Genomic DNA, 60,948 nt, shown 5'->3' with positions numbered 1-60,948 from the left:
TCACGAATTTCAGTGAAAGACTTAAGCATGTGTTTAAATCTCTCCCACTGAGAAAAGTGCCTAACTGGCAGTGAATCATGTCCTAAATGAATAAACAAGTGCGTAATGGAAAGAATTCACCCTTAATGTTGTGACATTTTTAGTTTGAATGGTAGCTTTTGGGAGTTATTTTTACTCAGCTCCATCCGTAATTTGAATTTTAATCTTTCCCTTGACTTGAAGCTGACCTCTTACAAAGCTTATCTTAATTAGCTTGCAAGGGAACTGAAATTTTGCAAAGAGTTTTGCTTTTCCTCTGGAGCAACTTTGTTCTTGCAAAGTGTGCTGGCAATTAACCGAAGCATGATAGCATGGGATCACTTGTCCTTCTTCCCCCATGGTGAAAAATCCCAGGTCAATGCTGAAAGGGCTCATTTTGTTTAGAAAAAAGGGCAGTAGAAACTTACCAGTACCTTTGTAATATTGGTTTTATTTACACACACATCCTATTGGAAGCAAGGAAAAAGGAAAGGTTCCTCCTGTGCAAGCACCGAGTTGTTGCTGACTCCTAGAGGGACGCCACTTTCGCTGGCGTTTTCATGGCAGACTGTAGCTGGCTGCTTTGCCATTGCCTTCCCCAGTCATGGCTACCTTTCCCACAGCAAGCTGGGTAGTCATTTTACCGACCTCATTTTACCAAAGGATGGAAGGCTGAGTTGACCTGAGCCGGCTACCCGGGACCCAGCTTCCGCTGGGATTGAACTCAGGTTGTGGGGAGAGTTTTGGTTGCAATACTGCCGCCTACCACTCTACGCCACACGAGGCTATCCATTGGAAGCAAACAGACCCCTAAAAACAGGCAGCAAAACCACTGATCTGGCACCAGATTCCCAGAGACCTTCCATCATCTCAGCCAGCTTGAAAGTTGCACCCCAGCTAACTCTGGCTAAAGCACTTTACTTTGACCCTGCCTCTCTAAATTCAAATGGCAAAAGTGGCTCCAAAACAGCTTCTCTGCCACTAGATGGAGGGTGTTATCTGCCTGATGGATGTTACCTTCCAAAGGCTGAAAGGAGGTTCCCAGCTATTAAGGATACTCATTATTAATTTGTTACAAGTGAAATTACTTGCATCAAACTAAAAAACAAGTTTCAAGTGTTCAGTGGTTTTAAACCATTGGTCTTCAGCTTGTGGGCTGCGCCCTGAGTTAAGGTGGGTTGTAGGCCCACCATATTTAGAGTTTTCATTTTAAGAGAAGGAGAAAGAGAGGGAAAGGGAGAAGGGAGAAGGGAGAAGGGAGAAGGGAGGGTGACCAGCTACGAGGAAGGCGAAGGCTCTGTTACCTTTAATAATTGTGCAGAGCAGCTGCGGTCAGAAGGCAGATTAGGGTGCTACTGCACTTGTGGGTTCCTGGTCGACAGCTGGTTGGCCACTGTGTGAACAGAATGCTGGACTAGATGGACCCTTGGTCTGATCCAGCAGGGCTCTTCTGATGTTCTTAGTAGATTGATCATAGAATCATAGAAGAGTAGGGTTGGAAGGGGCCTATAAGGCCATCGAGTCCAACCCTCTGCTCAATGCAGGAATCCAGGTCAGAGCCTCCCTGGCAGATGGCTGTCCAGCCTCATCCTGAGAGGGAGCCCACCACCGCCCCAGGTTATTGGTTCCATTGTCGTATTGCTCTAACAATATGGAACGGTGCTGCCCTGGATTTGTAAAAGCCCAATGCCCTCTTGACATGGGGGCTTCTGTTCCCGAATTTTTTAACAATATCAAGGAAAAAAGGAGCCGCTCCCCCGACCAGCCCTGCAAATAAATCAAATGCAGATTGTGCTTCTATATCAAGGGTGTTGAACCTCTTTCAGCCCGAAGGCCAAATTCCATTTCAGAGAAGCTCTCAGGAACCACATTCCAGTGGCAGATGGGGCCAAAGGCAAAACGGGTGGAGCCAAATATCAAAAATACCAGCCTATTTTAGCTTAAAGGTCTTCCTGCCAATAACTAAGCTTTAGGAGAGGCATTTTGACTTTTTAGGATGAGATGGGGAAACCAGGGCTGGCCCTACCCTTAGGCAGAGTGAGGCAGTCGCCTCAGGCGGCAGATGCTGGGAGGCAGCAGGAAAGTGTCGGAGGAGAGAGCTGCGGGCCATGCGGCTTGCCTCGCACCCCCTAAGCTAGCCTTCAGATGCTCTGGAGGAAGCTGTCCCATTCCCAGTATTGAAGTAAATTCATCGGCTAGTCCGGTCAGCTTTTATACATGGAACGGAAGGGGGCGCCACCTTGTTGCCTCAGGCAGCAAAATGTCTTGGGCCGGCCCTGGGGGAAACGGAACAAAAGCCAGGAAACCATCCAATGATTGGTGATTGGGGGGAAAGCGGGTGGGTCAGAGGAAGGGGTGTGGCCATTTGGGAACCCCCTGAGGGATATATTTGGCTCCCAGATTCTGCACCCCTGTTGTATATACAAGTCCTCCCAGTAAAGAGCTCATGGGATGTGGTGGGTCATTGGCTTCTCCCCTTAAGCCACCATTTTGTATCTGGCTCCCTTCGTTTAACCACTGCACTTGTATCTGGCTCTGGTGGGTAGTCCCCATCCCATGCCGGCGTTGTATGACAGGAAATGACAACATTTCCTTTCTCTTTGCTAAAGGTCCTCCTGATCTCTCCATACTTGACGCTATCAGAAGCTACTGGAAAGAAACAGCATGTTTATTTTCAAACAGGGGCGTTGAGTTGACAGAAATGAATGCTGAGGACCACCGCCTCCCTCCTGATGCCTTAATCCATGCCTTCCCACAGATCCATGTTCATTCACTTGTTTCAAAATTAAGTTCGCTCTTAAAAAAAGATTAAAATTAACAATCCCGTCATCTACAAAAAGAAACTATTTACTTGACTGAATCTCCATGTTGATACCTTTGATGTTGAATTACTCCTAATTAAGATGGCAGGGAGTTCAACAGCTACATCAGATGAGAACTGGCGACGGTGGGGGGGGGGCGTGGAGGGAGAGAAATGCTTTCTGGTCTGCTTCAATTGTATCAAACGAGTTTTCATTCAGACTGAATCAAGCTTTGGCATTTTTACAGATTAAAGAGACTCCCGTTTATTTTATGTATGTACGTATGTATGTATGTATTTATTACATTTATACCCCACCTTTATTTCCTCTTGCAAGGAACCCAAGGGGGCATACATGAGCCTCCTCCTCTCCTTTTCATCCTCACGACAACCCAGCGAGGTAGGTTGGACTGAGAGTCAGTATCTGGCCCAAAGTCACCCAGTGAGCTTCATGGCCGAGTGGGGCCTAGAACCTGGATCTCCTGAGTCCCAGTCCGACACTCTAATCACGACGCCACACTGGCTCTCATTTTAGCCTAACAACCATCCTGTGAGGTACGCTAGGCTGAGCATTGCTAGGCTGTTAAAAGATTTAGGAGGCAACCCTATGCATGTTTAGACAGAGTCAGATCCTTGGTCCATCTCGCCCAGTACTGGGTTACCACAAGTCGTAGGCCTTTTTTTCTGTCTAATCATGCATAGGATTGTGTCTTGAGGAACATAGGAAGCTGCCTTATACTGAATTCAACCATTGGTCCATCTAGCCCAGTATTGTCAGACACTGACTGGCAGCAGCTCTCCAGAGTTTTTCCAGCCCTACCTGGAGGTGCTGTGGATCGAACCTGGGACCTTCGGCATGAAAAGCAGGTGTTCTACCCGCTGAGTTATGGCCCTTCCCTATCTTTCCATTGGAATGAATGGAACATTTTTTCCTAAGCTTAATTGCCATGCGAAGAGGGGTTTTGGGGGGGCCACAGTGCCCAGGGGAGGGAGGGTTAACCCTTCCCTCTCCAACTGCGATGCCCCTGGAAATCCACCTGCATGGCAGCTATGCTCAGGAACAACCTCCAATGGAAATATTTTTCCTACATTTAATTGTCATGGGGGGCGGGCATGGAAGGGGCATTGCAGCATGGGCAGAGGAGGTTATCCCATCTCTCCCCAGTTTCAATCCCCCTTGAAAACTGCCCCCTGCATGGCATTTAAGCCTAGAAAAATACCTTCCATTGGCACTTATGGATGCTGGGGGCTCTGCAATATAGATCCGGGGCCATGGGAAATCCATTTGGGGCCTGTGCCTCTTGAGTTCAGGCCTAGCAACATCGCAGCACCCCTGGCTGAGAGAGTATGACCGGTCCAAAGTCACCCTGTGAGCTTTATGGTTAAGTGGGGATTTGAACCCACGTCTCCCTAGTCCTCATCTGACTCTCTAATCCAACCACCTCCAAACTTTTTTTGATCACGCACCCTTATCAGTAAAAAATTTTTTGAGCGTGCACGCTCAGCATATGTATATTTATAAATGACATGCATGTACTACTGCACTAATATATTTTGTACATTATAAAACATACACAAAAATAGAATTTAAAAAGGATGAGATAAAGATGAAATAAACAATATTTTTAAAAATAATTTATTTATTAAAAAAACTTTTTGCTCTCACTAAGAAATATTAATAAATTTTTTTTAGTGAGAGCAATGTGATCGAATGTGCTTCATTCATTTTGAAAATCTTGGTTTAACACTTTGTGATACAGCAATTCGAAGGTCTGGTTCTAAGTTCAGTTTATTTCAATACTTGGTTTTAATGGCTGTCACAGCTCACAAAGATACGTACATCCAAATGGAAGAAGTGCATCGTCAGCTGCGCTTACTAAATCACGAGACTAATTTTTCAATCCCATCCAACAATTATGCAGTTTTTTTGTTGAAATTCAGCTAGTAAACTTCCATCTTCCCTGATGTCAATCCATTGTTCTTGCAAACTAATAGGAAGGAGTAGCATTTTTATATTTTTAACAAATGGGTTCAAAACCCACTGCAAGTCTTTGTTTGGAAGATTTTTAAACAGGTTAGAAAATTCCATTTCAAAGTTTTTTAAGAGTGCAGATATGAGAGTGTTTGTAGGTGACACACATTGTTTTTGGCAACAAAATCCCATACCGATGGAAACATCTCCAAACGTCCATGTTCAATCAAAATGCTCTCTCCATAGCACGAGTTTCTCTCGAAAAGCAGTTACTTTCTCACTCATTGCTAAAATGTCACCTTCACCTTGAAGGGACAGACTAAGTGTGTTTATTTTTTTCAAAAATATCTGCTAGGTAGCATACTCCTGACAGCCCCTTGTCATCACAGAAAAGGTCAGAAAATTTGGAACACATTTATTTCTTTATTTATTACGTTCATATCCTGCCTTTTCCCCTCCTCAAGGAACCCAAGGCGGTGTACATGATCCTCCTCCTCTCCATTTTATCCTCACAACAACCTTGTGAGGTGGGTTGGGCTGAGTCAGAGACTGGCCCAAAGTCACCCAGGGAGCTTCCATGGCTGAGTGGGGACTCGAACCCGGATCTCCTGACTCCCGGTGCAACACTCTCGCCACTGCACCACGCTGGCTCTTAAATCTGCTCTCCCTCGGCAGGATGGCAGCTGGTCCGGTGCTGTGGCCGAGTAATCAACTGCACCTTCCTCCACTGTGCCTGGCAGGGAGTGGCGCAGTTGCTCTCGGTGGCTGTGGCAGAGGCAGGATAGGGCCGGAGCTGAGAGAGAACTGCCACGGAGCTTCCCTCTCGGCTCCCGTCCCCTCCCGCTGCCATCGTTGCACACAGTGGCAGCTCGTAGGGGCAGCAGGAGGCTGCTCAATGATCAGGTGGCTGGCGCACCCCAAGGAATTGCCTCGTGCTCCCCAATTTGGAGACCACTGCTCTAATGCAGCTTTCCCAACCAGGTGTCCTCCGGATGTGTTGAGCTACAGCTGAGCTCCCATCATCGCCAGCCAGCCTGGCCCTGCCAGCTGGCTATAAGGGGAGCTGTGGTATCCAACATATCTGGGAGGCACCAGGTTGGGGAGGGCTGTTGTGACCACCGCACCACACTGTTTCTCTCCACCCCATTTCACCCGTAGCGTGAAAGGAACTGCTGCTGCTGCGCCCACAGATGCCTGCTGCCTCTTATTCCAACACCTTTTGAGATGAAGCTAAGCAGGGTCAGCCCTGGCGAGTACTTGGAAGGGAGACCGCCTGGGAATCAGGCGTCCTGCAGTGAGCAGGGGGCTGGACTCGATGGCCTTGCAGGCCCCTTCCAACCCGGTGATTCTATGATCCTGCCCCACAGGCAGGAATTCGATGCATACAGTGTTTCCGGGTGGAGGACTGCAGCGCTGGGGGGACAGCCCTCTCTGCCCTTGTCACAGCTGTGGAGAGGCCCCCACAGTTCAGGGGCAGAGCCGCTGCTCTGCACGGAGAAGGGGCCTGGTCAGTGGAGACTGGTGGCTCTGATTTCGGTGGGTCCGTGAATCCATCCTGAGTTTCAGTCAGAACCAGCCAGCTCCTTGAGAGTTCCGGCTGAAACCCAGGATGGCTCCACAGCCCCGGTGAAATCGGAGCCGCCAGCTTCCACTACCCCGGTTCAACCCCTGGCACCTCCCGCTGAAAAGGGATCAGGCGGCAGCAGATGCGGAAGACGCCTACCCAAGGCCTTGGAGAGCTGCTGCCAGTCAAAGCCTAGCAGTGCTCGGAGCAGACGCTTAGCGTAGCTGTGCCCACTACACTGAAGAACCTTTTCCCCCGAGGTCAGACTTGTGCCAACGCTTTTTATCTTTAGGTGTGTGTTGAAGACCGTTCTGTTTATCCACACACACACCCCTGCATAGTTTTGCCTTCCATCTTATGGATATGATGCTTCATATCCATAAATACATTCTATGCCTTGGTTTTCATAGGTTTGTTTGCCTGATGTGTACAGCTTTGAAATCTGTAAATATAAGCAGTTCAGACATACATACCAATTAAAAAAAAAAAAACCGACCTGGTACAGTGCTGGCTCTCGGTCTCGGGCGAGACACCCTCAAAGGGCCCCCTCCCTCAGTGGGTCTACTGTCTCACCCCCATTGTCCTGCTCATCCTCTTTCCCATCGTTGCTACTCCTTGCTGCTTGAGGGGCAGAATGCAAGGAGGTCACGGAGGACCAGGGAGGCATCTGCTGCTCCTCCTTCTCACCAGCACTGTTCTCTGGGCCAGAGCGAGGGGCAGGTGAAGAAGCAAGTTGCGATGGGGAAGAGGAGCAAGTCCAGGGGGCTCTTGGCAGTGGGCCCCTGCTGGGGTGTGGGCCCTTGGCAATTGCCCAACCCTGCCTATCCTTGCCGCCACTGCCGACCTGGTAGAAGGCAGCTTCCCAGGTGCCTGCGAAGGGCACAGGCCCCCGTCAGAACAAAACCAGCTGTGTGACGTCTTTGCCCTCCACTGCTGCTGCTGCAGAGCTGGCCCCTGTGACGTTTGGCCCTAGGCAGCTGCCTACCAGTGGGTAAGGCCGGGCCCTGACCGCACCCCATTTCTGGTGCTCGCACAAGCCCTTAACCTGCCTGTGCTTCTCTCACCATTCTCTTGAGACAGAATTCACCCGCAGGCTCTCCCTCTCTCTCGCTCAGTGATTTTCCTCAGAGCAACAAGGCGGGGGGGGGGGGCGCTTCTCACATCACAATAATTGTGATACAGCTGTGATGCTCTGGCTGGATTTGTGGGATGGATGCAACTATGTTTTATTTAAAAAACCCACAAACAAAACCAGGGGAGTTTCGCCATCTCGTGGGTACACGACGAACTACAAGGCTTAGGCTCCACAAGGTTCATAAACACACACACACACACAATTAAAGCTGCAACCCTTTTAATTCATTATTACATTTAAAATAGAGTAAAAAGGGGGAACCCGCCTTTGAATTAGAATTGCATTCGAATTGAATTGAAAACTGTTGTTTTTTCATTGTCGATTTCTAATATAATAATTGGAGACTACAAGAATTATTTCTGGTTAAACCTAGCTGTACGTTTGCTTTCTGGGATTAAAAAAAAAGCAGAGGTGGTCTTTTGGAGGGATTAGAGCACATGTGGGCAACCTGTGGACATGGGGGGGCACTCCAGGGGGGGGGACTCCATGGGATGCCCTCCTCCCCCTCCCTCCCCAATGAGGTGAGGAAGGTGGAGTGTCAAAAGGAGGCTTTCTCTGCAGCTGCCCCACATTTGTGGAACTTCCTCCCTGGAGATGTGCAATTATCCCCTACTGGGACTATTCTTTACGTTCATTTATTATTGTATTTTAATTGCTTTAGTATGATAGCATGTTTTTATGAGTTATTGGTGCTTGTTTTATTAATATTTGAAGCTGCTCTGTGCTCCTTTTGGAAGGGCAGGGTAGAAGAATTCAAAGTAAATAAAAATGGAGGCCTCCAGGACCAGAGTACTTCCCCCAAATTCCTCCCTTCCCACAATGTGTGCCTGCTCCGTCCACAGGCAAGTGGACGGAGAATAAAAGGGGCACTCTAGGATGCTATACTTTGTGGTTTCTCTCTCAGGTTCTTGAGTGAGAAACCACAGAGTATGAAGGGCCAGAGCATCTTTGGCCATTTGAACCCACTGTACTCCAACAGGCAACCTGGTGGCCTCCAGATGTCTTGGACTCTGACTTCCATATGCCCCAGCCAAGCACGGCCAGTAGTCAGGAATTGTGGGAGCTGTAGTCCAAACCATCTGGAAGGCACCAGGGTACTTACCCTTGATGGCAGAACCAGGTTCAAATCCGTACACAGCCAGAACACTCAGTGGATGACCTTGGGTTGGTAACTTCCTCAGGTAGGGGTGGAGATGACATGGACCACCTTGAGTTCTTTGGAAGAAAGCTGGGCTCTAAATGTAATGAATTGGACAGAGGACGATTGTAGAATTTTAGCCAAAGTAAGTCTTGCATTTCTTCTCTCAGTGCCCTCAAAGTGCCACTTGAAAGACCACAGCGGATGGGCAATGCCATACCAATTTAGTTTGACAACAGGTTGCTTCTAGAGCTAAGATGTCAGAATGAAGGGTCTTGATTGCCTTTAAGGAGTTCGCTGAGTAGCTCAAGGCTTTCAATGACATCACAGCAGCAAAGCCAATGGGAAGCAGCTGCCTTGCCCTTGCAAAGGTAACACAGGCCCACGATAATGCAGATCAGCCAATGGTGGGGGGCTAGCAAAAAATTCAGAAAAGGGAGGGGGCCGGGGGAGAGAAGACAAATTTATTCCTTACCTGCTTACTCCCTCCACTGTTCTACGGCTGAAAACCATTTCTGGCGACCTGCTTCCCACCAGTCCTAGCATTATTAAAATTAGCCCTCCCTGGTCCTTTGTCTAGTCAGTCCTTTATAGCAACCGTAGATCAATTCCAAATCTCTCACAGAGGGAGAGAGAGGAAAATCCAGCAGGTTGGTTGCCTTCCTATTCCAAACTGATAATGCCATTCAGTTTCGGAATCTACTCAAAAAACAGCTGCAGCAATCTTCAGGCTCTTTTCTACCATCTCAGTGGAAATGCAGGACTAAATGTCCTCCCCCCCCAAAGGCCGCCAGTTATCTCCCAACGCCTCTCCATGCCCCAGTTTTACTGTGCTTCTGCTGCCAACCTGAACTGCCAGAGCTTTCAATCTTTATGATGCGTAACAGACTCCACATTAAGACTGCCAAACTGGGCCACTGGGCCTTTGACAGCTGCAAAGGCTAAACAGGCAAAACCTTCAGGGAAATTTTTCCCCATCCAAAGAGGAACCACTGAGTATTTCCTATGACGCTGCTTTCTACTACTGTTAGTCCATCTAGCTTTTACTGTCCAGTGTACCTGAAAAAGACTGCCTACTCCAAGGTATGTAGGAAGCTGCCTTATACTGAATGAGACCGTGGTCCCATCTAGCCCAGTATTGTCGACACTGACTGGCAGCAGCAGCTCTCCAAGGTTTCAGGCAGGAGTTTTTCCCGCCCTCCCTGGAGTTGCCGGGGGGACCTTTTGCATGCAAAGCAGGTGCTCTTCTACTGAGCTAGTCCTGCTCTTTTCCGTTATGAAGCTGCCCAGAACTACCATGAGAGTTCTGGGCAGAACTCTCTTTTCCAATTGTCCTAACTCCTCCAATGGCTAAGGAGTTACGTGGATGGCTAAGGAGTTTTCTGCAGATGCACTCCTATAGCCACTCATGGGAGACTTATTTTTTTACATTTCTCTACCACCCAATAGCCAAAGCTCTCTTACATGACTTACCTGACACCTTGATTATAACCCCTTCAGTATCAAGTAAAGTGGCCTCTTTACTTGGGCTCTGAGTGGGTAAATTTGATGGTCCTTTTAGGTCGATCTGTTGGCAGCCAACTGACTGCTGCTTTTATTATTTATTGCATGTCCTGCAATTTTATCTGCTGTTTTGTGTCTTTCATTACAGCGTTGGTTTTATGCGATCTTGTAAAGCCCCTGTGAATGCGAACCATGGCAGAAATGCAGCACGCCCAGTTTTAAGAATTAAATGCTCCCGATGCCAGCAGATGTCTGAGATCTCAGACAGAAAGTTAAGACTAGGCAATCTGGCTCAGAAAATATTACCCCAAACAAAGGACAATAAAGGCATTTTACTCCAATCCAAGTAGGTCTTGCAACAAAATGCTGAAGTGCGGAGGTCAGGGTGCCATTCCATTATCCATTCCTCCCTGGCGGCTTTTTGTCCCCCAGTCAGTCAGTCAGTCAGTCTCCCATCACAACTGACCTCAGTCCTCATTGGCCTGTTTAATTTTCCCCATATACTACACCCTTAAAAAAAAATCTGCTTCACAAATCTTGAAGTTTTGCTGAGCCTGCCAATAGCTCCTTCTTGTGCATGAATGGTGCTGTTTTGGCTACATAGAGATTGGCACCCACCCCTGAACTTTGGATATAGAAGGAATGATGCTCAGGAAGATGGTTGGCCACTGTGTGGACTGAATGGACCCTTGGTCTGATCCAGCAGGGCTCTTCTGATGTAAGATACGTCCAGACACAGAAGCTGTCTGATACGTCCCTGCAGATACGTATATGTATATGTAAGATACGCCCCTGCAGCAATCCCAAACTATTTTGGCCACAGCACATCTTGCATTGTTGGTTCATTCAAAAGATCATATATTGATTTCAAGCATGAGACATGCTCTTTCAGATGATTTTTGATTCATTCTTAATTATTTTTTCCCCAGAACCTCAGGGCTCTAGGAAAAAAACAAAGTGGATCCCACAAGCCTGAAACCTGCCCGCCCTTACCCTGGAACCTATTCTATGTTCCACTGCAGCTGCGCATTCCAGACAAGATCAACAGCAGTGGGGAAGTAGGACTTGCTGGGACACCCCCCGCCGAGAAGCTTCCAAAGTACTTAAGGGTTGCCCCCCAAGAACACAGTTTGACCAAGTGAGCCATTATAAAATGGATCCTAGGTGCATTTTTTCCTCCCCCTTGAGACTCGCCCACTTTCCCTTTCTCAAAAGTGCAATTGCATTGGGTTTGATGACTTTTTTCCCTTGGAAGAGAATGCCATGGAAGAGGGAGAGTGAGTAATAATTTAATTGGGGGGAAAAGGTGGCTAACAATCCATGGAAAACAAGAGATTCACACCAGAGGGTTTACACATTTTTTTTTTTTTGGCTCACTGAAACAAATCTAAAAAGGTTAAAACAAAAACAAAAAAGGCACATTACAGCTCTGTGAAAAGAGGGTGGCAGTTTTGCCCAACTTTGGTCACTCTTTTGTCAGAGTCCCGGCAGTTCCAGACAGACCCATCCTTTCCACAACACCAGAACTACCACTCAAGCTGTCGGAAGTGGGAGATTATACAACACGTCATGCCACATAAGACCTCAGGAGAGGAAGTCAAGAAGCTCTCCGAGACTGGGAGCCAAGGGGACAAAGGCCAATATGGGAGCATGCTTCAGTTCTGCCCGGTATGCAGATCGCTGAGGGAGAAGACGTGGCCCTCTTGACTGAGGGTGGAGCTGTGCGTTATGAGCAACACAGGGCTGCCCTGAAAACAGTAATCCAGCATCAGGCGCTTTCCCTGTGGAATGCACAGTAAGTGTCGTCCTGCATTTTGGCGTCACTGCCTCATGCATCTCCCTGGCTCTTCCACCAGGAGCAATGGCTGACGATGCGGAGAAAAGGGGTGGGGAAAACACACGGCATGATGACACTGACACCCGGGCTAAGCTTTACTGCAGTGGTGGGCAACTTGCGGCCCTCCGTTAGTTTTTTGGCCAGAACTCCCATCAGCCTTAGCCAGGATAGCCAATGGAGAGGGAGCAGGAGAACTATGGCCCTCTGGATGTTTGGCCTACAAGCCACTGTGTGTTACAGAGGGAGAGCACGTGAGGACTGTTGTTCTCAAGCCTGCTCCGAGCGAATTATACTGCATCGTTCCACCCTGGAAGAAGCAAGGAAAGCACGGAGTTTGGCCATCTGCAAAAACAAAACAAGAACGAACACAAGAGCAAGAGCTGACAGACTCTGAAAGGTGCTCCATGTAGTTCTTGGCAAGAAGGACGATTAAAGCCTTTGAACGATTAAAGCAAGATGGGCAGATGGTACTGACTGGACAAGAAGGACCAAAGGAAGAACATGCTTTTGGGATTAAAAACTCAACACTTCTTAAACGCAACACGTTGGTGGTATCCAGATGTCACTGTTAAGCCAGGATTCCTGGCGTAATAAACCATGATATTGGTCCACGCAGCCTAATCATGCCTCACTTTACGCAAGTGGGTAGATAAACCAGGATGGGATAGCGTCAAGTTACATTCAAAGCTGGGATTGTGGTTAAGGGCACCCAAACCAAGCCAGGATTGGAACCCAACTTCAATTGTGTGAAGGGAAGAATAAAGTCAGGTTACACTGGCTGCATGTTGCTGATTCACATCATGGTTTATTAAGCCAGGATTCCTGGTTTAAGGGAAGAATTTAAGTGGGGTTAGGTGGTTAAGAATTTAAGTGGAATCGTGGTTGATTTAAGCCAGGATTCCTGGTTTAAGGGAAGAATAAAGCAGGGTTAATCTGGCTGCATGTTGCTGATTCACATCATGGTTTATTAAACCAGGATTCCTGGCTTAAGGTGACACCTGAATTTGGTTGTTGACTCAGCTTGTTGATAAAGAGACAAACAAAATGGGGGGATTTCCCTGCCTCACAGTTCTTTTGCTTCCAAAGTGTAACTAGTCGGTATTAGTCACTATCTCCATTTCATCTTCTTGGGAAAAGGAAGCGGCAAAGTCTGGAGAAGAGCCATATCACCCCTCTTTAAGAAACACATTAGTCCCACAAACGAGGCAGCATCCAGAAGTTTAATTAACAAAATGGTCCAGGAAAAAAGAAAGAAAATGGGGGGGGGGGAGGAATAGGTTGTGAGGGAGGGTGGCAATGGGAAAGAATCTGAGAGAAAGAGAACGCTGCATGTTTCTAAAAGTTGCATGTCAAGCCACCAGGCGTGCCTGCAAGCCCATGCACAAGAAACCACTTGGAATTTTTGCCTGAGCAGAACGAGCTAAAGCATCCAGAACCAACCTTCACTGCTCCTCCCTCAGAGATGCCAAGTGTTATGTACAGGTATTTCTTTTCTTTAGAAAAAACTGCAAACTCTGTTACAAAATGGGTCTGCTCACCTACGCTCGCTTGGCACAAGAAAGCATGCAAAGCTAGAAGGTGCAGAAGGCTGCACTAATCGCAGGTTTTGGCAACAATGATAACAGCGAAAAATATATATATCCTCACAGCTAAAAGATGGAGCAGGATTTAAAAGCCACTGAAGTGAAACCACATGTCCCCCCTCCGCCCCCCAATGGCGTCAAGTCGGCACTACAGCTACGATGCATTGTGTGTGTGTGTGTGTGTGTGTATGGGGGGGGGACTATTTTGGAGTCTGCCGTCCTCTCTCTCGTTCTCAGCTCAGGTCAAAGTCCGTAGCAGCACAGACAGAAAGAATCCTGAAGAAGTGTCAGGCCAGTGTTGTCGGCTTCAAGAGTGGAGTTCACAGGTCAAAGTTCAGTCTGTCCGAAGGATCATTGGGGGGTGTTCGCTGTCTTCGTCCAGCCGCAGGGCGCTGGTGTCGTCTTCTAGGCAAGCTCCGCCGACAGCACCCAGGTCCTCAGTATAGGCTGAGGAAACAGAAAAGGGACGCTGTTTTGGAGGAAAACGAGAAGCCATTTGGGCTTGGCCCTGAAAGGTGCAAGCAGAAAGCTCTCTTGCGGTGCAACCCCAACTGGCTCTCCTGAAAAGTGGACTCAGTGGAGGACCGAGGGCTGCACTCCCTGGCACACAAGCAGCCTTAATGGGAGCAAGGTGTCCCTGACAGCAGCCTTCCCCAACCTGGTGCCCTCCAGATGTTTTGGTGGATGACTCTCAGCATTCCTGACCATGGGCCAGGCTGGCTGGGGCTGATGGGAGTTGAAGTCCAACACATCTGGAGAGCACCAGGTTTTTTGGGGGGCAGCTGCCCTAAAGCACTGTCCAGCATCCCAGCCCTGAAATGTGTCTCCCTAAGCGGGGAAAATATAGCCTGTCTTCTTACCAATGATGAGTAGGCAATTAGGAGAGTTGCTGGCCGTGAGGCTGCAGCCGACACATCTCAAGGCTCCAAACACCTTGCAAAAGGCCTCTGGGAGCACGCGGGGCTTGTTGTGCTTACTTTAAAAGGCTGGACAGATGAGGAATCTCACTCCCTGGCTCTGCCTTCACTGGCCGCAGAGTACAGGACAGAGGAGGAGGCTTAAGGCGTTGTGACAACGTAAGAAGAGCCCTGCTGCATCAGACCCAGGGTCCGTCTAGTCCAGCGTTCTGTTCACACAGTGGCCAGTCAGCTGCCCACGGGAAACCCACAAGCAGGACACGAGTGCAACAACCTCCCGCCCATGTTTCCCAGCAACTGGTATACACAGGCTTACTGCCTTTGATACTGGAGGTAACATATACCTATCAGGACTAGTAGCCATTGATAGCCTGATCCTCCTTGAATGCGTCTAATCCCCTTTGAAAGCCACCCAAATTGGCGGCCATCATTACATCTTGAGGTAGCAAACTCCATAGTTTAACTGTGTGCTGTGCAAATAAGTCCTTCCTTTTCTCCGTCCTGAATCTCCCACCATCAGGTCTTAATCCCCCCACCTCTGTATCCAAGACCCAAGGGGAAACAGGTCAAGTGTGGTGGGAACCCAGGAGCCTGACAATGACATTTTAACTACCTGTGAGCCAAGCTACAGATGCCGGGAAATCATGTGGGTGCAGGCATTTCAGGCTGTAGGCGGCGCAGCGGTATGTCCGAACGTTTCCCCTATGAAAATTAGAACCCCCCGCAAAACAAGAGTGTGCACCCTGCATACAGAAGTCCTGCCGGCTACCCGGAGCGCCAGGAACCCGGAAGAAAAACGAAGCTGCTCAATAAGCATCCACGGAGACGGAGAAGCCACCTTGGCAAGAGCTGCCTTCGCTCCAAGTCCAAGTACGCTGCAGGCGACTGGCTGGTTGCAAATGAAGGAAAGGGACATCCGCTCCCCAGACCACGCTGTGCCACAGGGAAGCTGTCTCCTGTCACCACCGCAGCCTGTCCGCCCCACTGCGCCACGTTTGGCCCTTACCGTGTCTTGTGGGCGAAGCAGGCACGTATGTACCTTTCGTCACAGCGGCACTGTACGCCTGTGCTACGAGGGGCCGGTCATGTGACGCGGATTCCAGAATTTCATTGGCTGGCTCCATACTGCCATCCAGCCTGCGGGAAGAATCAAAGCACGGAGACCAACGCTCATCACTGCACGGCTGACTTGCACCAACACCACAGGTGGCGTCTCGGCCAGAACGCCCAAGTGCACCTGCAGATCTCTGTGCTCGTTTCGGATCAAAAGCAGCACCCAAGAATGCCGAGACGGTCCAGTGCCCACATCCACGTGTTTGCGGGGGCTGTGGGGTGCTCCACAGTTGATCATATTGGCTCAGTGCAGCCGAGGGGCAGGAAATGCCCCACGAGCGCGGGCACCCTTCCCCCCTCCCTTCATGCCCTTCGCTGTATAATTTAGGTTTTTGATCTTTGTAAATTGCCCAGAGAGCTTCGGCTGTTTTTGCTTACTGTGGTGACCATAGTGCCATTTGCGAGCCTGCTGCTAACCACAGTGGCCCACTTAGTTTTGGGGGTAGTCGTGGCTAGCAGAACCACCACAACAAATGGATCACTGCATTGCATTCTGCGCTAATATTTTCAAGTCGAAAACCCAAGACCTCTTAAACTCAACACAGCGGCCACATTCACACTTAACAATGAGCCATGAATCCTGGCTTAATAAACCACAGTGTAATAGCTGCCTGCTGGCGCACACGGCCTGTTTGCGCCTCACTTTGCATGAGTGAGTAAACAAACCAGGAAGGGGAGAGCTTTACGACCTGTTCAACGCTGGGATTATGGTTGACTATGTCCAAGCAAGCCAGGATCATAAGCCAGTTTTACACAAGGCTTTTTGTTGGCTTATGAAACCTGGCTTGTTAGGGCACAGTTAACCAAAATTCCAAGTTTAGATGGCAGACAAAACTCACCTGTTCCTGGTTTGTTTACCCACTCATGCATTCAGAGGACCAAGCAGAAGCAAAAGGGCTGAGTGCCCCAGCAGGCAGTTCATTCACACTGTAGTTTCTTAAACCAGGATTCCTAGCTTATCATTATGTGAAAATGCTAGGGAATGCTCCTAACCATGGTTAGGTGCAAATGCTCCTAACCATGGCTAAGAAGTCAGACAGCATTACAACTGGATACGTGTAACTTCGCAGCTTGCATTTAACAGGCAGATTCTACATATATTCACTCAGAATTAAGTCCCAACCAGGCTTACTGTCAGGTAAGAATGCACAACCAGAGAGCCTTGAGTTCTTTATATTTGTAGTTTTAAGCCAAGCAAGGTTAAAAAAAAAAGAACTATTTCCCCAAGCTTTTGAGATACAATTTTAATGTTACAGACTGTTTTGTGTGGCCTTTTATTTTACCATGTTTTGTTTGTATTCACATTTAAATTGTTTTATTTTTTATTTGTAACCTGGCCTTGGAAAAGGATTGAAGGGTGGTATAAAAATATCTTAATAAAAAGGGGTCTTATTTTCAAAGTAGTATTTAAATTCAATTCAGCATACATGCTGCGACAACTACATCCATTGCACCTCATGAAGTGGGCAGTCTCCACGAAAGGTTATGCCAGAACAAATCTGTTAGTCTTTAAGGTGCCACAAGACTCTTGGTTGTTTTTGTATCCATTTCAGCACTGATAACATGCATCATGAGGACACTTAAACATCAAAAGGCAGCACAAATACAAAAACAAGGCTGTATCAGAAGGCTTGTGGAGAACAGGAGAGGAGACTTACTTGTGCTGTTTCATCAGTGTGCATTCACCTCCTTCCTGAGGATCCAAGTTATACATATAGAGATACCCATCAGCAGCTCCCACCAGCAACCGGGGAATCTTCTGAATTCTACAGGTAATCACGGAATGCTCAAGTTTAAAGGGAAGGTTTAAAATGCACACAGATATGCAATTGTACTTTGGAAGCCTTCCAAAGGATTTCAAAGGAGAAATCCAAGACGGTTTCTGCCATCTAACACAACCCAGTCTTTCCTACCAGGGAGAAAGGTCACTGGAAGTTTTGCGCAGTTACCACTAAAGACCAGGCACAACTGAGCAAGCTGCAATGCGTTTTGCTGATTAATTCCCACGGACTGAGCGTATGCCAAGCCGGGCTTATTGCTCCGACAGCTGGCTCCAACGGGTAAGCCTGAGGAGCCCGCACAGCCGGTCCGTTGGAGTGAAACAACCACCCGGCCTCGAACCGTTGCTATAAAAATGCACACGGATATGCAATTGAACTTTGGAAGCCTTCCAGATCAGCCCAGAAGTCAGCTCCAGCAACTCAGGCTGGATTTACACATTGCTTAGGATTCGTTGGTAGATTCTTAGACCATACCTCCTCAGGTCAGGCTCCAGAAGAGAGAGGGAGAGACCCATTCTGGCTGCTCCCCTAAGCAAAGAGCTAGCACGCACCAAACACACCCTGCAAGTGGGAAACTATCACAGCAGGGAGAAGGCTGGTCTAGAACTTCTCTCCCTAATAAAGCAGCTTTCTATCCGCAGGGAGTTTCTAAGGTGGGTATTATTCCCTGCCTGTGGCTGAGTGTGGTCCAATCCACTCCACCAGCTCATTCTGCCCTATGCTCCCATCTGGCCTTACTAGCACATGTCAGCATCAATCTGTGTGTGTCAAATTTATCTGGGACTCAAGGTCAATAATTCTTTATACTTTGTCTGAAATATCCCACCCCCATGAAAGGCCTCCAAGAGGCTGGCAGAGAAAAAACATATTTGAGAACACCTGTGTGCCTGCTACTTTCATAAAACCTTTAGGCTGTGTAAATTCTATCAAATTCAGTAAGAATTAAGTCGCTGGTGTACAGGAGTGCACCCTTGCGGCTTATGATATTTTAAAGAACTCTTTTATTCAAAAGCGAGTCCAATGGATTTCATAGGACTTACTCTTATATTCAGTCTGCCTAGGACTGCATCTCAGTCCTTAAATTAGGGCTGCTAGCCAACTGAAAGTATATTTATCATCTGCTGTTTTAGCCAATTAATATTACTAGTTTTATTTTAAATATTTGAAGCACAGACACACCAACATTAGAGAATATATAACCAGAGTTACACATAAAAGCTTCCGTTGATAATATCAGTGTTAACAACTACTCAGCCAATTCCATAAATAATGATCTCAGTCCCAAATATTTGCACCTTCCCAGGGACCAATTCCGAGAATTCTGTTGATATTGAGTCCATGCAAATTAACTCAATGAAGTTTCAATACATGTCCCTACTACCAGAACCTCAATGCAAGCACTCTTAATGATATTAAAAAGAATGGCATGTTAACCGACAATTTAATTAACAAAAGCTACTCCTCATAGCTAAGGAAAAGCCACTTTTATTTATTTATTTGATTTATTAGGCACCCATCTGGCCAGCTACCCGGCCACTCTAGGCAGTGTACAATACTAATAACGAATTTACATAATCGACTGCAAAACAAACCAAAACAAACAAAAAACATGACAAAACAACACTGCTCTAAAAAACCCTAACCCACCCCAAATGTCCGCCTGAACAGCCAGGTTTTTAAAGCCCGGTGGAAGCAAGCCTGGCTTGGCATATGTTCAGTCCATGGGAATTAATTAGCAAAACACATTACAGTTTGTTCAGTTGTGCTTGGTCTTCGGTGGTAACTGTGCAAAACGTCCAGTGACCTTTCTTCCTGTAGGAAAGACTGGCTCACGTTAGATGGCAGAAACTTTTAATATTTCCATGTTCATACCCCAACACAGCCTTCATGATGGGAGTTGCAGTCCAAAACATCTGGAGGGTACCAGGTTGGCAAAGGCTACCCTAACACATCAGAGCCAAAATAATCTCAAAAACCAGACACAAGTGCCAGGCTCTTACAGACTGCCCCCTCCCCAGACCCCAACTAATCAAAAGAAACTTTAGTCTGAATTCCTATGGACTTCCTCTTCCTTCCCCATCCCCTTTCTGTTGTGTCCTCTTAGATTATAAGCCTACGGGCAAGGACCGTCATGTTTTTACAGACTGTATTTAAGCCAATCCAGGAGTCTTTCTGGCTGAGGAGCAGGATAAAAAAGATATTATTAATAATAATTATATAATAATAATAATAATAATAATAATAATAAAATAATAATAAACTGGGAATACATTCTACTATATTCAGTGGGATTTACTTCCAAGTAAACATATACAGGACTGTGCTGGTTGGTAGATGAGTTAAACCTAGCAATCCTACTTTAAACCTCATTTTCCCAGGCACTTGGCAGCACAAAATGAATTTTAATCGGTCCTGGATGTGTCTTTAGTTATGACTGACTGTTCAAAGTTGTTTTTAATTATATGTTGTTTGTGTATGTTGCCTGTATGCTTTTATGTAAATGGCTTGTAAACTTTGTATATTGTATTTTAATGTTTTAACTTCTGTAAACCGCACAGAGAGCTTTGGCTACGGAGTGGTATAGAAATGTAAATAACAACAACAACAATAATAGTACATGAAGGAACCTTGAAGCAATTATCCAGGCAGGCAGCTGTAGCATGATTGCAAAAATCAAATACATTCAAGCATCACCTGGCCGACATTTCCACCTCTAGCTGCAGGGTGCTTGTGACAGACTGGGGGTGGGGAGTAGGGAGTGGGAGACCGCCCTCCCCTGACACCCAGACTCACGTGGCCAATGTGCAGATGTTTTTGTGCCCGCAGAAGGGGAGGCGGACGGTTGCGAAGGCTCGGCCTTGGTTGAACATTTCTGTGACCTGGGCGGGCAGGTAGTTTGTGGAGTTCATCAGGACTTTCCCAAAGTAACCTGTCCAAGTCGTGGGCTCCTCCTGAGGTCTGGAACGAAGAAGGGGCGCAGGTGTTAAAGAGGACACCTGTACCATTTACACGCAGCAAGAAGAGCTTTGCCATTTGAATGTGTGTTTTTGCTCACAGGTACTGTGAAACCTTGAATTCCCTTACCCCACCTCCCAGCTGCAATTTTGGGTGGGTCTCAAGTAGGGATGTTTGGATTTGTTAGATCTGTTCCTTCTGTGTTTCGCAGATCATCAGGTGTCTGTTGTTCCACAGAAGCAGAATTTTTTTAGGGATATAAGAGAGTTTCCTTCCACTTGTACAAGTGCACACTTGTGCAAGTTTGCATTATTGCAAGTGTGAATTTGTGCAAATCCCCCCCCCCCTTTTAAAAAAACCCCGGTCTGTTGCAGAATCCTCAGGTCAGAGTCGTAGAAATCTGAACTCATTTGAATCTGTTGTGGATTTTTCCAACATCCCTAGTCTCAAGGCTATATCCCCACAGGTCTCCCGAAGCATTCATGAACTAGATTAACCTCTGCAAGAAGCTGGAACTTTCGTGTTGTCTCAGGAAGAATCGGATGGGTATATCTTTACTTTCTTTCTAAAGACAGGTTAAAAAGAAAAAAAAACCACACTTTGGCTTTCCTGTTCTGCCTTTGCTATACAGTTCATTAGACCAGCCTTCCCCAACCTGCTGGCTGGGAGATGATGGGAGTTGCAGTCCAACATACCTGACGAGCACCAGACTGGGGAAGGCTGCATTAGACCACTGTTTGAGCTTGTTTTCTCTTTTAGCTGATGTCGCTTTACATGTCTGGAACACTCTTCAGTGATTTTTAAGTCGAAAAGCAGCATAAAAGCATTTTAAATAAATGAACTGTAGCTGGGGTTGTGTGTACTCCATGCTGATTGCCCACCCCAATTCTACATGGAAGTAAATTTCTGAAAACATTTATATCCTGCCTTTCTACCAACTGGTCTCCATGGCTGCTCATAAATAGTTCAAAACAATTCCTGAGAATAATTTTGTTTTTAAAAAGGAACAGACGTCAGAACTTTTGAGTGATGAAATATGAACAAATCCACAGGTCCCAGTTTAAATGCTGGCTTCTGTAATACAAAATCCCGCACAAAGAAAAGCTGAACTCTGCTATCTGCATAAACTAAGTTGCTGCAGGAACAGTCACAAGTGTCCCTGGATGACAAGACGGACAGCACTAAATACATGCAGGAGCACCTGGGGCATTACATTGGGTGGGGAGAGCCAAGAAAGAGAAGCAGCAGAGTTTTCTTTCCCTTACAAGCAACGCTCCGGGCAATTCATCTGTTGGCAAAACCAGATCTTCCCTGTGCTCCACCAGCTCAAAACACCCCTCCTCTCAGTGTACATGTGGATTTCCCAGGCTCTAGAGAGGCTTACTTCTCTTTCACAGTCTCTAGTTTGAAGATGTGCACCGTCTCCGTGTTACTGGACGCCGACAGAAACATGCCATCCATGCTGAAGGCCAAAGAGGAGATGCTGACGCACCTGGAAGGGGGAGAAACACACCCAGCATTGCAAATCAGTCTGCACGCTATTGTTGTGCAGAAACAAGAGGCGGTAGCCAGTTGCGTGCGGCTCCCACTGCTCCATGTCACACAGCAGTCCTCTGAAGAGGAATCCAGAAAACCGTCTGCCCTGCACAGGCCATGCCACTTCAGCAAGGCCTTTGAAGGAGAGACACAGAATGTCCACACCCAGAGAAAAAGCTGCAAGAGGCTGCTCTTTCCACATCAAAGCCAAGTAGCCCAAAAGCACAAGAATAAGCTGGGATGGTTTTGAATGAATGAATGAGTGAAGGACCCTCTCCTTTTTCAGCAACACAGAGATAAGAACAGCAGTCTGCCTTACAGAACTGCTGTCAAGCTTACTGAGATAATGTATATGAAGTGTTTTCAACACCCTAATGCAGTGGTGGGCAGACGGGAGATTGGACTATCTGATAGATCTCTGGGTGATTCCAGATTTAACAATGACAGCAACTAAAAGGCTCCCCCCACACCCAAAAATAAAATAAAATTAGGCAGCTGAAACAGAAAGCTTGAGGGAGAACCAGGAACAGATCCTCGTGTGAAAGGGCTGCGGGCTCACTGAAAGATTTCTGGGTTGAGCATGTGCACAGGGATATCCTGTTTATCCTTTACGTTAATGGCAAACTCATTCTCTGAGAGTTGGTCCTTATGAAAACAAAACGGCACCATCCACACACGAGAGGGATGCAGAACAACAACTAAATCTTTGGGGGGAAAATACTCATAAGTATATGTCCGCTCCTCTCAGCCACTACTTTGGAACTAGCTCTGCTTGGTGGACCTTGGGGTTCTAGCAAAAGACAAAGTGGACCAGCCTTCCCCAACCCGGTGCCCTCCAGATGTGTCAGACTACAACTCCCAGCATCTCCCAGCCAGTGGCTAAGGGATGCTGGGAGTTGTAGTCTGACACATCTGGAGGGCACCAGGTTGGGGGAGATTGAAGTAGACATTGCAAGCCTGAAGTCTCCCACCCTTACTCTAAATTATTACATAAATGCCTTACTATTGCTCCAGCAAGGCCCCTCAGTGTCAATACAGTGTAAAGTGCCATTTTAACTTAGCCCTAATGGCAAGAGAGGAGCTCGATATGTCCATGAAGACATATGAAGCTGCCTTAAGTCAGAGCACTGGTCCAGGTAGCCCAGTGCCGTCTGTTCCGACTGGCAGCAGTCCGGGGTCTAAGGCAGAAATCTTTCCCACTGCCTGCTACCCAACATTTTTTTTTTTTTTTTAAGATGCCAGGGATTGAATCTGGGCTGCCTGCATGCAAAACAGGTGTTCTGCCATGGAGCTGTGGTGCCTGCTCAGGTCTACAGGTAAGCTGGACAACTTCTGCTTACCACTGCAACAACAGACCCTTTCTGATCAGCAATATGGATCTTACTGGGAAGACGTGCAAGATGAGGAGACAAGGCAAAAGACACTGCAGTAGCCCACGTCTGGTTCACTGCCACAAGCCAACCTTGGGTGGTCATGTCAGACAGCGACAGCAAGAATGGAAGCCAGGGGTCATGAGTGGGGGCTTGCCTGTGTCAAGAGTGTGGGTGCTTGACTCCCATTCCATAGGTCTGTGGGATTCACACAAAAGTCTGCATTTTGTGGATAAAATCAAAATATATTACGCCGAGATTATCTTTGGGCTTCCAAGCAGCACACTGTGTATTGTCACAGCCTAGTCTATTGAACTGAAGATCCAATGCCAAAGTACAATGGTGCTCCATGCTCCACGTGTCGTGGAAGTCACAGTAGGGTAATACCTTTTATTAGGACAGCTCAAATGTCATGAAGTGGGGAGCAAGCTTTCAAGTTCTAAAAGATACATCTGGCCTAAAGAAGAACTCTGGAGAACCCACAAGCTTGAGCTCATCACTTCATGACATTTTCATGGGTCCCCTATTGTAGCTTTTGGAGCTTTTTCCCTTGAAGGGACATACACAGCTACCTACTATTTCCCCATATGCTATAAAAATTCACAGCGATTACACACAACTTCTGCTGAGGACAAAGGAAATCTACCGCAAAGCACAAACTTCAGAGACGGAGCATTTCACTTCACCTCTTCATTCCCCTTCGGAATTCAAAGAGTTTCTGCCCCTCTGGAATGGAAAATACCCGGATCACTGTCCCCTGTTAGAAGAAAGAAGATTTTAACTCAGCAATAAGGTCTTTAGTTTTTCAATAGCTGCAGTAGGATTCTTTTAGTTAGTGAGGAGGAAGCAAAATGCCAAGATCCAAAGAGCAGCTTTAGATCTTGGGCATGCCCATGGGGGTTTTAAAGCTTTCCCCCCACTTAACACACTGGATGCCCAATCCCCAAGCCATATTGCAAACTGCTTTTGAGGAAGCCCCCACCCCCTGCTTTCAAAGCAGTTTGCTATGTGGCATTTGGAGGGGGGGTTACTATTCAAGAGGCACAAGCACGGAACTCCCTGGGATGTGCGGAACTAGCTGTGCGCTACCCTAGATCCAGGACACGAATCTCACTGAGGGCGCAATCCTATGCCTGTTTAGACAGAAAAAAGTCCTACAACGCCCAGCATTGCCCAGCTGGCTTTTTTTTAGACAGACTTTTTTCTGTCTAAACAGGCATAGGATTGCACCCTCAGGATCCTAAGCTGCCAAAGTCTTCCCTAAAGGGTTGCCCTTCAGATGTTCTGGACTACAACCTCCATCAGCCTCAGCCAGCGTGGCTAATAGTCAGGGATATGTGGGGTTGCAGTCCAAAACATCTGGAGGGCAACACATCGGGGAAGGCTGTGCTACCAGTATTTTTCAGAACTGCTGTGCACTGGAAGACTCCAAGTCAAATACGTTTCTTTTGAGAGCTGATTTTGGAGGACAAGCGAAGCTTAGACAGGGATGGAGAAGCAACATTTGCTGTCGGACAGGACAGGTGTAATAGAAAACTCTTCCCAAGATTTGTTAGTATGTTTGTCAGGAATAACTTGACTCTTGTTGCAATAAAATCCTGACAATGAAGCTATAGTTACACAACCCCCTGGTAGAAGAGGCAAAAGCACAATTGTGAGAACTCAAGTCCAAATTCAGAGGGTGAGGAGTTTGTGTCAATTCATGAAGACACAGATATTTTTCATTGACTACAAAATATTGGCAGATAGGAAATATAGGAAAATATTATTTGTTTGTTTGTTTGTGGCATTTATATACCACAGAATATAGTAAAATCCCTCAGTGGTTCACCATATTAAAATACATTTGGATATAATATTAAAAGCACAACATTAAACAACTACAGTAAAAACTATTTAAGGAGCAGGAAAATGGAGCGGCATGATTAGTTAATTTACAGCCCAGGGGAAGCCTGGGTGAAAAGGTGCATTTTTAGGAGGCGTTTGAAAGATGCCACATTTTCTGCCTCCTGAACTTCATGCAGGAGGGTGTTCCAGAGGGTGGGTGCTGCTACAGAGAAGGCCCTTCCTCTCTTATTTTGATGTCTGACATTTTCTCCCCACTTTTACCATTTTACATACAATTCAAGGTATCTTTTCAACAAATATTGCTGCTCTCCCTTTGAAAGTATAAATGCCTGTAGTTGTTTTGTTCTGTCCTTAGACAGAAGAGTAATTTCTGTACTGTGTGTGTGTGTTTTAAAGCAAACTAAATTATGCTGGTCAGCAGTAACACTTAACTAATTCCTCCAGATGTTTCAGCTTGCTCCAACAACAAAATATAGCAATGCAGCCTTCGCTTTGCTCCAGACAGAAGTCGCCGAATCAGAACCTCACCTTTTCTGACGCTGTGGCCAGTTTTGTACCGCTTGCATCAAAAGCCAACGCAGCCAAAGGACTGTCATGAGCAGGGATCATATTAGCAGCTCTCTGCAAAAAGTTGACCAAAAGTACACAGGAGCTTAGCACAGTGCAGCCAATGCATGCCATGAGCAAGAGAGCGCGAGAAGCATGCAGAACCTCACCAGATTGATGGTGTCAAAGACCTGCACTTCCCCAATGGTCGCACTCCCTGGGTAGGCCAGATAGCAGTTGTCGTTGTTTATGGACAGTGCACACAAACCTAGGAAAGGAAGAGAACGGAGAGCATCACCACAGTCCATAATGCACCAAGAAACACTGGAAAGGAAAAGTAGCCAGCATTAAGGCTGCAGCAGAGGGAGCGAAGGGACTGCAAGGCTACTCCATCAGCTTTGCGGAGAGACCAGCTGCATGAGGTTCCTCTTCTCCTTCAACTAGCCCCTTTCAAGCTGATCACTGTGAGAATGTTCTTCCTTTTGCTCAGGTTTCTTCCCCATCTCCCTCACCCTCCTTTTTCCCAAACAAGGGACTGTCTTGTTTGTTACTGATCTCACCCTGCTGCTCTGGGAACCTTTCTGCCTGAAGAATGCGGTAAACATGTTTTAAATAATAAATAAAAATTAGCTGTAACAAAGATCTTGGGAGTTCCCTTGGGTGACAGAGAGCATTCTGGTGACCTCGTGGTCTTTTGATGGTTACATTTTATTATGTTTTATTAGGATTATTAGAAATTTGGATGGAGGGAGCAAGAGAGGCATCAGTAGCCAAATGAGAAATGCAGTGCTGTATGCAATAACACAATTATGTTTCTAGGTGCTTTCCTAATAAATACAACGCTAACTAGATCATCAGACTTGGGGGATATCCTTAATTATTATTATTTGACTAGAACCCTGATGTCGACCAACTATATTTGGGTGCAAGATAGTGTATCTCTGCCTGCCTTGACCACTAAGAATTAAGGAACAGGGTGCCTCTGAGCACAGGCTCAGTCTAGGAACTCAGCTCACAAGTCTTTTCACTCATAAATCCACTCCTGGTTCCCCCCACAAGCATTATTTTTCCAGCAACTTGATTTAGGTGAAAAACGTTTTTTTAGTTGTTGTTACTGTTAAGACAATTGCGAATCAAACTCTTGCTGATCTACTAAAATTCACCTAGAAATCTACCAGCAGATCCCGATCTGCCAGCCCCTGATCTAGAAGCACTAGAGGGCCTCTTCATACATTGTGTTTTTAGCTGCACACCTAGAATCATTGTGTGTGAAATGTGACAGATATACGTATCATAATTCTGATAGCCGTTTTTAATGGTAATATTGTTCAACTTTATTCTTATCAGAACCGGGTGATTCTTTCACTTTGGCAAAAATTGGAGCAGAAAGAAAATGAAAGATAGAGAAGATTTAAATGCCTGTCCTTACCTGCAGGGTTGGGGGGTGTCTCCCTGATGGTATGCAAAACCTTCATGTCCCGTATGTTATGTATGTACAGAGACTCTTCTAAGCATACTATCAATCTCTGGAGGAGGGAAATAAAACAGAAGAGGGAGAGAGAAATAAAGACAAAATCCTGTAGCAGCATAAGCCTACATAGTTGAGACTGTGTTATTGGCCTGCTTTGGAAAGCATTTTTCCAAATGGCCATTCCAATCCAACGAAAAGGCTGGTTTTAAATCTGTCAGCCTTTATTATAATCAAGTCCATGCCAAACTTCCTTTTCCATTGCTGAGGTCAGCCGTTACTAACAGCCAGGTTACATTCGTCAGACCATTATAGTCGCCAGGTATTATAAGGCTGTATCAAGTCCTGATGGTTTTCCCAGTAGCAACGTATGGCTCTGAGAGCTGGCCTATAAGGAAGGCTGAGCGCCGAAGAATTGATGCCTTCCAACTGTGGTGCTGGAGAAGACTCTTACGAGTCCCCTGGACTGCAAGGAGGTCAAATCAGTCCATCCTAAAGAAAATCAACCCTGACTGCTCATTGGAAGGTCAGATACTGAAGCTGAAACGCAAATATTTTGGCCACCTAATGCGAAGAGAAAACTCCCTGCAAAAGACCTTGATGCGGGAAAGACTGAAGGCAAAAGGAGAAGGGGACGGCAGAGGATGAGATGGCTAGACAGCGTCACCGATGCAATGAATATGGACTTGAGCATGCTCTGGGAGAGAGCGGAGGACAGGAAGGCCTGGCGTGCTATGGTCCATGTGGTCACGAAGAGTTGGACACGACTTAAGACTGAACAACAAATCAAGTCCTGACAATCTAACTGTTATTCTGACTGTTTTTCCCCTACAGATGAGGCAGTTTGCACTCTGGGGCTGAGGAAAGTGTGATTTTTTTCTCCCTGCACAACGAATATATCTTGTGATGAAAATAAATAAGATGCCCATATGTTTAATGATTAAGATTTATTCCAACTGATCAACTGACCAGTTATGCATTAAAGTTTTTGTGTGGCATTCTAGTTTGAGAAATCAGCAACCTTAACACTGAAACCGTGGTTAGCATCAGCAAGTAAAAAGCTGCTTCCAGACAGGGAAGTTTGACCAAAATGGTCCCCTCCTACCCCCACACTTTCAGTGCAACCAATGACTTAACACATGCTTTGGCAACGTGAGCATATCCCGCCAGTGTTTTGCCAACTCCATGGGCTCCAGTCTATTTCTGGGCCCACTTCAGGCTGCAGGTGAACCATTACACAACTGAATGCTTCTCCATACGACTACATTCCCTGCACACAGAAAATTAGCACTTCAGGGAGAAGGGATATAGGAGGGAATTTATGGGTAAGGAGAAATGTTCTGTTGCATGAACCTCCGCCTGCATCCCTGAAGTTGTTCCATCCAAGAACAGGTTAGCCACCTTATCTGCTGCTTCTCCTGCCCATAGAAAACTAGCATATCAGGTATAACGCCCCTACACATTGGCTTTCTCTGTGTGAGAATTTAATTTATGGCTCGAAGGAGCACTGAGTGACATGAGGCCCCATCAGCAGCATGGAAGTCCAGAAACAAGCTTCCTCAGCTGTTTGTGAGAATCAGTGCTACGAAAGCTGCCCCCTTGTGGCCTATATCTACACTCCTTGGCCACAGTTTCAAACTTCTCCCCAGCTGCTAAAGTGGTTGTGAATCACAGGCCTGCCGAGACAACCCCAAAGCATCCCCACTCACCTGCCTGTTGAGCTTGACAGCCAGGATTGTATTGGAATAGCTGTAGTTGCAAATCTCTGTCCCCTTCTTGAAGTGGCAGACTTTAAGCTTGCGGGGAGCCTTGAGGCTCACGATGGCCACCAAGCTGCTGGAAAAGAGCCTCTCCACGATACACACGTCTTCTGTGTCAGCTGCATGGCAACAGTGGAGAAGGGGAAGGGGTGGCGTAGAAAAATGGAAGAATCATTTGCATTAGTGCAAGAAAAGGGAAATGAGGGAGTGCAAGGAGATGCTGACACAGCGAATCAGAATTACAAAGCTGTTCCTCCAGCTGCTGGCCGAAACAACTGTTGCCGCTCACTCCTCCACCTCCCAACCCAGAGGGCCACCAAAAGCAAAGACAGGAAGCAATTCAAAAATTGTAATTCAACTCACTTTCCTCCCTCAATAGGGCACAAGCCTGTGGTTTTTCAAATACGTGTTCTGGGGACCCTTGTCATTCTGTGGAAGCTTATATGGAATTCCTCCATAACAGGATTAGTAATAGCACACGTTCAGTACACATAGTCAATGGAGAGGCCCAATACAGGCCTGGCCATCACCTCGTGCCCTGCATCCCCCAGAATCCCTTGCAGCATATTCCACGGCAAACACACAGGGCTTGCTCGGAAGATGCCTTGATATGGAAATGATTCCCTGAACAAAGAAGGCATGAAAACAATTTGATGGTACAGGGCCAAACTTGCAGCACTTGTACCAGATCCCTGGTATGTGTACTTGCAAATAAACAATTTGGACGTCAAATGGGATTAATCCCCAAGGAAGCATGCCTGGGATCAGGGTCCCCCATCCAAGATATGGTCCTAGTTACCTTGTTTTAAAAAATGACGGACACTTGGGTTCAGGTGAAAGAGACCATTTTGAACTGGCCCAAAACACAAAGGCGCTCAACTGACCCACAACTGACAAGAGATCCCCTCTTCCCGGTGGATCAATAAATTGACATTTTCTGGGAGAGCTGGCTGTAAATAGACTTTAATATTACAGTGGGAAGAGCAAAGCTGCTAAGTGGGTGAAGACAACAGAACAGTGGGGGGGGGGCAGCCTTCTGCTCATGGAAGGTTTGAGAGCTGTAAATAAAAAGCTACTAAAAGCTTGTGCCATTAAACAGATTTCAGGCAGCTACTGAGGCTTCCTGGCCAGAACCATTAGTATAAATCTCATGTATCAAGTGGTACAGCAGTCGATGGCTGCCAACCAGGAAAGCTGCCATGAAGTTAACAGCTGCTTCATCTACTGGCCCTATCAAGCAAGAGATACCATTCCCAGAGTTTGATACAAAACTTGAGCTTCAAAAAGACGAAACGTAGATGGGGCATCACCAATTGTATATAATGTTATATATGGCTAAATGGGTGGGTTTCCCCATGGTCAAAACACAAAGGTGGCTGCCCAGTCATTTCCTAATCTTTGCTTGCCACCTGAGCAAAGGAAACCTGGCCAGTTTGCCCCACCTGAGCAAACCATGCACTGCAACATGCACGTATTCTGTCCGTTAGGGAGGCACCACATTTCACGTGTCAAATTTTGTTTTCCCACAAATGGAACGTGCACAACATACAAGTAGCTGCAGGCTATGATGGAACCAAGTTCGCTAGAAACATTTATTTAATTAATAACTACTAACATCCATAAACCTCCTTATTTGGTAAAAAACCACATATATATTTGCTTGTTGCCCAGAGTTTGCGCTCGATGCTGGAAAACGCTGGTCTAACACCTGTGGCCAAGCAGCAACCACATCTCCTGTGTCATGTGCGGAGCTGTCCTTGAACTCAGACACGTTTTGTATCAAAGCTCAAGGAGTCAAGCATGAAGGCTGTTCCCTGGGTGCCGTCACCCACGATGACTACCAGGGAAAGAGCCTTCTTTGTAGTGGCTCCCCATCTGTGGAATGCCTTTCCCAGGAAAATCTACCTGGTATCAGGACCTTCTTCTTCCAGCAGGCCTTTAATCTGTTGCTCTGATTATTAACTGTACTGCTGGCTCTATTTTTTTTAATGTTTTAATCATTTAATACTTTGACATTTACATTGTTGTACTTATCATTTTGGTTGTTGTTTTCTTGTTTTGATTTGCCGGTAGTGCAACTGCCTCTGGCATGAATCTGAGCTACAAATAGGAGTTATGCATGCAGCCAGCAACACATTGATCAAGAGCTTACGTGTGGTAGGATTAGCTGCCATTTTAGGCAGCACGCACACTCCCACCTCCCCTTCTGCCTCAAAGGCTACTGGAAGGACTGACATGAATACAGCCATGTGTGAAACCCGACATGGTAGTAATCGGGGCTGAGGAATCATCATGTCTTCCCCGCTGCAGCTGGAAGAACAAGCATAGCGATCAATACAACTCTGCCATAGGGCTGCAGGAGGAGTAGATGGCCTCCTCCCAGGAATGATCTGCAATATGATTTTAGGAAATATCAGTGCAAAATGTAATCACAGAAGATTGGAAAGGAAGTGAACACTTACTGCATTCATAGATCTGCTCCAGCTTATCCACAGAAGAAAGGGAGAAGAATTTGTAACCTGATTTGCTGCCAACAGCTAAGGACCTGCGAAGTGAGACACTGGGTCAAATAAGCATGGGAAAGTGACCCAACACCCCATTTGACATGGAATGAAGCACAGTGTCCCTAGCTCTCTCTTACTTAGCACATTCCACTCCATAGTTTGTCTTGGGACATCACATAATCTCCAATTTCATCATTCAACTATGTAGACACTTGCAAAACCAAATCAGCAGTTCCATTCTTTAGCATATCCCCCCGAGTGCTGAAATAACCACAGACCAACATTCAAAATGAGCATGGTGCAAGGAGCAGAAAGTGTTCAAAACAGAACTGTCTGCATCTAGTTAATCACAGTGTAATTTGCTGGCACTCAGAAGATAGCGTTTTGTTTGTATACTGCATTCCTGGCTTGAGGCAAACGGTTTCTATTTGAGTAGCTTGGGGAAGGAGAGAAACTGAGTGAGTGCTTCCTCCAAACTTACTGCTAAGGCTGGTATACTGTATGTCCTTAAGAGAGAGTTAGATATTCATCACATAAAATTGTTTATGTCTCAGCATGAACACAAATCAGACGACAATTCATTTTCCCTTAAAAGATCAAACTCTATAAGAAAGCTGAAATGCTTCACTCTAATGTGCCCCAAAGGGATAGCTTTTCTTTTTAAGCTAGTTACTCTGAAAGTATTTGTGAAACTTGTACTGTCCACTATTCAGAAATCACTATCAATTGTTAACAGGCAGGACATCAAGTGACCAAACCTCACAGCACGCCCTAGTGGCAACAATTTAGCAAAGGCAGCCTGATTTTTGGAAAATAAAATAGATTCATGATAATCCTGTCATTTGACAGCCAAGGATTGCCAGGCAGAAGTAGCATGGTATCATTTTTATTGCCTACTGGGGAAATAATTCAATCCAACTTGATGTGCACGCTTTTTTTGTATATTTATGTCACAAAATATAGTTGCCTCTTGTTTTGACAGTATATCAAATAGCTCTAACAACGTAACTGTGTTTTCGCAGTAAACAAGGGAGTGGAAGGTGGAATTCAACAGGTGCTGTGTACGCCACTGTGGCAAACCCCTACTGTCTCAATCCAACACTCTGCATAATGTTAAAGGCAAACTGTATGTGTGTGTGTGGGGGGGGGGGGATGGTTGGGCCTATGACAGATAATCATAGCAAGTTGCCTTATGCTGAATCAGACCAGTCGTCCTTCTAATTCAGTATTGTCTCTGCTGACTGGCTGGGACTCTCCAGAGTTTCAGACAGGGATCTTTCCCAGCCCTACCCAGAGATGCCCAGAAGTGAAACGAGGACCTTGTGCACACAAAACAGGTGCTCTATCATGGAATCCTTCCCTGTTTGGGGGCAACCTGGCACCCAGCCTGCATTGGTGTGTCAGGTTTCCTGCCCAGCTAGAGATAAATTCTTCTTCTACAACAGGGCTGCAGAACCTCAGAACCTCAGTACTGGGGGCCAAATCCAGACCTCCTCAGATCCCAATCCGGCCCTCAAGGGTTTCCCAGAGGGCCCCAGCCCCCTGCACTGGCTCCACCTCTTTCCCCGAAGTACTGACTGTTTGGTGGTTTCCAAGCTTTTGTGCAGTTTTTCCTCCCCATTCTAAAATGCTGAAATGCCTCTCCTAAGGCTTTGTTAATGGCAGGAACAGCTTCACGCTTTTTGGCCCCAGCCACTACTGGAATACAGCCCCTGAAAGCTTCTCTAAAATGGAATTCAGCCCTCGGTTCTGCACCCCTGTTCTACAAGCATGCATCCAGCTGGATCGAGGCAAATGTCTTGGGATTTTGCTTCTCTTTAAGGACTAGGAACGATAGTGCCCACACTACATCCTGCCCTCTTCTGGTCTGACCCAACCCCTCCTTACTGTCTTTGAGTTACTAATGCCATCACATTGCCCCCATGAGTGCCACCCACAGCGCAAAACCCCAAAAGGATCTATGGATAGAAAATGAAACGGGGGGGGGGGTATTCATAGAACACCCACCCTGTCCCCAATTTGAGGTCTGATCTGTAGAAATGGCTTGAAAGATGTCAGCCCCTCCATTTTTGTTGTTCAGTCGTTCAGTCGTGTCCGACTCTTCGTGACCCCATGGACCATAGTACGCCAGGCCTTCCTGTCCTGCGCTCTCTCCCGGAGCGTGCTCAAGTTCATATTCATTGCATCCGTGATGCTATCTAGCCATCTCATCCTCTGCCGTCCCCTTCTCCTTTTGCCTTCAGTCTTTCCCAGCATCAGGGTCTTTTCCAGAGAGTTTTCTCTTCGCATTAGGTGGCCAAAATATTTCAGCTTCAGCTTCAGTATCTGTCCTTCCAAGGAGCACTCAGGGTTGATTTCCTTTAGGATGGACTGATTTGACCTCCTTGCAGTCCAGGGCACTCGTAAGAGTCTTCTCCAGCACCACAGTTCGAAAGCATCAATTCTTCGGCGCTCAGCCTTCCTTATAGTCCAGCTCTCACAGCCATACATTACTACTGGGAAAACCATGCTTCTTGGCAATAAACACACACACACACACACATCCTCCACTACACTTCCAAATGGCACCAGAGATCAATTACTAACATGCTGGGAGATATAAGCATAAATAATTAAGACTACACTTGTCAGAAGACGAAAACATACTGCGGTTGCAAAACGCTTGCTCTGAGCAACTTCCACAACTTGAAGATTCAGCCATTCACAGCAAGTGCTTTCTCTGTGTGCGCCCCTTCCCCCCCCCCACCCCCCACAGAAATCTTTGGTCCTAGCTGGCTGTAACAACTCTCAGGTCTCCCAAACAAAGCTCTGCAAATATGGCAAAAAATGGCTTGAGGGGGGAGGAAGCCTCACCATGGACCCCTGGGGCAACATGGCCCTTGGTTGAGGGTGGGCTTCCCCCTCCTTCCAGCCCTTTTTCAGCAGGACTATATCTATTAAAGGGCTCCCAACATTTTACACCCCCGCACATGGCAATTTGTGGTAGAGCTCAGAGCACTTTTTCAAAATATCAAATGTACCCGCAGGCCTAAAAAGGATGCCTACCCAGGACCTAGAAACTAGAATGCCAAACACACAGAAAATGAGAAGTAGACAAGAAGCAAGGAGCCAGTGTTGCCTGTACACGTGGAAGCTCAAACCACAATCTAGGTTCTAAACAGCAACTGGCGTAATGATTTGACACCATGTCTGACTTAGCCTCCGTCTACAAAAAATGTGTTGTAAGTGTACAGATCTCATACTTCTGTGCTTAACTATTTGCTATCACTTGCCATGAGGCTCTAAAACATGGCAGACTGCGCATTCTTATAAAACAAACATTTGGGCGAAGAGACCCTCAATTTAAATCACCAAGTCATTCTCGGAGACATATTTCAATAGGCGTACTTTTTTAAAAGCACATAAAAGAGTAAGTACCACCTGGGACCAGGGGAGTCCCCGCCCCCTGCCAGATTTCAGATTGGGGCATGATTATTTTGAGGTCAGGTAATACCAGTGCCCTTGTATTAGGAGTGACTGAATGATCCAATATCAGACCCAGTGCAGACATGTGGCAAACATTTATCCACCCTGTGGAAGCTGACTGAAAGGAGGTAAGGCTGGAACTGTGAATCATGCCAAGGCAGAGCAGACAGCTTCTTCTACGGCTGAGTAGCTGGGCTGGTCAAGGTTTTTAATTATTTAATTCATTTATTTCTCATAGTACATTAGCTCTTCCTCCTGGCATGCAGCTTGGGAATTACTCCCTTAAACCATTATAACCCAAGAATCCCAGGACTCTTAAACCAGGGAGAGTTGGGACTGCCTTGCAAACATTTGCTCAGATCCCCAGCAAAGGCAGAAAGGCAAAGAAGAACTCTGCGCACAAAATGTAAACCCGACATTAAATTAGCCTCTGCTGTAAGTGACACCATAAGGTTTATCTGCAGCTACCTGGCAGTTTGGGCAGTCGCGTCACAGAGAAGGGTTACAAAAGGACAGGAAAAATGGGAAGGCCTCTTACCCTGTGATAAGCCTAACACAGCCTTCCCCAGCCTGGTGCCCTCCAGATGTGTTGGATTAAGCCAGCTATACTGCCTGGGGGATTCTGGGAGTTGTAGTCCAACGTATCTGGAGGGCACCAGGTTGGAGAAGGCTAGACTAACACATCCAATGGGCTAGCAGCCTGCAACACTCCTTGAGGTGTGTCATCATCATTTCACTTTCAATAAGTGTTCCAGGAACAATGAGAACCATGTACCTGCTGGATCATGGTTGGACAAGATGTCGATCTCATCCAGCATCCCACAGTGGCCAACCAGATGCTTCCAGGAAACCCACTCTTGGGGCAGGAAGGCGGGATCCCCCTCCTGCTGTTGCTCCCAGCAACCAGGATTGAGTGGCATATTGCCTCTGAACGCAGAGGTCCCACTGAGCTGTAATGGCCAACTGCTGTCAATAGTCCGCTCCATTGTGAATCTGTCAAACCCCCTTTCAAAGTCACTCAAGCCAGTGGCAATTGCCACACCTTCTAGTCATGAGGCCCACAAAAGTATTACGCACTGTGGGAAGAACTTTTTCTGGTTCGCCTTGAATGTGCTGCCCAATGATTTCATGGGACAGTTTCAAACTCTGGTATTGAGGGAGAAAAACGTCTCTCTATCCGCATTCTCTACACCAGTGGTATTGAAACCTCAAGCCCAGGGGCCAAATCCAGTCCACTTGGGGGCCAAATCCAGCACTCTGGAGCTCCTCAGATGGCCATGCTCCCATCCCCCAGCTTGTTTCCTCAACCTTCAATAGTTTCTCTGGCTTTTATGCAGTTTTCCCCCATTCTAAAAGGTTGAAATGTTTCTCCTAAGGCTTAGTTACAGGAAGAGCTTTAAGCTACAAATTACAATACACTAATATTGGGGATATTTTGATCCAGCCCCTTTTCCCCTCAGCCCCACCCACCACTGGAATGTGGCCTGCAAGAACTTCTCCAAAACCACATTCAGTCTTTGGGCTGAAAGAGGTTTGACACCCCTGCTCTACACAGTGCATGATTTTATAGCCCTCTAACATGTCCCCACCCACCCACACAATTAAGTGCTTGTTCAAACATCTCTCTATGGTTTGCAGTTCAATCCCACTTGATATTTTATTTATTTGTAGCATTTATATACTGCTGAAAATAATAAAATCTCCCAGCAGTCCACAATATTAAAAACACAACTTTAAAACACTTCCAAATGCAGTAAAAACCAAGCAGCAGTAAAATGGAGCAACATAATTAATTTACTTACAGCCCAGGGAAAGCCTGAGTGAACAAGTGTGTTTTCAGGAGGCGTTTGAAAGATGTCACATTTTTTGCCTCCCGAACTACACGAGGGAGGATTTTCTAGATGGGGGGTGCTGCTGCAGAGAAGGCCCGCCATCTGGGTATTTCACAGCGACATTCTGTTCATTTTTGAATGACCAGCAAGGCCTCCTCTGCTGGTCTTAAAGGTCGCCTTGGTATGTACAAGGGAAGGCAGTCTGCTAGGTACCCTGATCCCAAGTTGCTTAGGGCTTTGTATAACAATATCATAACCTTGTACATTGCTTGATTGCTAATAGGCAGCCAGTGCAGTTCTTTTAACACAGGTGTTATGTGGGCATAGCTAGGTGACCCAGTGAGCACCCTAGCTGCTGCATTCTGTACTAGCTGCAGCTTCTGAACCACGCTTGAGAGCAGCCCCACATAGAGCACATTGCAGTAGTCTAACTGTGAGATTACCAGTGCTAGGGATGTCAGAGAATTCCACCACGGACTCCAGCGAGACCGGATTCTTTAGAATCCGCCCCCTCCCCGGAATCTGTGGCGGAATGGCCTCCGCCCTGCCGCCACCCCACGGAATCCCCCCAGGACGGAGCTTACCTGGCAGCGGCTTCGGCAGCAGCAGCTCCACCTAGTCTCCCGGCTCCTGCCGGGCTGCTGCGGCCGCAAAGGGCGGCCGTTGTAGTGGCCACCATTTGCGTGGCTGGCTTTGTTCATGATAGGCTACATAAATACTTACGTAGCCTATCATGGCTTACTGCAACGATGCAAATGGCAGCCGCTATGACGGCTGCCATTTGTGGCTGCAGCGGCCCAGCTGCGGCCAGAACTCTGGCTGCGACCAGCGGCCCCGCAGAGCTGCCGCGGAGTGGAGCCAGCCAGGGAGGATTCCGGGGAGAGGGACAGAGCACCTCTCCCCCACTGCAGATTGCCCAGCACAGAGCCAGGTAAGGCTTTCGTACATCCCTAACCAGTGCATGGATCACTGTGGTTTGTTGTCGTTCAGTCGTGTCCGACTCTTCGTGACCCCGTGCACCATAGCACGCCAGGCCTTTCTGTCCTGCACTCTCTCCTGGAGGGTGCTCAAGTCCATATTCATTGCATCGGTGATGCTATCTAGCCATCTCATCCTCTGCCATCCCCTTTCCTTTTGCCTTCAGTCTTTCCCAGCATCAGGGTCTTTTCCAGGGAGTTTTCTCTTCGCATTAGGTGGCCAAAATATTGGAGCTTCAGCTTCAGTATCTGTCCTTCCAATGAGCACTCAGGGTTGATTTCCTTTAGGACTGACTGATTTGACCTCCCTATCTAAGAATGGGCATAGTTGGTGTACCAACCGAAGTTCGTACTGGGCACTCTGGGCCACCAAGGCCATTGGGGGCTCCAGTGACAAAAATGGATCCAGGAGCACCCCCGAACTACGGACCTGCTCCTTTAGAGCAAGTGCAACCCCATCCAGAACAAGCAGACACCCCAATTCCTGGACCTGGGAACTGCCAGCCCATAGGGCTTCTGCCTTATCAGGATTCAGCTTCAGTTTATTGGCCCTCATCCAAGCCATAACTGCATCCAGGCAGCAGTTTAGAACTTGCACAGCCTCTCCTGATTCAGATATCACAGAGAAATAGAGCAGGGTGTCGTCAGCATACTGTTAACACCTTGCCCCAAATCTCCTGATGACCGCTCCCAACGGCTTCATAGAGCTATTAAATAACATTGTGGGGACAGGATGTTTGTCAAGTGCAGGGATGTCAGTAGTTACTTATTTTGTTACCTGTGGTAAGTAAGAACCTTCTCCAGGTTAGGGAACGATTGTAAGGTGGATTTTGTAAAGCAGAATTGGTTATTTGTTTTTGCTTCCATTGTTGTGCACGTTTGTAAAGCTGGTCAAGCTTTGCAAACAGTCAACTATAAAAACAGTCAACTAAAAAATAGTCAATTATTTACAAAAAATAAAAACAAATAGGGAACCCCCAAGCAGACAAGCAAAATAGAAAAGAAACAATGGTGCAAATGAGAGGAAAAAATGAATATATTTATTCTAGTCCCAACATATTTTGGAACCTACTGGTCTTTCATCACGGAATTCCAAAATAAATGTACAAAACGTACTCTGAATTTGTTTTTTATGTGTGTTTAGTGTACGTTTTGTGCATTTATTTTATATATCAGTAGGGTCTGAAACATGTTGGATATGCCCCATTGTTCCCCCACCCATTTTTTCTTACTTTTAATTATGTACCCATCCCCCACCCACCCTGTTATAAGAATGGATGGCATTGCTACAAGGGTTGGGACTGCTACAGTCACGTTTGTCGGACTTTAAAAGTTCAATGGATTTCTTGTGGCATCAGCTTTGTGGATTATAGTCCACTTTGTCAAATGCCAGGGTGTTGTTTTCAGTTAGCAGACACTGCTAGGGAACAAAAAAAAAATGCAAACAGTGGGGCTGTGACATTTTTATGCTGACTCCATATGCATACAAGATCAAAACAGAATACAGAATATGAACAAGAAACCACACAACTTTTATCAAGATGACCATTTCTTTCACCACAGATAGAACACATTCATTCACAGAAGCTCCTCTTTATAGCTTTTCAAAACATACTCGTGGGGGATTTAATATCACTAATTACAGAACTCAATGTCTCTGCCACGGGAAGATTTCAAAACTTTTTCCGTGTGTACCTGCAGCGAAGTCACGTTTACAAAGCTTTGTGCCTCAACGGCAAGGGCTAGTGACTTACATTATTTCAACAAAAACTCAAGAGTCTTGCCTAATAGCAGAAATCAAAGATCCATGGATTTAACTAAGCCCACACAAGACTGCTAAAAAAACACACATGAGAGAATAACTATTGTTACCTACAGGCCTACCGTACGCTACTCCACACATAGCAGTAGCTGTGAGCAAACCTGACAAATATTTCAAATTCCAGGCTATCACCAGCAAGGTTTTAGACACCCAAGCTCTTGGAGGTTTTCCACTGCTAGCTAGGAGGATAATTCTGAGCAATGCGAGATTAATATCATATTGAAAGCACCCTTTTCAGGTAACAGTGTAGCTTATGGGTACAAACAGCATTTTCTGTATACTCAGTACACCAGTCTTTAGGTGCAGCAGCCCCCAAAGGTCAAGCAATGGCCATAACCATGGTTTGTTAGTTCAAATTTCTTACTAAACCAGGGATGGACAACATGTGGCCCTCCAGACATTGTTTGACTGCAACTCCCATCATTCTTCACCACTAGCCATGCTGATTAGGGCTGATGGGAATTGCAGTCCATCATAATCTGGAAAGCCACATATTGCCCATCCGTGTGCTAAACCATGGGCTACAAACACACTTCAAAACCATCTTTTCCATTCTGGGTTGCCAATTCAGACATTGTTCCACACCAAAGCTTTGTTAATCTTGGTTTGGCCTGATATGTGAACAAGCCCTGGTCTTGCATAAATACTCTGGTCCATGAGGAGGCAACCTGGTGCCCTCCAGATGTTTTGGACTATAACTCCTATATGCCTCAGCTAGCATGACCAATGGTCAGGGATTATGGGAGCTGTAGTCCAAAACATCCGGAGGGCATCAAGTTCGGGAAAGCTGTACTACACTATACCAGCCAGACCCCACTATTTCTTTCTCAAGGCATATCTAGGGATATGCATTCAAGATCCCCAGCTGCTGGCAATCTCTTTCTTACACAAAAAGAGGACTTTCTTATTACATACACTGGCCAAATTACATAAGATGATTTGGGGGAGAGGGAGAGAAGAAGGCTAGGGAGTTGAGGGTCAAGCTTTTGAGGAGATAAGTCTACTTGGACCCTTCAACCTCAATGACTCATTATCTCAAGGGAGATAACTGTGTGCTCTTTGTACAGTATGTACACAAAGGAAACAATCATTCCAAAAACAGCCCGATTCATAGTTCTCCTGATCATTTCCTGGTATTCACTTCCGGATGTTTGTGTGTGTGTGTGTGTGTGTGTGTGTGTAATACTCCTCCCTTCTTAAACAGGAATGGCAGATTTATCACACCAATCACCTCTTCAGCATTTCAAAACACTTATAATCTGGCTACATACATTGTCTCCTTTCCTTCGCATTTCAGTGTTAGCCCTACTTTAAATTCAAGAGGCAAGATCTCTGCAGCATTTCAGTTTTGTTCTGTTCCCACTTTGCAAAGTTACACATACACCACCACAGAATCTGGCAGAGAAAGCCACAAATTTAGAGATAAGGAATGGGGAAGGGAGACCTGGTTATACAGATACATACATGGCTGTTGATTTAAAGGTGGTTAGCCCAAATGAACTATCAGCTTGTTTTACTCTAACCCTGTCACTTACATAGGATTAAGCCTCACTGAATATAGTAGGGTTTACATCTCAGTATGGAGGTAATGGAGAGGATTGTGCTGTTAGGAGTCCCTTCCCTCACAGTTGCTAAATGCATCAGGGCACTGGGTGTGATCCAGGGAAAACACTGGGTGCTTACCAATTTCAGTGCACCTAACACTTGAGTAGTATCCACAGCAGAGAGCTGGAAAAATTCAGACATGCACACCTCTACAGGGGTGTGGAAACTGTGACCCTCCAGATGCTGTTGGACTTCAACTCCCATCAGCCCCAGCTGGCATGACCACCGGCCAGGAATGATGGCATTTGGAGGGCCATAGGTTCCTTAACTATGCCTAAAAAAATATAACTGTGGTGCTGTTTATATCAGTGGTTTCAAACTGTGTTCCAGGGAATTCTGGAGTTCCTTAGAAGTTTAACAGGTGCTCTCCAATGACAGGGCTAGGAACAGAGAAGCTTCCCTAACAGAGAAAAGGCCTGCCCACCGCTTCCTCATGCCCTGGAGTGTGCAGCGACAAAAGAGTACTGAGTATGTCCTTGGTCAGGGGTGGGCAGAATGTAGAATGGGATCTACTGGTAGATCGCCAAGGGTTTCTGACTTCAGTGAGAGCAAAAGGACAAGACAACCATTCCCAAACCAGCACCCTCCAGATATGTTGGGCTACAACTCTCTTCATCTGCAGCCAGCATGGCAAAGATGGAGAAGGCTGGGATAAAACAAAAACATCTCTGCCATGGCTGGCCTTGTGTCAATTGCATCTCTCTCAGCTTCAGTGCCCCTAAGCTGTAGAATATGAATACTAATTGGTTGCTTTTGAACAGGTTTTTGTTCAGCTCTGCTGGCCAGTTTTAGATTGAGGTGTCAGAACCCCTAAAAGCTGCAAGTTTAACAGCGCAATCCCAAAGATAACAGAAGTCGAACTGAGTTCACTGGGGTTTACTCCCAGGTAAATGGGCACAGGATTGCAGTCCCAAAAGATCTCTTCCTCATTCACATTTCTCTTCTAGATGCCATGTCTTTGCCAACCGAGCTCTTCCTCCAGTGAAAGACTGAGCTTTTTCACTAACATCACAAGGTACAAATTCAGTATCACTGAACAAAGATTAGCTATACTCCTTTGCGCCATTCATTCACACTGTCATACCCACTAGCGGGTTGAATTACAGCAGGGTAGAAGATTGGATGTTTGCAACATTTTCAATGACTTCTTACAAGAGAGGTATGGGGATCCTAACTGACTGTATATTTGGGAGCAGAGTAGAATTATTCCAGATTAATGAATGCTAAGGACAAGAGTGTAATCTCATGAATGCAAGGTTAGTAATATCATACCAGGGTGCTTTATCCAGAGTCAGACCAGTGACTCATCTAGCCCAAGACTGTCTATTCAGAAAGGAAGATCTGTCCCAGCCTTTGCTCCGCCACATCTTTCTAAACAGGAGAGATCAGGGACCTTTTACATGCTGAACGTGTACTCTGTCACGAAGTTATTTTTTATTTATTTTATTTATTTAAAAAATTTCTTGGCCCCCTTTCAGGGAAGAAGTCCTTCCAAGGCAGCTCACAGACATAAAAACAGTTAAAATATTAAAAGTGATAAAAATATAAACACAATAAAATAGCAAAGGAACAACAATAAAAGCTGACAATGAAACCAGCAACAGCAATAAGGGCATCACAGACCTGTTACTGCTCAATCTCAGGTGGCTGAACGCCACTTGTCCCTCTAAGAAGTTGGACACCGACCACTCGAGGTAGGGGGGTCGCATAACTAGTTAGCATGCCAGAATCTTGTTTGTTATTGGAAGTAACCAGACAAATCACTTCACCAACTAACAATGACCATGCACCAGCACCCACAGAATCGAGAAAGAGCTATCAATCTCTCTAAATTATGACCTCCCCACAACCCCATTTCAAGCCTTAACACTGGTGCCCTCCAGATGTTTTGGACTAAAACTCCCAGAATTCCTGACCGGTAGCCATTCTAGATGGGGCAGATGGGTGCTGAAGTTCAAAACGTCTGGTGGGTTGGGCTCTAAGACTACAACCTTATGCACATTTACTTGGAAGCAAGTCCTACAAAGCATGTCCTCTATTAGAGCAGACAATACTGGACTAAGCAGACCAGAAGTCTGAGTTGGTATAAAAAGCAGCTTCAAATGATTACTCAGAATCATGCCATGAGGCCATCTCTTAGTTACCTCAACTCCTTCTTCAAAACCTCTTCAGTGAAGTCTTTGACATAGCTCCTTAGTTCCCATAACACAATGTGCCTAAGCCCGTGTAAGTGCAGCTACTGCATATTCTTCCCCTTTTTACCCATGCCTGCATTTCCTCCCATCATCTTCATCAACATTCATATTCCAATCTGCTTCAAAGGAGCTCAAGGCAGTGTACATAGTTCTCCCCCTCCTTATATCCTCACAACAACCCTGTGAAGTAGATTAGGCTGAGAGGTACTGCCTAAGCCAAGGTGACCCAGTAAGATTTATGGCTGAGTGGAGATTTAAATCTGGCTCTCCCCAGTACTAGCCGAACACTCTAAGCAAAACACTACACTGGCTTTATTGCCTCCCTTTTGTCATTTTCTCGATTGTAACCTTTTGGGGCAGGGACCAGTCCCCCCTCCCTTCCCCCATTCTTTGAAAGAACTACATACAGATAGTGCAACATAGACATTTATTCATGATTACACTTATTTAGGCGTTCCTATCCTGCTGTTCCCCTTCATGGATCACTGCCTTGTTGTGGCGAAGGGGCTTGCGTAACTCAGTGAAGCAATAAGCTATGCCACGCAGGGCCACCCAAGACGGACAGGTCATGGCGGAGAGTTCTGACAAAATGTGGTCCACTGGAGAAGGAAATGGCAACCCACTCCAGTATTCCTGCCAAGAAAACCCCATGAAACGTATCACAAGGTTGCTCAAAATCCAACAAGCTAGGCTTCAGCAGTATGTGAACCGAGAACTACCGGAAGTACAAGCTAGGTTTCGAAGAGGCAGAGGAACTAGAGATCAAATCGCAACATTCGTTGGATCATGGAGAAAGCAAGAGAATTCCAGAAAAACGTCTATTTCTGCTTCATTGACTACGCTAAAGCCTTTGATTGTGTGGACCACAACAAACTGTGGCAAATTCTTAAAGAGATGGGAGTACCAGACCACCTTACCTGTCTCCTGAGAAACCTGTACGAGGGTCAAGAAGCAACAGTAAGAACCAGACATGGAACAACCGATTGGTTCAAAATTGGGAAAGGAGTACGACAAGGCTGCATATTGTCGCCTTGCTTATTTAACTTATATGCAGAATACATCATGAGAAACGCCAGGTTGGATGAATCACAGGTCGGAATTAAGATTGCTGGGAGAATTATCAACAACCTCAGATACGCAGACGATACCACTCTAATGGCAGAAAGTGAAGAGGATCTAAAGAGCCTCTTGTTGAGGGTGAAAGTGGAGAGTGCAAAGGTGGTTTGAAACTCAACATTAAAAAAACTAAGATCATGGCATCTGGCCCCATCACTTCCTGGCATAGAGAAGGGGAAGAAATGGAAGCAGTGACAGATTTTATTTTCTTGGGCTCCAGGATCACCGCAGACGGTGACTGTAGCCATGAAATTAAAAGACGCTTGCTCCTTGGGAGGAAAGCTATGGCAAACCTAGACAGCATAGTCAGAAGCAGAGACATCACCTTGCCGACAAAGGTCCGTCTAATCAAAGCTATGGTTTTCCCAGTAGTAATGTATGGCTGTGAGAGCTGGACTATAAGGAAAGCTGAGCGCTGAAGAATTGATGCTTTCGAACTGTGGTGCTGGAGAAGACTCTTACGAGTCCCCTGGACTGCAAGGAGGTCAAATCAGTCCATCCTAAAGGAAATCAACCCTGAGTGCTCATTGGAAGGACAGATACTGAAGCTGAAGCTCAAATATTTTGGCCACCTAATGTGAAAAGAAAACTCACTGCAAAAGACCCTGATGCTGGGAAAGATTGAAGGCAAAAGGAGAAGGGGACAGCAGAGGATGAGATGGCTAGATAGCATCACCGATGCAATAAATATGGACTTGAGCACACTCCGGGAGAGAGCAGAGGACAGGAAGGCCTGGCGTGCTATGGTCCATGGGGTCATGAAGAGTCGGACACGACTTAACAACTGAACAACAATCCTACTGTTCCTCCAAATTTCTCAAAGTGGCACACATGGTTCTTCACCCCGCTTTTTGTTCTCACAACCCTGTGAGGTAGGTCAGGCTGAGAGGGTATAACCAGCCTAAGATCATCCAATGATCTTTGTGGATCACAGTCCAAGTCGAACACCCTAGTTCATAGTCCAAGTCAAACACCCTAGCCTTCTGGGAGATGTTGGGCATTGGAGTTCAACACATCTGGAGGGCACCAGTTTGGGGGAAGGCGTCTCTAACCACTCTTACTACTGTCATCTTTCATAACACAGGTTCCATTGCATTCAACAGAATTTACTCCCATCACAGCCATCAAAGTAAGGGTCATACTTTCCAGAGGTGGGCAATGTGTGGCCCTCCAGATGTCTTGGCCGACAACTCCCATCAGCACTAGCCAGCCTAGCCAACGGTGAGGGGTAATAGTAGCTGTACGCCAAGAAACGTCCGGAGGGCCACAAGTTGCCCACCCCAGTTTTAGACATAAGCATAGCCCTCACCACCAACATCCCCAGATCCCACATCTGCCCCTCGAACCTTGATCTTTCCCTCCATGCCTTTTTTAAGCCCCCCTCCCGCGTCCCCCCGAAGACTTGCTCCTGTGGAAGCGTGCCTGGGATTGCACGCGTGGAGCGAAGCCCCAAGAACCAACGCATGGTTTACTCGGAAGTTTAAGCCACACCGTCTCCACTGGGATGTGCCCCGCCCCAAGCAGGCGGAGAGCAGCGCGCTCCAGGCAAGAGAGGGGCGGGCGGGCGCGCGCGCGCGCACCTGAGACCACAGGTGAGGCGCCCTGGCCACGCCCACGCCGCCCACCTGGCCTTCGAATCTTGACGCGCTCCCTCTTCCCCCGCCCTCCGCGCGCTCGCGCCGGCTCCCTCTGGCCACGCCCCCTCTTACGTGTTGTCCTGGTTGAAGTTCGCGAAGAGCAGTTGGCCGGCGCCGGCCTCGCCGCTCTGACTGGCCAAGTTCATGACGCTCCCTGGGACGCCGCCCTTCCCCGGCCGACCGGCGGGCGGGGAAAGAGAGGCTCAGCCTCGGCGGCTCCGGGCCCCTCTCGGCTCCGGCCGCCTCCTCATCCCTCACAGCAGTGCCTTGTTTACGCTCCGGTAGCGGCCGGAGTCCGAACGCGCCTGCGCCATCCCACCCCCTCCCCATAATCCTCTTCGTCGCCGCGCAGGCGTCCTGGATCCAACGACGCCCCGCGCCGGCCGCCGTGGCGCCAGTGCGCCTGCGCTCCTCGGAATTACGGCCGCGCCTCCTTTTAACGCATGCGTAGTCTGATCCTTCTGTCGTTGCTTGGCGCGCGCGAGCTTTTTATGAGGCGACAGTTGAGTCACCCCTCCCCCTCCCCCTCCCCCCGCAAACACATTTAGGGCGCAAGCCTGTGTAAGTGTAGACAGACGAAAGGCCTACAGCTCCCAGCATTCCCCAGCGGGCTGGGGAATGCTGGGAGTTGTAGGCCTTTCGTCTGTCTACACTTGCACAGGCTTGCGCCCTTTTTTGTTGTTGTAATGTTAGCAAAGGACATGAGGGAAACAGCCCAAAGACACGTCACACGCCGTGACAGGAGGGTCGCTTTCAAATGTGAAGCAATAGGATGCTCAACACAAATGACACTTTAAAACCCCCCAGTGAAAACAATCAATTATTAATGAATGCTGAGTAATTATTAATGTTTAATACAACAATTATTGAAGAGTTTTAAAGGAGAGGGGGAAATGAGCAAGAGTGAACGCCGTCATTTATTCATTGCTTTATCAATAATATATAACTCTGGGCGAGTGGTTCCCGGCTGTGGGAATAGGGAATTTTCATTTCATCGCTTACAGTTCTATGCTACCCAACAGGCAAAGCGCTCTGGGCGGTTTGTAAAGATTAGAACCTTAAAAATTCAATATAATAACTTATATATATTTCTTGTTGTTGTTCAGTCGTGTCCGACTGTTCGTGACCCCATGGACCATGGCACGCCAGGCCTTCCTGTCCTGCACTCTCTCCCGGAGCGTGCTCAAGTCCATATCCATTGCATCGGTGATGCTATCTAGCCATAACATACACACACACACATATATATATATATATATATATAAAATTAAGTACAAAAATATAAGCAATTTTCACAACAATAACAAACCCCAAGGGCCATTAAAACCCCTGTCGTATGCTGTCAAATGCCTGGAAGTTACCAGTTCTGGGTGGGGTTGTACTACCCCTGAAGGAACAGGTTCCCAGTTTGGGGGTGGCCCTGGATCCATTTGCTGTCATTGGATGCCCAAGTGACCACTGTGGCTAGGAGAGCCTACTACAAACATAAGGACATAAGAAGACCCCTGCTGGATCAGATCAAGGGTCCATCTAGTCCAGTGTTCTTTTCACACAGTGGCCAACCAGCTGCCCATGGGAAACCCACAAGCAGGACAGGAGTGCAACACAGCACCTTCCCACCCATGTTCCCCAGCAAGTGGTGTACATAGGCACACCGCCTTGGATACTGGAGGTAGCATATAGCCAGCAGGACTAGTAGCCATTGATAAGCTTAGGCCAGGATGCCAATTGCATGAAATGTATGTGTGTGTGTGTGTATATCTGTCTATCTATCTATCTATGGTTAAGAATTATATATAAACTTCAATGAAAGCAGACCAAATATCCAAATAAGTATCCATTTGCAGATGGCATCTATACACCACCCATTCCAATGTTGAAGGCACTGTAAGGGCTTCATTTCATTGCATTATAGGAGGTAAGCATTTATCCTGCCAGTGTTGTAGTACCAGCCTTTTAGAGAGGAATCCTATGGCCCCTAGACAGTATTTGGGGGGGCATAGGATTTTTCGGATTTCTGGATCCAAGGATGAAGACAGCGCTCCAACCTCAGACCCAGGAGTCCGAGCTCCCTGGGTCCTCCCCCTCGCAGCCAGAGCAAAGAGAACCAGGTCAGCTGCATCTCCAAGGCCACAAAAGTGACCCCAGTGAGGATGGAAAGGGGGTGGTTCTGTGGGTGGGGTGGGATGGGGAGGGGAGGGGACTATAGAAGTGGGGATACGAGCGAATCCCAGCCCTACCCAGCCTCCTTCCCTCCTCCTCTGCAGAGCCCTAGCTAGGAGGGCAAAAATGCCCATCTAGCAAAAATGCTGAGGGGCAGAAGCATAGAGGTGAAGACTGCTTCTGTGCTCCTCCCATTCTGCATAGGATGCCCATCAGCTTCTGCATTCGGAGGCTAAAGGACATGCAGATAGGAGTGCGGTCTTTGCCATCTAAAGGGTGTGGAGAATCCATTTGTGCTGACCATGCGTTAATTTCCAGGAAGCAAGTAGATAATTTAAAAAGACATGTACACCAGTAAATATTACAGAGTGTACCAGTACAAAGTTTATCCATATAATAACCTCCTCCCCCAAACAGGCAACTATTAGGCATTGGTAGAACATATGGTTAAAAGAAGCGTTAGCTGTGTTACACCTCCAGCAATTATTTTGTGGTGAACGGGTTACCAGGCAAGTTTAACGATCCAAAAAAATGAGTGTGCAGTCAGAAGCTACTTTGTTCCTTCAGGCCATTTCTAACTTCATCAGTTCTCGAGCTGAATTGGATTATTGAGGAGACAGACAGACAGACAGAAGATGAGGCCGGGGGAGGCAGGCTGATTAAAAACAGGCCTGCAGAAGGGCTGTCTCTGTGGGCTTCTTCATTAGCTGATAAGTAGAAGAGATCTGCTTACCCAAAAGCCTCTTCTGAGGATGTCAGGATTGGTTTGCATGAGGTACAACAGATGGCGGTAGAAAAGAATGGATATTAAAGAGCCACAAAATTGAATCAAGAGCCTTGTGGGAGGAAGGGCTTGTTAATTTCCCAAGCTCCTAGTTGGACTTCATCAGTTGGACTTGATTCACTATTCAGCAAGGCTGTGCCTAAATCTGCAGTCCTAAACACACACGCAAGTAAACCCCACTGAAGACAGTGGCCCTTGCTTCCAAATAAACATGCATAGCATGGTACTGCACATCTGTATTTAAAAATGAATTCATAGAATAGAATCATAGAATAGTAGGGTTGGAAGGGGCCTACAAGGCCATCGAGTCCAACCCCCAAATGAATTGGCATATTGAAAGAAGTAGATAGATGCCACTGATTTTTTAAAAAGTAACCAGTGTCATGTTGGGAAGGTTCTGTCCCTTCTTGGACAGGGTTGGCTGTGCCACACTGATCCATGCATTCCTATGTTTCAGGCTTGACTAAAGCGAAGTGCTGTACATGGGGCTGCCCTTGAAGTCGACTCAGAAGCTTCAGCCTGTTCAAAGATGGAAGCAAGAGATTGTTTAATTGTTACATAAACTTGGAATCCTGAAATGAAATGGAAAAATAATTCAGTTCTAGGAATGTAATGTACCCAGAGATTGTCTTGTTGTTATGTTTGTTGGTTTATATGTTTATACTGAAACAATATGCATTATGTCCATTTTTTATGTGAAACTCAATAAAAAAATATTGGTGGGAAAAATGCACCTATCCTCATTTATGATAGGTGCCATATGCAGGTTGTGTTGCTGCACCAATTGCACTGGTTCCATCTGTGATTCCTGCCCAGTTCAAGGTCCTGGTTTTGACACTGAAAGACCTTCTCAGCCTGGGACCCACAGACCTCCCTATATCAGAGATCATCAGCCCATGCTTACCTTGCATCTTGTTTCCCACCACACGTCCTCTTCTAACAGTACATTTTCAACACTTTTAGTTGTTGCACCGGTAAGCTGGCCATGTGCCCTCTTTTACAGAGGACAGTCCTCTATTTGAAGGTCTGCCAGAGGACTGTCCTTTATTTGATGGCAACTTCTATTTTAAGGGCTGCCCTGACCTGTTCCAGTTTAAAGATAAAGAACCATAAGAAGAGTTTCTCAGTTAGCAGCTGGACAGCATGCTGGGCAGGAAGGCATACAGGTCCCCTGGTCACAGTCTTCCGCACTCTGGTGAGGTTTGCTGTATTTCTATTTAAATTATGATCATTATTTCTAAAGAACTACGCCTGCAAGCTGCCTTGAGTGCCATTTTGTTTTGTTTTTTGGTAGACAGGTGGGGTACAAATCAAATGAATAAATTTGCATCTATACATGTGAGCATATGCACATTTTATGCAAATGTGTATCCACTTTCGTCCTCTTTTTTGATGTTGCATTTTCTCTTTTTTGGTGATTTGTAATTGGCCACCCTAAGACTGAAGGCACCCTGGGCAAAGGGCACTGTGGTGAGCCCTGATTCCATCCATGGCTCTTACAGGTGGCATTGCAGAGCAGCAGACAACAAGAGCAGCAGCTGTGGTGTCCCAAGCAGGGCTCTAATCACTGCCAGGCGGCTGGGTCTAGCCGCTATCTCAATCTCCCACAATACCCTGGAATGGTGTTCCGTCAGGTGCACTTTAGCTGGAAATTAAAATGATGGTTAGATCCAGCTTGAAACACTGGGCCTGTGGTTTTTTTTAAGGGGGCCACTGCAGGCATCAGCAGTAGGCCCTGCCTGGACCCTGGGGCCTTGGCAGCTGCCTAAGGATGCCAAGCACTGACGTTGCTTCTGGACCGACCACGATGCCTGCTCCTCTTGCCCAAACACCTCCCCTGCACCGTTAGTATTTCCGTTTTTGCAATTCTGATCAATACCATCAGAGGGCACTAACGGAAAATGAAAAATTTACAACCAGCCGCACACATTCAGTCCTCCTCCTCTGTTTATGGGCTGGTTCTGTTACAGGCGTTAGAATAGCCTCCCTGCAACTTGGTGCCATCCAGGCGTGCTGGACTACAACTCCATCCACCCCCAACCAGCTGGTTGTGGATGATGAGAGTAGTAGCCCCACACGTCTGGAGGGCGTGCCGTTGGGGGATGCTCCCTTAGAAGAAGGTGTCGCCACCGGTACAATCCCAGCAAAAAGTGGTAAGAGGCATTGAGTTCGTGATCCAATACCTTCTTTCTTGTAGCTCCACAAACATTCCTACACACTTTGGTAGCTGGAATTCCTTCCTTCCTTATAACTACACTGGTTGAGTATGTGAAACCACCAGTATGAATTGAGGCATTTTTGTGCATAGTGCTAACACTGTAGTACTATACGTTTCTACTCAGAAGTAAGTCCCATCGATTTCAAGGAGACTAATTCCCAGCTAAGTGCATACATAGGACTGCAGCACATGAGAGCAAAAGCACCCTCTCAGTCCGTTGTTTCCCAGCAACTGGCAGTCTCAGGTGTTGCGTCTCTGCTTCTGGAGGTAGTACATAGCCATTAAGACTAGTAGCCATGGATAGCCTTATCTTCCATGAAAAGCCTTCCGAGAACTCTGTCAGGCCTATCTCATGATTTCACACGCCTATCTTCAAATGTATGAGACAGTCCTGACAGAGTTCTCAGAAGGCTTAAAAAAAACAACCCTGTTAGGCAATTTCTGCAATCTGCATTATGTTATTACATCTGTGAAGTTTTATTTCTGAAACATTAAATTAACGTTTCGCCTCTTTTTGTAGCCCCTGAGAAAAGCCATAAATAATAAAATGGGCCAAAACACATTAGGCTTCTAAGGGCACAATCCTATGGCAGCTAGTCAGTGGTTAGATGGCCATAGGATAGGTCGGTTCCCTGAGAACCAACCTTCCCCCCCTCCCACACTGCCTCGTAGGCAGCGTGGATCAGCACCACGCTCAGAAGAGGAGCGTGGAGCAGCAAAAACATAGCATTCCTGGGGGTGTGCTGGGGCGGGGAAATTGAAAATGCTGGTGTGACACATCCAACGTGTTGTCCAGCCGCCACTTCCCCTGCTCTGACTTCCCTCGACTACACAGCCAAAATTGGCTGTCTAGCCGCAAATGCAGGGTAGCTGAAGCATGGAGGGGATGATCCCCTCTGCGCTTCTCCTGCCCTGCATTAGACAGGTGGTTGTCTCCGAGTTTGGAGGTGGCCGCCTATCCCGGGAGGATTGCTCCCTTATTGAATAAAACTAATTTTTCAGCATCTTCAGACTAGTCTGTCTTTTTGGACCTAAGGGCGCAGATCCTATGCATGTTTCCCAGCATTCCCCAGCCAGCCATGCTGGCTTTTTTCTGTCTAAACATGCATATGTTGCAGAATTTTATCATTCTGCCGGGCTCGGCCAGAGAACAGATACCAATTTTTGTTTGAGTGGATGTTTATTACCAGAACAGCAAGGTGTGGTGCAGTCAAGAGTTGCCAACATGGCCCCTCGGGACTGGATCCAGAACAATAGGCAACTTTGGTATTTATACAAACAAGTAAACAAGGCACATGATGTAAGCTTTGGTCAGTATTTGGTGCAGTACTGAGTCAAGGGTCTACAAACTACAGTTAAAAGGTAGACTGTGGGAAGAACAACTACTGTGCGTTGTTTTAGCCTCTGTTGGTAGCAAAAAGTATGGCCTTCACTGTATGTGAATACAGACAGCTATGAGAATGAACTCTAACTGCCAACTTTCTAGCAAATCAGTGTACTTGTTTAGGGATGTCGGACAATTTCTCCACAAATCTCCGGGAGGCCGAATGCCAACACATTCGGCCCCCCGAAATTGGTGGAGAAACGGTCCGCCCCCCCGCCCCCCCCCGGGATGGGACTTACGTCGTGCGAATGTCCCTCGCGGTGGCGGGTCCCGGCGGCGGTCCGGCGGCGGCCAGTCTTCCGACCAGCTGCCGCCGCCGCCATTTCCAAGTAAAGTAAACAAAAAAAAAAAGTGATAGGCTACGTAAAGATTTACGTAGCCTATCACGGCTAGATTTTCAAAAAACACCGCAAATAGCGTTGCCCTTATTTTCGCCGTAGTCTACGTAAATCTTTACGTAGACTACCCCTGCCAAAATAAGGAACACAAATGGCGGCACCCACGGGCGCCGCCATTTGCATACGCGCTTTTTTTTTTCCCCTTCAAAGTCAGCTGTGATAGGCTATGTAAATCTTTACGTAGCCTATCACGTTTTTTTGGTTTGTTTTTACTTTACTTTTTTCTTTCGTGGCCGGAGAGGCAGGGCCCTCCCCCCCGGCCAGAATTTCTGCGGGGAGGGATGGGGCGCCTCCCCCCCGGCCAGAATTTTGGCGGGGAGGGACGGGGAGCCTCCCCACCCGCCAAGAATTTTGGGGGGAGAAACGGAGCGCCTCCCCCCCCGAAAAAAGCTGCGGGACCAGGTAAGGGACTTTCGTCCATCCCTACTTGTGCTATTAAACACCGCCTTAAATACTGCATATGATTCTGGGCAAATTTGCACCTGACTGCCCACCATTCTTCCGAAACCAAATCCAATACACCCCACTTTTTGAATGTTAACAGTTTCCATATGCGGTTGTTTATTAAATAATTAAAAACAAATCATATACCATTAAGCTTGCTAGGCTACATACAAAGCAAAAAGACAAAGCAAGAACATAACAATAGCCAGTACAATGGGATAAAACATAATACATAGGATTTCAAATCCACTGTTACCTCAGTGTACAAGTATATCCAGCCAGTGACTTTCAATAAAAGTTTACACTTGCTTGGAGCACTTTAAAATCTCATTCCCATCTCAACGGCATCATTCTAGCACATGCAACCTCCTTCAACAAACATTCAGTTTAGCTTGCATTTTCTCCTTTGTGAAATGGTACACACAGAAGGTTGAGCCCAAGCTACGATACAGGTGTAAACACATTAGCCAATACATAACAATACAGACGGACCCTAGCCAACACTCACTCTCCATTGCCAGTCACACACAGTCATTGCATCTTGATCTTTACATGGGAGAAGCTGCTCGGGTGGCATAGAGGACAATCTCTCTAGCTGACCCAAAGGACAGGCATTTGATGACTAGGGAGCAATCCTATGGCCACTAGACACTGTCTAGAGGGCCATAGGATATGCTCATTTCTGGGAACTGACCTCAGAGCCAATGGTCTTCCGGTTCCTGGAAAACCGCCCGCTCCCCTCATCCGCACTGCCTCCGAGGCAGTGTGGAGAAGCCCCATCCTCTGCGTTCGCAAGAGGAGCGCAAAGCGACTGAAAAGGGCTGAGGCGGGGGGTCGTTCCAGGGTGGGGAGAGTGGAGCTGCGCATATGACACATCCAATGTGTCGTACGGCAGCTTCCTCTCCCGGTCAGCTCCCCACCGCTAGATGGCCAAAAATGGCTGTCTAGCGAAAAATAGCAAGGTGGGAGAGGTGCGGAGGGAATGATCCCCCGTGCCTCTCCTGCCTTGCTTTGGATAGGCGGTCGCCTCCGAGGTTGGAGGCGGCCGCTTATCTAGTTAGGATCGGGCCCTAAGAGGAGTAAAGCACTCACCACCACCACCCACATGGCAAGAACCATAGGCACAAATGCAGATATAAAAACACTTATCTAAAACAAAGCGAAACCAAAATTTCTGAGCACATTAAACACGTTATTCACATTGGTGCAACTTGCTTGATCTAAATCATTGTGGCACCTTTACTCCTTTCTACTTTTCTTATCTGCTACTACAAGGTGGGGAAGAAGGACCATGGGTGCTACTAGGTGGCCGTTGGGGAGTGCCACAAATGGTCAGTGCACTGAGGACAATCAGTCAGCCTCTGGTTTTCTTTTTCAACATTTGGGCCTGATTCTGGAGTTGTGCAACATCTTCAAAAGTTGCCATGGGAGACTGGTTTATTGCTGAAAGGAATAAAGCAGTAGCCCTAGAGAGGGCAAAAAGTTCTGCCACTTGAGCAGAAGTACAGCTAGGCAAAAGATTTTGTTCGATTACAGTATGGGAAGTACATACAGCATATCTCTTCAGCATTTCTTTGACAAAACCCATCCGGAGAGGTGGAATTGAGATAGGTGCTGAGTCCTTGTCTGAAGTAAAAGAGCTGCCACTGAGTGAGATACACAAAGAATTACAGGAGAACATAACACAATATTTTCAGAGGCTTGAACAAGGAGGGCAGCGGCCGCAATGCTTGCAGACAGGGAGAAAACCTTGTGGCTACAGAATCAAGGAAAGTACTGTAATACTAGAAGTTCTGAGGAGGAGTGGGAGGAGGAAGCAGCTGGGATTTGTGAAGTGTTTCCATTGGCTGGCCAGGCCAGTGGGGAAACGTATTTTTCTAATGCCCGACTTGGCCACAAAAGTGGCAGCAAACCACACGGGGCTTTCCTCGTCCCCTGTCTCTTTGCTGACCCCCCTTTTTCCTCCCTTCTTTGTTTGACATGCAAGGTAATGATCACGATGTGTATTAAGTTTTGCGAAACCTCAGTCTGCTGCCTTTGTTTTGTTTATAATTGATGATGTTTAGCCTAATCAGTTTTCTGCTGACAAATTTCAGGGATTGTTCCTAGGAATCTGATGCACACTTGGTTTAAAGTATCAAGATCAGCTGGTTCTTGATTTGGCCAATTTGTTTGTTCATATATAATCTAGTACGCACTTCTTGGAGCAAAATAACTCACATGAGTTGGTTCATGCTAGCCTAATTAGGATTTTAACAAGTGATCACTGTTTGCAATTCTTCTCTTAATTTCTGTGGCTTTTCAACATTTGACCAGGTCTTTCAGGGTTTTATGGGAGTCCTCAACACTCCCCGGGACTTAGGTGACCTTTCTGATGTCTCAACATAGCAATCAAAGAATGCATTCACATATTGTAGGTGTCCCACTGGTCTTGTGGAATTCTGGCACCTAGCCCCTTCAGGGCTCCCCTCAGGTGCACCAACCTGTCCATGTCAAATGTCCTGGTTACAGGAAATTGTTTGTTTGGATCATCCCTGGTATACCAATTCCGTTTTTCTAAAAACCTGCATGACCAAGGACTGCAGTGGGTGCACATGTAATAAGTGTCAAGGTCCTTGGAGGTGCACATGTAATAAGTGTCAAGCTCCTGCATGACCAAGGACTGCAGTGGGTGCACATGTAATAAGTGTCAAGCTCCTTGGAGGCCTCTCTCAGTCTAATCCAGTAGCCAAGTCCAGACACAGACAAAGGGATTCTTTTCAAAGCTTTATTCCTCTTTTACAACTTAACAACTCTACTGTTAGCAACTAGATATGAGCAGCAGAGTACCTATGCCCTAAGTTGGAACAGCTGGTCCCCGTTTGAAGGAGAATCACTGGCAGACCCTGAACTTATGGGCTAGGGAGAGTCCCTTCCCTTTTTTCTTGGATCCTTTGGGCGCAACCGTTGTTTGCACGCCAACCGGGCACTACGCCTCCTTTCCACGCCCTCCATTTGGCGCCACTCCCTGCGTCGGCGTCGCGCGTCCAGCAAGTCTGCTTCCCGCGCTCTGTCACTCCCGAGACTGCTATCTAAGCTAGGAATGCTAATGGGAGGAATCTCTGTCAGCTGTTGGCCCTGGGAAGGATGAGAGCGCTCCTCTCCCAGGAGCGGCTCCTCTTCCTCAGAATCAGAACTACTCTGGGATTCTATGGGCTCAGTGTCCACCCTGACATCAAGCCAGCATGCCTTTGGTAGGCAATGGTTCCAATTTTGACCCTGAAGACCCCATGTCTTCACCTATGGAGCCCCACCAGACACAAGGTCTTGTGGTTGTATTGTTATATTGTGGTTTTAATGTTCTATATATTTTAAATTGTTTTATTGTGTGTTGTTTGGTTTTAATTTTTGTGAACCGCCTAGAGAGCTTCGGCTATTGGGCGGTATAGAAATGAAATAAACAAACAAACAAACAAATAAATAAATAAGGGAGGAGAGAACAGACTGCTGCAGCTAAGCCAAGACACAAGAGGGACTCAAACCATTATATGCAGCCCTTGCGTTCTAGATTTTTGTCATAGGTTTGGCTGCCACGTATACCAGAGCACTTTCACACCACGTCTTTTTGCCTCCTGGGTGGGGACCCTTGCCTGGAATTGCCAGGATTGCCTGGACGAGACTGCTGAGGGACCAGGGCAGACCAAGTCACCTCTACCAGCACATTCACGTGACAACGGGCGGCAGATTTCAAGTGAGAAACAAACAATCCTAGCCTCCCACCAACCTAAACATCCGTGAACAGCAAGAGTTCAGTCTCAGGCCCACACAGAGAATACTCACTGGTCGCAGTAGATACCCGGAGTGGACTGGCAGGGAACAATGGTCCCATGAGGTGCACAATCACCAGTTCCCCCAGGGACTGGCAGCGAACGGCCAGCTGCTCCTGTGGTGTTGAGATCTCGGTGGGACCTCCAAATTCTGTTGCAGAATTTTACCCTTCTGCTGGGCTCACCCAGAGAACAGATGCCGACTTTTGTTTGACTGGATGTTTATTAACAGAAGACCAAGGTGTGGTGCTGTCAGGAGCTGCCAACGTCGCCCCTCAGGACTGGACCCAGAACAATAGGTGACCTTGGTATCTATACAAACTAGTAAACCAGGCACGTGACGTAAGCTTTGGTCAGTATTTGGTGCAGCGCTGAGTCAAGGGGCTACAAACTTCCTCCAAAGGAGGTTTTCCAGTTTCCAAAGACAAGGGCTTTGTTAGGCATTGTGACTCATGCTCAGTAAGTTAATCAGCCACCGTCTTCAAGTGCTACCTCAGTTACTACGTCCTTTTGTCTATGTGACTCCCGGCGCCTCAGCAACACATTCTCATGCTAACAGTGCAAGTGGTACTTCCCACTTCACATAGGGTCACACCTCAAGTGAATTCATGCCTGTACTGTATTTGCTCTTTGTTCTAACTCAGCTTTTTCACCCTGGAGCCTCTCTTCAAAAGTCATCTATTGGAGAATGGTAACTTCATTAACTCCTGACTGAACATAACCACAGGGCCAGCCCAAGATGTTTTGCTGCCTGAAGGACAAGATGGCGAAGGACAAGATGGCGCCCCCATCTTGTACAAAAGCCAACTGGAGTGTGCCAGTTGAATCTTTCTTTGAGTCTGGCAATGGGACAGCATCCTCCACCACACCTGAAGGCAGCAGGTGAGCTTAGGGGGCACAGGGTAGGCTGCACGGTCCAGAGCTCTCTCCTCCAACACCTTGCTGTTGCCTCCCAGCATTAGCTGCCTGAAACGACTGCATCACTCTGCCTAATGGTAGGGCCGGGCCTGCATAAACATATATAGGATTGGACTGTAAGGCTGGTGCTGGAGTCTACAGGTTGCCGTTTTTATAAGGTGCAATCATTGAGGTTCATTTTGAGCCGGTCAATAATGTTTTAGAGGACAATTACACATTTTCTAGTTTATATTTAAGCTCAAAGCGTACATACCCCCTTCCTTTTAAATCAGCACAGGCCAGGCTACTGTAGGTAGCTTGCTGCAGGTATAATAGCTCCCATGTGTAATAATGGTGCATATTTCTCTTATGACATTGCAACCTCCATCAAGGAACATGGAATGTGACTTTCAAATAACATTCTCTGTTGTTCTTTCCTTCTTCCTCTCAACCCCATCTTCATTCAAGTATGGGCCCATTTCCATAACAACATGCTAGAAACGTCTCTTTGTCCTTTCAATGTTTTTAAACAGTAATGAAAACATTACTGTTTAGGGTGGAATGTCTTCTATTGTGTGCCTCCTGGTATCGATTGCCTGTGTTTTCTTGCACGTTTACCTCCTTTTCATGCTGCAACCAATTTCCCCTGATTTGTATGTTACTGAGCTGTACAAAAATGACCCCACTGTGTGTAGTTTATAAGAAAGGTGGGTTACCAAATGTGTTTGATAAAATATTCTCCCTCTGACTACAGTGGGAGTTCATGATACATTTTTACTATCTATTGCAGGGGTGGGCAGAAGGTAGATTAGGATGCATTGGTAGATCTCTGGGATGATTTGTAGTAGATCTGAACATAAGAAGAGCCCTGCTGGCTCAGACCAAGGTCCATCTAGTCCAGCTTTCTGTTCACACAGTGGCTGACCTGCTGTCCCGATGGTAGACCCACAAGCAGGACACGAGTGCAACAGCACCCTCCCACCCATGTTCCCCAGCAACTGGTGGACATAGGCCTACTGCCTCTGATACTGGAGGTAGCATAGAGCCATCAGGAATCATAGCCATTGATAGCCTTCTCCTCCAGGAATTTGTCTGCAGGGTTCCGACTCCCAATTGCTTAAAAAATAAAATAAAGCAACAACAAAAAGACTTTTGACCCCACCTCTAAACTTGAGCACTGAAATGACGAAAGTTTGGTGGCAGGGGAGCAGGGACCAGAGGTGGATTTTTGTGTGAAAGGACTGTGCGTGTATGTAAGTTTGAGGGAGGTTAAGGCAAATCCTTGGTGTGAGAAGAAGGTTACATAAGGGTGTCCATATTTTCATATGTAAAATGGGCATGCTACCTTTGGGAATGGATGGAAGAAGTCAAACCATTGGAGCCAAGGTGGCACAAAGACCACAAAAATGTGCAGACATCCACATGGGTTGACCACTAATCTTCTCCATCAATTGACTGCGGAAATCTTTCTCCCAAGACACAGCCCACCATTCAGTAGCACCGTTCTGCTGAGAACATCCTAAGTCCCCACGGTCCTTCGCTTGTTCTGCTGTCTGCTTCATGAGACACTCGTTGCCATAACAACCAGATCCAGGCATTAAAAATAGTAACTTATTTTTCATTCAGCTCCTCTTCTGCCCTTAGGACCAATTCTATTTTTGTCCTGGTGGTTTATTTCAGGTCTCTCTCTCTCTCTCTCCCCCCTGATGAACTCTGTGGTCCCCAAAACTGAGGAGATGGGTTCACCAGGGGATAGCATGTGCAATTTCTTATGCACTCCTCATCTGAGGGTTCCATCTGGTCAGAATGTTTGCATATCTATGTATATTTACACAGAAGTAAGCCTGATTGAGTCCAACAGGACTTATTCTGAGTAAGTCTGGGATGTCTTGGGTTTCTATAATTCGGATGAGGAGAGGCAGATAGCAATCCCTCCAGAGACAAACAACTCAATATTTAACAGTAATTACTTAACTTTAGGATCTTGGGGAAATAACGTGTGTGTGTGTGTGTGTGTGTGTGTGTGTGAGAGAGAGAGAGAGAGAGAGAGAGAGAGAGAGAGATTGTTTATTGAAATAATTTTTGAGATTACTTTTTAACAATAAACTCTTCTTCCCTCCCTCCCAATTATACAGCTGATGGGACAAGACATATAATAAGTCTCCATTTCCCATGTTTCCTCCCCCCACCTTCCGTTTAGGTCATGGACATGTGTTAAGTTAATATTTGGTGTTATATATTAAACCATTTATAATTATTGTTTTCACATCTGCTAATTTGTGTGCTATGGCATTATATTGCGCTATATGAGGGAGAGGGAGAGGGAAGAAGAAGGAAGAGGAAAGGAAGGGGCCATGGAGCACATGCTTTGCATGAAGAAGGACTCTGGTTCGATCCCCAGCTTCTCCAGATAAGGCTGAGAAAGACTCCCTGCCTAACACCCTGGATTGCTGCTGCCAGTCAGTGTCAACAATACTGGGCTAGAAGGACCAAGGATCAGACTTGGTATAAAGCAGCTTCCTATGTTACAAAGAAGAAGAAAGGGAAATAACAATAACGAAATAACAAATAGAACCGATAGTATAATATAAACCAAATACTCATTGCTTAACTCTGGTTCACAACAAAACTCAGAGTTATTGTTGTTAGACCAGCAAGCATTGCTTGTCCCAGTTCCTTCAGTCTGTCCTTGCTGATTCTTGTGGTGGTGGGTCAGCCTGGTTCTCACAATCACCGCAGGCTTCTGAGTTCTCTGGAACCCTATCCCCTGCTTTTGGTGCTACCTAGCCTGAGGAAGAGTTCTGGAGAACTCCGAAGTTTGCACATATTCATGGAATTTTGGTTAGTTCTAATAAAG

At 46.7% G+C, this 60,948-nt stretch overlaps 1 protein-coding gene across 7 annotated transcripts; it reads right to left on the bottom strand.

Annotated features, from left to right (window-relative positions):
- Window positions 1-12,905: 12,905 nt before the first annotated feature.
- WIPI2 (WD repeat domain, phosphoinositide interacting 2) lies at window positions 12,906-46,327 on the bottom strand. 7 transcript variants are annotated; one of them, XM_084818299.1, is made up of 13 exons: window positions 46,070-46,327; window positions 31,307-31,404; window positions 28,794-28,963; window positions 27,046-27,142; window positions 25,787-25,884; window positions 25,599-25,691; window positions 23,909-23,979; window positions 21,701-21,808; window positions 20,155-20,319; window positions 17,239-17,346; window positions 15,474-15,604; window positions 15,081-15,169; window positions 13,167-13,997 (listed from the first exon to the last, which is right to left on the bottom strand). In XM_084818299.1, the coding sequence occupies exons 1-12, from the start codon at window positions 46,141-46,143 to the stop codon at window positions 15,129-15,131; spliced, it is 1,254 nt and encodes a 417-aa protein (XP_084674425.1). In that variant the 5' UTR covers window positions 46,144-46,327; the 3' UTR covers window positions 13,167-13,997; window positions 15,081-15,128. The 7 variants fall into 7 exon arrangements, with proteins under 7 accessions (XP_084674424.1, XP_084674422.1, XP_084674425.1 ...); XM_084818297.1 differs by lacking the exon at window positions 15,081-15,169 and adding an exon at window positions 30,997-31,154 and having other exon boundaries at window positions 31,307-31,389; XM_084818300.1 differs by having other exon boundaries at window positions 31,307-31,389.
- Window positions 46,328-60,948: the final 14,621 nt, after the last annotated feature.

This window comes from Heloderma suspectum, chromosome 12 (genome assembly GCF_057233095.1).
Source record: "Heloderma suspectum isolate Gila_16-S chromosome 12, 16-S_ref, whole genome shotgun sequence".
NCBI classification, from domain to species: domain Eukaryota; kingdom Metazoa; phylum Chordata; class Lepidosauria; order Squamata; family Helodermatidae; genus Heloderma; species Heloderma suspectum.
The sequence above is the reverse complement of the archived record's forward strand: the minus strand, read 5'-3'. Positions and strand labels throughout refer to the sequence as shown.

What these genes read in the sequence shown, in the direction of transcription:
- WIPI2 (XM_084818296.1), bottom strand. Translation starts at nt 46,143, where the DNA reads ATGAACTTGGCCAGTCAGAGCGGCGAGGCCGGCGCCGGCCAACTGCTC. An exon ending in GACACCCCCCAACCCTGCAG is followed by an intron (nt 25,885 to 27,045) that starts GTAAGGACAGGC and finishes TTCCTTTCCTAG; the next exon opens with GTTTGTGTGCACTGTCCATA. An exon ending in TGCTTCGCCCACAAGACACG is followed by an intron (nt 13,998 to 15,473) that starts GTAAGGGCCAAA and finishes CTGTTTCCTCAG; the next exon opens with CCTATACTGAGGACCTGGGT.